This window comes from Malus sylvestris, chromosome 12 (assembly GCF_916048215.2).
Source record: "Malus sylvestris chromosome 12, drMalSylv7.2, whole genome shotgun sequence".
In the NCBI taxonomy this organism is placed as follows: Eukaryota; Viridiplantae; Streptophyta; class Magnoliopsida; order Rosales; family Rosaceae; genus Malus; species Malus sylvestris.
Genome location: NC_062271.1, coordinates 11,884,478 through 11,956,566, shown reverse-complemented (window position 1 = coordinate 11,956,566; position 72,089 = coordinate 11,884,478). Strand labels below are relative to the sequence as shown.

Below are 72,089 nucleotides of genomic sequence, written 5' to 3'. Positions count from 1 at the left end.
TGATGTATTCTCTTCCCCTCCACCCTCTCTGGTAGAGCTCTAAACTGGTATTGCCGTCTTCCACCTGAGACAGTAGACTCATTTGAGGAACTGAGGAAACTGTTTGTCTCTCAACACATCTTCCAGACCGATCGCTTGCATTCTACAGATGACTTGTACACTATTCGCTAAAAGCCGGACGAGTCACTACGAGAGTATGTTGGTCATTTCAGCCATGAGTATTCTCGTTGTGTTGAGGCAGATGACAAGACCGCCCTCAAATCCTTCATGGCCGGCCTGCGTGATTGTTTCTTCAATTACATGATCAATGCCAACACTTGGAAGACTTACTCTAAGGTGATGGCACAGGCTTACAACCATGCCTCCGCCGAGGCAATGACATATCAAGGGAAACCCCCCACAACCACCCTTTATCACCAAGTAGGGAGTGGAAGCCAAATCCAACCAAATGAGAAGACCTCGACCTTCCAAATGGCAGCGGTGCCTCCATCTGCCATACTTAATACTTTGCCAAGTCAACAGACATATCAATCTCAAGCCAAAAGGGAAGATTTCCATCCTCACCAGTCTCATTTTAGTAAAAAGAGTAAGGGACACTATCGCGATAACCAAGGTTATCACCATAATAATCCCCGACCCCAGGCAGTCAACACAATGGGTCAAGCACGTGTCAGGACAGCCCCTACCCCGATGTATGAGGCATACACACCTTTTAACGCCACATGCGTGGCCATTTACCCCAGCATAGCACACTTGATACCAAAGCCAAAGCCGAGGCACCCGGATTACAAGCCCACGAAGAACACAGGCACCCAGATGACGGCGAGAAGTGTATCACCCTTCGTGATCATATTGAAGCTTTGGCACGAGAAGGAAAAATTGATCAATTCCTCATTCACCCTCCAAGGGGTAACCGTAACCAACGCCAGGTAAATGTGATATATTCCATAAGTGGTGGCACGCCCATATCTAAATCTTCCAACAGGACCATGAAAAATAGTGAACGAGCTTTAAGGTCTGGCCACTAAGTGTTTCACGTGGAAGACATCAGGGGAGGTAAGTATCAAAAGCCTAACTGGTATCTAATATGTTTCTACCCTGAGGAACAAAGAGGTATCATTTACCCTCACAACGACTCGCTGATCGTGGAAGCTCACATAGCCAACTTTGAAATACGACGAATCCTGATAAACACGGGGGCTTCGGTCAATATCATGTTTGCTGAAGCTTTCAGGGCACTTAATGTAGCTGAACAATTGCTCGACCGCTCGATTTCCCCTCTGATAAGCTTCTTCGGTGATATTGTGCAACCTTTGGGGAGCATACACTTACCTTTCACCATTGGTACAGGCCTTTACATAGCTATCATTACCACTAACTTCCTAGTGGTTGATTGCCCAACGGCATACAATGTCATATTCGGACACACAAGCATCAATAATCTCAAGGCCATGGTATCCACACATATGTTGTTGATGAAATTTCCAACCCCCTATGGCAATGGTTACATCAAAGGAGATCAACTTAGTGCACGATCATGTTACAACACCTCAGTCAAGCAACAACACCTGCATGTGCCCAAGGAAACCCTTTCTATACATGACCAAGTCATAAAGACCAGCCCAGACGAAGCCAACTTGGATCTTCACGGTGGCAACAGTCAACCTGACGATCCTCGAGATGACTCTTTCACCCAGCAAGCATAACCCGCTGAAGAATTGGAGAAGGTCTCTATCTCAAAAGATTATCGGATCGCATGGTGAAGATTGGTACCACCTTGTCACCACCCAATCGGTTGGCATTGATCTCTTTTTTGCAAGAGAACATTGAGGTCTTCGCCTGGTCATACGAGGACATGCCAGGCATCTCTCCCGATATAATCTGTCATCGCTTAAGTATTGACCCCAAGACTAAGCCAGTGAGACAGAAGCGAAGATCTTATGACGCTGAACGGTACGAGGCAATGAAGGCAGAAGTTGAAAAACTCAAAGGCATAGGCTTCGTCCGTGAAGTCAATTATCCAACGTGGGTAGCAAATTTTGTCATTGTTAAGAAGAATCCGACCAAGGAAAGTCTCCTGCTCCAAAAGGTCTTGTGGAGAATGTGTGTCAATTACATCGACCTAAACAAAGGATGCCCGAAGGATAGCTTTCCTCTTCCTCTCATAGACAGACTTATAGACTCTACAGTAGGGTGTGAACTCCTGAGCTTCTTGGATGCTTGCTCAGGATACAACCAAATCGTCATGAACCCTCCAAACCAAGAACACACAGCCTTTACTACTGAAGGGGGACTATAATGCTATAAAGTCATGCCCTTCGGCCTAAAGAATGCAGAAGCGACTTATCAGATACTGGTAAATTCAATGTTCGCCGAACAGATTGGGAAAAGCATGGAAGTTTACGTTGATGATATGCTAGTCAAGAGCAAACATGCTGACCAACATATCACCACCTATCTGAAACTTTCACCATTCTGAAGAGGTATCGAATGAGGTTGAACCCCAACAAATGTGCCTTCGGCGTAGGCTCTGGCAAATTCTTAGGCTTCATGATAAGCCAACGAGGCATTGAGGCTAATCCCGAGAAGATCAAAGCAATCCTCAACATGAAGGAACCGGTAACTTCAAAAGACATCCAGAACCTTACTGGCAAGGTGGCAGCCTTAACTAGGTTCATCTCTAAGGCCATCGACAGATGTGCTCCTTTCTTCAAAGCACTTAAAGGAAGTAAGAAGTACATTACATGGACTGATGAATATGCTGAGGCATTCAATAACCTTAAAGACTACATGAGTAAAGCCCATTTGCTCTCCAAACCTGAGGTTGGTGACACTCTCGTTATCTATCTATCGGTATCGGCTTCAGTAGTAAGTTCCGTTCTCATTCGAAAAGGATGGTAATGTCGAACGACCTGTCTACTACGCTAGCAAGGCCTTACAAGATGCGAGACACGATACTCCAACATTGAGAAATTGGCTTTAGCATTGGTCATGTCTGCTCGAAAACTTTGCCCTTACTTCCAAGCACACTCCATCATCATGCTTACCAATCATCATCTTAGACAAATACTCCAAAGTCCTGACACTTCCGGGCGAATGATCAAATGGGCAATAGCATTGGGTGAGTTTGACATCTCCTACCAACCAAAGCCAGCTGAGAAGAGCCAAGCAGTGGCAGACTTCATGCCGATTTCACATATCCTGTTGACATTGTTTCTACGCCTAAAGAAGTGGTTTCATTAACCTCAGAAGCTTAAAAAATAGAACCAACAGCCCCAGCATGGAGTCTATATGTTGATGGCTCGTCTAACCAACAGGGTTGTGGTGCATGACTAGTCCTTACGACCCCTGACAAAGTGGCGATGGAGTATGCTCTTCGTTTCAAATTCAAGGCGTCGAACAATGAGGCCGAATATGAAGCCCTCCTAGTAGCCTTACGTTTGGCCAAACACCTTGGGGTTAAACAAATTGATATCTTCAGTGACTCCCAATTGGTGGTTAACCAGGTCACCAACAACTTTGACACTAAGGATAGCTCCATGGCAGCATATCTGACACAAACATAATTGTTGCTTAAACACTTCCATTACCAGATCACCTAAATTCCTCGAGCGACAAACAGTCATGCAGATTCTTTGGCTTGCCTGGCCTCAGCGGTGGAAGACAAGATTGGGAGAAAAATTCAGGTCGAATTGTTGGCAGCACCAAGCACCATGGCTGCAGAAGTGTACAACTTACCACAAGGAAATAGTTGGATTACCTTAATTTATAGATTCCTTGCTCATGGCACGCTTCCAAATGACAAAGTCCAAGCTAAGCAGATTCGATACAAGGTTACCCGTTACTTGATCATTAATGACCAACTCTACAAGCGGGGTTTTAACCTACCATACCTAAGATGCCTTACGCCCGCAGAGGAGGAAACTGTCTTTCGGGAAATACATAAAGGAGTCTCTGGAGATTATGCTAGATCTTGATCCCTAGCACACAAGGCTTTTTGCCAAGGATATTACTGGCCAACACTCCACCAAGATGCTATCAGAATATCCCGCTTATGTGATAAGTGTCAACGCTACGCAACTATTCCTCACTCCCCTCTCGAGCTGCTCACTCCTATGATAAGCCCTTGGCCCTTCGCCCAATGGGGACTTGATTTGATTGGCCGAATGCCTACAAGGAAGGGCAAGGTTCGCTATGCAATCGTTGCAGTTGACTACTTCACAAAATAAGCCGAAGTAGAACCCTTGGCAACCATTACTGAGGCAAAAATAGAAGACTTCATATGGAAGAACATCCTTTGCAGATTCAGCACTCCTAATGCGATAGTCACTGACAACGGGCGACAGTTCAACATCAATAAGTTCATGATATTCTGCTCTAAGTTCAACATCAATTTTTGTTTTGCCTCCCCAGCTCATCCCCAGTCTAATGGATAAGTGGAAGCCATCAACAAAATAATCAAGCGAACTTTGAAAACCAGCTTGGACAAGGCTAAAGGTTATTGGCTAGAATTTGTACCCCAAGTTCTTTGGTCATACCGCACTTCGTATCGGATATTAACAGGAGAATCCCCATTCTCACTTGCCTTTGGTACAAAGGCAGTTGTCCTAGTTGAGCTTGAGCAAGCAACGTTCCGAGTCCAGAACTACGTGCAAAGCGAAAATGACAAATAACTTACACTCAACTTAGATATAGTCGAGGAACACAGAAACCAGGCTCACTTGACGAATGTCGCTTACAAGCAGCGCATCTCCAACTACTATGACTCAAGGGTCAAACCTCGCTCTTTCAAAGTGAGGGACTGGGAAGTGAAGAAAAGATTACTCTGCGACAGAGTCCCAAGTGAAGGAACACTTAGTCCAAACTGGGATGGACTGTTTGAAGTTGTTGGCATCAGTCGCCCTAGCTCCTACAGGCTTAGAAGCTCTGATGGCAAGACCCTTAGCCATCCATGGAACGCTGATCACTTGAAGTACTATTACAAGTAAACTCACATTGTACAAGTGTTAAGCTTCAGCCGTTCGGCATCCTATGTAACGAAGACTATTTGGCATGAAGTCAATAAAGAGGTGATTTAGACAACTTGATCTTAATCCTCTTACGTTCCTAGCAATGAAACACTCGGGTTCAAAGCTTCAACATGAATGCTTCCAACATGAAACAAAGTCTAAGTGTATGTCAATAAGACTATACAAATAAATGAACAGCTTCATAGTATATTCGTTGAATCATACATTCCAACACATTCATACATAAGCCAACTGTGCTTTGAAAGGGTTTAATATATTTTATGTCATTCGACACTTGCTACAATGTGCTTAGACACCTTACCCTTGTTCTCACCAACCAGGTGATAAAATGTGAAAAAGGAACTCATCTTCATGCCACCAACCAGGTGATGAAATGTACAACCCGTACTCTCCTTCATGCCATCAACCAGGTGATGAAATGTACAACCCGTACTCTAATATCATTTGGCAACTTGCCACTCATGCCACCAACTAGGTGAAGAAGGAACTCATCTTCATGCTACCAACTAGGTGATGAAATATACAACCCGTACTCTCCTTCATGCCACTAACCAGGTGATGAAATGTACAACCCGTACTCTAATATCATTTTGCAACTTGCCATTCATGCCACCAACCAGGTGATAAAATGTACAACCCGTACTCTCCTTCATGCCACCAACTAGCTGATGAAATGTACAACCCGTACTCTAATATCATTTGGCAACTTGCCACTCATGCCACCAACCAGGTGAAGAAGGAACTCATCTTCATGCCACCAACCAAGTGATGAAATGTACAACCTATACTCTCCTTCATGCCACCAACCAAGTGATGAAATGTACAACCCGTACTCTAATATCATTTGGTAACTTGCCATTCATGCCACTAACCAGGGGAAGAAGGAACTCACCATCGTACCACCAACCAAGTGATGAAAGCAACTCACCATTCATTCCACTTACCAGAAGACGAGTGGTACAACATGTACATGTGAACGCCTAGCATTCACAAATAATCAAAAACCCTCAAGCTTGACAACACAACTAGGGGAGCACTTATGCCCAACAAGAGTTATAGACACTAACAAAGTCTTATTATAAGCCAACAGCAACTTCAGTGCATGGCATACGAAGATCAAACTAATCAGCTCTCTTGCATCTGCTTCAAACATTTCCCCTCTGTAACAATGCAAACACTACAACTCGTAGAAAACTTCACACACTCTTGATCAAGACAATGTGAAGCAAAACCAATTTATGGTGCCAACAAGAGCTTCATCAATGGAGGGCAACCACAATTCTCAAAAGCTTCACACACTTTTGATCAAGACATTGTGAAGCAAAACCAATTTATGGTGCCAACAAGAGCTTCATCAAAGGAGTTCAACCACAATTCTCAAAAGCTTCACACACTCTTGATCAAGACAGTGTGAAGCAAAACCAATTTATGGTGCCAACAAGAGCTTCATCAATGGAGGGTAACCATAATTCTCAAAAGCTTCACACACTCTTGATCAAGACAGTGTGAAGCAAATTCAATTTATATGGTTCATCCAAACCTTTGACTACTACAAGGTGTGGCTTGCATCACAATCTCTTGCTCAACAGTGTGGAAGCAAAATTTGTATATGTTGTCTCTCCCACATTTTCAAATTTCTAGTTTCCCAAAAAAAAAAAAAAAAAAAATTCAACAAAGCTTCATCAGTGGAGACAACAACAAATTCTCAAAAGCTTCACACTATCTTGATCAAGATAGTGTGAAGTAAAATCAATTCATGGTACCCAACAAAAGCTTCAACTCCAAAGCTTCACCTGCAAAGCTTCAACTCCAAAGCTTCACCAACAAAAGCTTCATCAAAGGAGGACAACAACAAATTCTCAAAAGCTTCACATTATCTTGATCAAGATAGTGTGAAGCAAAATCAATTCATGGTACCCAACAAAAGCTTCACCAACAAAAGCTTCAACTCCAAAGCTTCACCTACAAAGCTTCAACTCCAAAGCTTCACCAACAAAAGCTTCATCAATGGATGACAACTACAAATTCTCAAAAGCTTCACACTATCTTGATCAAGTAGTGTGAAGCAAAATCAATTCATGGTACCCAACAAAAGTTTCAACTCCAAAGCTTCACCTACAAAGCTTCAACTCTAAAGCTTCACCTACAAAAGCATCAACACAAAGGTTTCACCCACAAAAGCTTCAACACAAAAGCTTCACCTACAAAAGCCTGACCCACAAAAGCTTGACCTACAAAAGCTTCACCCACAAAATCTTCAACCACAAAAGCTTCACCCATAAAAGCTTCACCCACAAAAGCTTGACCCACAAAAGCTTGACCTACAAAAGGTTCACCCACAAAAGCTTGACCTACAAAAGCTTCACCCACAAAAGCTTCACCTACAAAAGCTTGACCCACAAAAGCTTGACCCACAAAAGCTTGACTTACAAAAGCTTCACCCATAAAAGCTTCACCTACAAAAGCTTGACCCACAAAAGCTTCACCTACAAAAGCTTGACCCGCAAAAGCTTGACCCACAAAAGCTTCACCTACAAAGCTTCAACACAAAACCTTCCTACAAAAGCTTCACACTATCTTGATCAAGATAGTGTGAAGCAAAATCAATTCATGGTGCCCAACAAAGCTTCAACACCAAAGTTTCATCTACAAAGCTTAATATATATATATATATATATATATATATATATATATATATTTTCGAAATTTCAAAAATTCAAAAATTCGAAAATTCGAAAATTAAAAAATTCGAAAAAAAAAATTCAAAAAAAAAAATATTGGTTAGGCATCCTCTTCTTTGAGACTAACAACTTTCATAACAAATATATATGAAGAAGGAGTTTTGGGCTACCACTTAGAAAGGAAATGCCTCATTCGTCAACTCCCTCGACCGGAGACTAGGGGGACTCCTACCATATGCTACTGCACCTTGATACTCGGACGTCTCACGACTACTCAGTGACTTGGATTTTTCAAGTCTCCAAACGAGAAGTTTTCCTCACTCGGGAAATTAAGGGAGCACTACCTCAACCTACAATCTTCACTCATAAAGCTTCAACATACAAGCTTCAACAAAAGGAAAAATTCAAAGAACTTAGTGAAGAAGGCCTTGGTGTATTTAACACAATACGTTGAAATGAAGCAAAGCTTGTTTATTGATATCTTCGATAAGTTACAAATACATACATATACATGAATCAAAATAAACAAACAAGAGGGAGCTTTCACAAAGGTTGTTCAGGAGAAGTCTCAGCAGTCGGCAGAACCCCCGAAAGAGGAGGCACCAGAGGGTGATTATTCGGAGCCTCAGTACTAGGCAGAACCCCAGAAGGATGAGGCATCGAAGGTTGATCATTTGGAGCTTCATTACGCGGTACAGCCCCAGAAGACGACGGCAATAAATGCCATCAGATTCCTACAGCTGGTCGAGCTTCCTCTTCATGTTTGTAGCATAGTCATGTGCGAGCCTGTGCAACTATTTATTCTCATGCTTGAGCCCTCCGATCTCCTGTTTGAGACTTATCACTTCAGCCACTAATGATTCAACTTGGCAGGTTCGAGCAAATAGGCGTTGGGCCATATTAGACACAGAACCTGCACACTGAACACTGAGAGCTAGAGAATCCTTAACAGCCAACTCATCAGACCGTTTGGAAAGTAGTCTGTTATCTTTGGGAGTGAGAAAGTTCATGGCCACCACCGCAGCGATCATATCATTCTTCATCACAGAGTCCCTAACGGTAAGATGACCAGTAGGGGATAAGAAGGATGGGCGCCATATGTTGTCTTAAGAAGGCATGGTTGCCTCTTCACCGAAGTTCAAGTCAAAATGACGGTCGGATGGGCCAAACATTCTCAGAAATGATGAAGGAGAAATGAAATGCAATAAATCTCTGAAGTAAGGGGAAAATTCCTACAAGCAATAACTCTCTGAATGTACTTCTTGCTCACAATTTGTGCCCTTATAAAAAAAAGGGCAACATGGCCATTGGTTCAAAAATCGAAGAGGCACCACTCTCCGGATTCTGAAGAGGCACCACTTTTCACACGCAACATGAGCTCATCGGGTACCACAAATAACTTTGCCAAATATCTCTGACAAAGTTTAGACACATAAATTTTGAAAGTCCAGCTACCCTACTATTACCCACAAGGGTAAAGGAATAGCACCACTGCTTGATAACTAAAAAGTCCCAATGTGTGTCAACCTCCATGCTCCATGGCAAGGCAGACTCACAAAAATACCCAACCTTTACTCACATTTGAGAAAACACTCCCAACAAGATTGCTTGCTCAAAAATCGAAGAGGAACCACTCTCCAAATCTCGAGAGCCAGACTCCTAACATGATTACTTTCTAAAAAATTGAAGAGACATTGTTGTCTGAATCTCAAGAGTCAGACTCCCAACAGGATTACAATCTAAAAATTTGAAGAGGCACCATTCTCTTAATTTCGAGAGCCAGATCCCCGACTGGATTACTTGTTCAAAAACTGAAGAGGCACCGTTCTCTGAACTTCGAGAGCTAGATTTCCTTGGATAAAGCTTGTCTGCAATCTTCACACGCAACATCAGCTTTCCAGATACCACAGACCACTTTTTCAAAGTGCTCTGACAAAGTTAAAACATGTGAAGCTTGCAGCTCCCACTACATTGCTATGACCAAGAAGGGTAAAGGAATAACATTATTACTTGCTCAAAAATCGAAGAGGCACCACCCTCTAAATCTCAAGAGCCAGACTCCTAACAGGATTACTTTCTCAAAATTTGAAGAGGCATCGCACTCCGAATCTCAAGAGCCAGACTCCAAACAGGATTGCTTTCTCAAAAATCGAAGAAGCACCATTCTCCGAATCTCGAGAGCCAGATCCCCAACAGGATTGCTTGTTTGAAAACTGAAGAGCATCGCTCTCCGAACTTCTAGAGCCAGATTTCCTTGGATAAAGCTTGTCTGCAATCTTCACACGCAACATCAACTTTCCAGATACCACATACCAATTTTTCAAAGTGCTCTGACAAAGTTAAAATACGTTAAGCTTGCAGCTCCCACTACATTGCTACGACCAAGAAGGGTAAAGGAATAACATTACTACTTGTCGTTAGGGAGACTCCTATATATGTTGACCTCCATCCTCCACGGACAGGCAGACTTGCAAAAATGCTCAACCCTTCCTCATATCTGAGAGGGCACTCCCAACAAAGCCTCTCGAAATACTCAGCTTTCTTCCCCCCCTCAGTAATACCTATACAAACTAGCCACACCAGAACAAGAGTATCTCATATCATAAGGGTCAAAAGCAAGAGTATCCTATATCATGCTTTTTCCCTGTCTTTTCCTTTACCCTTGTTCTTACCTACAAGACAAGGATAAAGAGAGCAATCAATCAACACTTGGAATCAAGCTCCCAGTCAGGAACTGACTGCCTGGAACCCCTTGCCTGATTACTTACTTGGCATTGCTCTTGAGTACTCATCTTCAACATCTTATGCTTCCAGAAAAGATACCACATCTTCCTGAGGAACAGATAGGGCAAGTGAGAAGGATACAAGGAAGCATGTGGAGACAAGTGCAACAGAACACATGCCGATTCATCTATTACTTCGTCAACAGCAAAAGTATCCCATATTATCAAGGTCGAACGCACTCTTGATTTGATAGACTTGTTTTGACCCTCAAATTCTTGAGTCGGCCTTATACTCTGAAGGAAACCAAAAAACCCTCCAGCCCAGTTCAAAAATAAGCATGTGGAAAGTTACATCTTTAAAAGCAAAAGTATCTCATATCATCTCTTCTCCATTTGCTTCTCCTTATCCTTGTTGCTGTTTACGACACAAGGAGAATGAGAACAATCAACTGGAAGCGAAGTCGAACCTCCAATCTAGGTTGCTTGCTTGGAAGTCTGATTGCTTACCTTGTCTGTTACCTCTTTCGGCAAATCTCCTAGCTCGGCGACTTCGGGGACTTCTACTATAAGGTTTTGTATCGCACTTGACCAAGCCCAAAACTACAAGTAAGCTTCAAGTGAAATTGATACATTACCTTGTGTATCTTCATCGGTTAAAGATACCACCCCTGGAGGAAAAGTACTTCCAGAGAAGATGCCACATCTACGTATGAAATAGATAAAGCAAGTGAAAATGATACCACACTTCGATACTTAGAAGTTTCGTGATTACTCAATGGTTTTGATCTTGCAAGTCCCCAACCAAGAAGCTTCCCTCACTCGGGAACTTAGGGGAGTACTGTTTGTACCATACTTGACAAATCCCGAAACTACTGAGCACCGATCAACGTTATACCGTCAAGGAGCCAGAAGAGTTTCCCTTCAATCAAGAGGCCAATCATAGAGCGACATGTGTCAACATCAGAAGCCAATCATAGCACGACACGTGTCAACATCAAAAGCCAATCACAACACGACACGTGTCAATGTCAGAATGAAACTAGAAACTCTCTTCTATAAATAGAGATCATTCTCTCACAATATTTCCTAATGTCATTTGTACTAAATCATTCACTTGTACTCACTAAAAGAGAGCTTGAACCTATGTACTTGTGTAAACCCTTCATAATTAATGAGAACTCCTCTACTCCATGGATGTAGCCAATCTGGGTGAACCACGTACATCTTGTGTTTGCTTCCCTGTCTCTATCCATTTACATACTTATCCACACTAGCGACCGGAGCAATCTAGCGAAGGTCACAAACTTAACATCTTCTGTTATACCAAAATCCTCGCTGATTTTGTGCATCAACAAGTAGCATGCCATGCATCGTAAGTTGGTGAAGTGGATTCTGAGGGCTCAGAGCTTCCATTGATAAACCTAGCTTCAATCTTCCTCCTAGAGCAAGTGACACAGCTCTTAACCAAGGAAGGTAGTTGAACTCGTTCAATACCACCGAGCAGAGTCGTTGATTTGGATTGTTCTCAACCCCTTGGGTTAAGTTTGGGGAGGAGGATGACGCACTGTCGGCACTAGACACATTTTCTTCTGCCATCTCTATCGATAATGAGCAAATGAAGAAGTAAAAAAAAATGAATAGAGTTAGGATCCTATGGTTCCTGCTCTGATACCATGTTGAGTTTTGGTTTCAATATTTGTTATATATTTCATTATGAAGATTACAAGAGAGTGAAGGCAACTCTTATAGAGAGCCAAAAGAAAGTTACAATAGATTGTAGGATAACTACACAAACACAATCCCTAAAATCTGCCCTAACAAGTGGAAAGGCAAAAACCAAATTACAAGTAAAGAAGCTTTTACAAGCAACTAAGAAAGGTTGATGTAAGGTGAATGACAAGCTATGGAAAGTGACTGGTGAATGACAAGCTATGGAAAGTGACTTTAGCCTATGACTTAGCTAAAGTGAGGATGACAACTCATACATACAACCCATCCATACAATCCGGTTTCAATAGTATTGATGATTTCTTTTGGATAAAATAAATGCGTTAGCCGATCATCTAGCCCTTTCTGGTTCTCTCGTGTCTGATGAGGATTTGATTGCAACCATTGTGAACAATGTCAGTCCTCTACATGAGAACATAGTGGCTTCCATTCAAGCATGTGAGTCCCCTATTTCATATGCAACCTTGGAGGCACTGTTTCTACGAAGACTCGTCATTTGACTTTCACCCTTCCTAGCAACACTAGTGTCACTGCTATGGTAGCCACTCGTGGTCGTCATGTTACTGTCAACCCTGGTTTTGCTCATGGTGGAAGGCGTACTGGTGGTTATCGGGGTGGTCCTCCATGTGGTTCAAGGTCAAGGATTCTTGGTGCAGCTCCAACAGGTTTTCTGGCTTTCCCTCTAATGACAGACCTCCCCTAAAATGCCAGATTTTCCATCGCAATGGACACTTGGTGATTGATTGTTACAATCATCTCAATCTCTCCTATGAAGGTCGTGTGCCTTTTGCTCGACTCACTGCCCTTGCTTCACACCCTAGTTATTGCCCCATGGCTGCCTCCTCTTCTACCAATTCGCTCCTTAACTCGGGTGCCAGTGCTCACATTACCAATAATGCAATTGTTTTTTTCGTTTTTTATCCTAAAATATTTCATGTTCAGGATATCCACTCAAGGATTATTCTTATATTAGGCCTGAGTAAAACTGGATTACATCCAATAAATCTCATGGACCATTTGCTTTTGTTGGTTTTCGTGTCGTGTTTGGCATTCTTGACTTGGTCATCCATTTTCATTTATTTTATTCTAGTTTCAAATAGTAAGGTGTCGATTACTAGCCATTTTTTGTTATTATGTATGTCATTCATGTCCATTGGGAAAAAGCAAGAAACTATAATTTTCTTCATCTGATTCCATTTATAAATGTCCTTTACGCTTAATTCATTTTGATGTTTGGTCTTCACCTACTTTATCAATTTCTGGTTCTCATTCTTATGTCATATTCATTGGCGATTTCTCTCATTATACATGGTTAATAGCCTTTAAGGAATCCGATGTGTTTCCCACTTTCGTTGAATTTAAAATTGAAATGGAGAACAAGTTCAATTGCAAAATTAAAACATTTCAAACTAATGAGGGTGGTGAATATATCAATAAATATGTTTAAAATCTATTTTAAAAAACATGGTATTCATCCTCGTTATAGTTGCCCTCATCACCGTGAACAAAATGGTATCGCATAATGTAAACATTGACGCTTGGTTGAAACTAGCTTAACACTTATAAACTCATGGTTCCCTGCCTCAATCCTATTGGGCTGAAGCTTTACATGATGCGAATTTTTTAATATAGTTTTAACTTCTCTATATACCAAATTATTCGGGAACCATCATATGATTTCTTTAGTTTTTGGACGTGCTTGTTTTCCTTATTTGCGTCCTTATAATTCTACTTGTTTTCCTTATTTGCGTCCTTATAATTCTAATAAGTTACAATTTCGTTCATGAAAATGTGTTTTCTTAAGTTATTCCCTGAATCAGTTAGGTTATAGGTTTCTCGGTCGTACGACAGGTCGAATATTTTTGTCAAAACATGTTTTCAATTAGCATTCTTTTCTTGACCGGCCTCGGCCCTGATATCTAGTGTACATTGAGATCGAGTCGTGTTGGCCGACACTTACAAGGTGTTGTAAGCCAAAACATGCATTTATAATTGTAAAATGGAATTTATAAATGAATTCTACCAGAAATTGTATCAAGAGTACTAGTAGTACTATTTCAGCTATGCAATCTATGCCTTCGTATCCAATGCTGCTAAGTGCATGGATTTCAAGATCAGAATCGCACAACATCTTTGGAGAAGGATAACAGTTAGTGGATTTTAATCCTAGCTGATCGAAACTTGTACCAATGCTTAGTTTTTTGTTTTCTTTGAGGTCAATAACTAATGTTTAGTTTGATTGATTGGTCCAACTTCTCATTTAATGATTTGTTTGAAGAAAGTTGAAGTTCCATTAGTAAACCAATTGGTGATATGATGAGTAACTAAACTATTTATAACTTATAAGCACATATAAGCACATATAAGATCCCTTCTTTCCTAGATGTGGGATTGATACTTCCAACACGCTGCTTCACGTGTGACCAAATTTCAAATTTAGCACGTGCAAAATACAAATCGGGTAACATGGAGCACGTATGACCATTGGACTTCACACGTGGGACAACCTAATACCATGAAGAAAGTGGAGGTGGGATTACAGGAATAGGGTTTTGATGTTGTGGTGGGATTGCAGGACTAGGGTTTTGTTTATATGATGTGGTACTCTAATTCTCCGTCATTCGAGAATGTCGTCGCCTTCCATCATTTGTGAATTTGGATTTAGATGGTCAATGAGTGGCGGCTTATGGCAGTGGCTTTCTTCCTAGGATGAAGAAAACACAAGTGGTGATCTGTGGCTGTGAAAATGGAGCTTCATGACCTGCTTTCTTTATATGTTGGCATATGATAATGTTGGATTTATTCCAATGTAAATCAACATATAATAGGAATGTAATAGTGGAGATTAATGTAGATATTGATTTCTTAGATATGTCAATCTTATATTATTGTAATCCAAGTAAGATAGGCTAAAAAAGTGCGATTGGGATTCCTTTATGGACGGAACCTTATGCTTTAGCCAATATAAATACTAAGGTCCCTGCAAATCCTAGAGAACACAACAAACGCTTCCCATAAAGTAGTTATCCGGCTAGGTGCTTTGTAAAAGACTTTGGTGTTGCCGCAACCTACATCATCGCTACTTGGTCTCCAATGGCTATCGCTCGTGATTAGGTCAGCCAACTTTTTCATTTGTGTTTTAATTATATAATCACATAAAGTTTACATGTGGTATCAAAGACATTGATTATATAATTAAAACCTACTAGAATTAACGCTGGATTATATAATATTCTCATGAACTGCGTGTTTAATCCAAGTTGTGATTGCATATGCTTGGCAACACCACCGTGCTGTTTGAATCAGTGCAAATTGTTGATTGTGTTCAGGTTGTATAATTATTCTGTTTTAATCAAAGATTATTTCTTATTAATTAATTTTATGGCACGAATTTGGAAAAATTTATCAAAAATAGCTATAAATCGTGTATCAATCCTATAATCATAGTGGAATTTGGAGAAGCATTTATATATATGTATCTAGTATATCGTGCTAATATGTAAGTATTTTGCAGTGGGATCCAAACATGGATTGGAGTATAGAATTTATTATAATATTTTTTTAATAGAATTCAAGTATGAAATTTGAATAATGATGATGATTGCTTCGAATTCCAACAGTTTTCCAAAGAGAGATTATATTCACACACTTCAAAATACTTCTTCCACACCCTTTTAATTTTTTAATATTTTCTACACACCACTAACACTTGATAGAAAAATATTAAAAAATTAAAAATGTGTGGGAGAAGTAATTTAGGATGTGTGAATATAATTCCCCTTTTCCAAATTATACCTATGATAATTACACATAATATATGGTCAGGTTGATGGCATTTTTACGTAGGCCTTTATATACTATGTTTTGGTCGAACTACCAAAGTCCAGAGGTTGTTAATATTTTGATCAAGCAAGCACATATAATTTTTAAAAGCCAATTTGATTAGTCAAATTTGATTACCACCTATAGTTCTGATAAAGGGATGATAAAGAAAATTTGAATAGTCGATTCATTAGATTAACTACGACCAAAAACCATGAAATATTTCAGAGTTTTTATTTCAATTTTAATGCTAATATTTTGGTTGACCATGTACTACAGATGTATAAGTTGGAGCTGTGGAGGTTAGGGTTGAGCCCCACTATAAGAAACGCCTTTTTTACACAGCCAGCGGCTGTGGCGGTAGGCCACAAAGGCTTCAAGGTGGGCTCTATTATGTCATCTCTAACCAAAGGGGTTATGTTTAGCTCCCATTTAAATTATAGCCTTGCAAGAATTTATTTTTTTAATGAACAGTGTCATATCATATTTATACACCATCTCCAATCGAACGAGACTATTTTTTAACCCCATCAATATTATAAGTTTGTTATTTAATTTTATTGGTTAATTGAATTAAACTACTATATTAAAATAAGGTTTCTGAACATATTTTAAGTGTTACTTGTCGCTAAATGTTGTTTTAAATTTCTTGTTGTTTAAGTTTCATTAACCATATTAAACTCATGGTCATACTACAAGACCCTTGCTCTTGCTCTGCTCCCCAAATTAGACTTATGGTCAAACTACAAGACCCTTGCTGGAAAGAGGGGTTAGTGATAGTACCAATTAGTACTAATTAGGATCAAGATTCTAAAACACGCTAGGTATAACCACGTGATAGACCTCCTATACTAGGTGCGTCCAAGGTGGATAGCGACAACGGCCCAATACGGGTCAATGCCTAAGGTCACAAGTTCGCCTAACTGAACTCGGCAGAAGTATAGGTTATATACAATTATAATCTCAAGTTTTTATATGCATGTGGATGTATTACATTTGTTCTAACCTTGCATTGGAGAATTTCTTGAGATCCCTCAGTCGAGCAAGCTCAATGAATAGGTTCGTACATACATCGGTATATGAAATTTTGGTATGATCTTTTCTTTTGGTCTTCATGATAAATTATATACAAAGAATGGTTGTGTTGGATTCAAGAAATGCTAAGTTGTTCCTGCAAAACTCAACCATGTCATGATATCTTTCTGATTGCAGGAGACAAAATTAGTCATGTTCTAAATTTATCAATACTATTGGGATATATTGTGCCTATGTATATGATTGTGAAAACATAAATTAAAGTTGCATTCCAGGGATGGATATGCTTAGTTTATATAGTCTATAATTGAAAGTAGTTCAATTTAAATTTTGACAACATTTGTTGTTGCGTTTATAGCATCATGGATATGACTATTTGATTCAAGGATGTGTAAGGTGACACAATTTTTTTCTAATTTTTCCGAGACTGTGGCATATGATAAATTGTAACTATTTGCTTGAGCCAGTTTTTCATGAGATGTTGCTAAAATTTTATGCCATTAACAGTATGAGAAATCTACTTGACTAATCAATTAAGTTTAGCTATAATTTGCTTTCCTATCTCAGTAGTCATTTAATTATACATGACTAGTTAACTGCAAAAATTGATGTATGACTTATGGTTGACCGTGAATGATACAAAGCATCCAATTACAAGAACAAGCACATTATACAAATGAATGAGGTTTGTAGTAATTATGTGACAACTCTCATTTGTATTTTATCTATTCTTATATGAGAATTATGGTTGGTCATGCACTTGTATATATGTTTATAAAGAAGTGGTGAACATATGAAGGCATGAGGTATGTAATTCGTTCAAAGTATGTGACTTAATTGATAAGTATGAATTTTCAAACATGTATTATTGTTATGCCTAAAGAATTTAAACAATGCTAAGGTTAGTCAATTTTTATGTGTCATAAGGGGAGAAGAAAAGAAACTTTTTCAAGGCTAATGTATGGCATATGTTGGAGATGTTTTTTTTTGGAAGAAAATAATTTTGGGTGTTCCCTTTATTTAATTTGGTATTTACAAGGCTAATGCATGATTTTAATGCTATGTTTTAGTAGTTTTGTACTACGGAAAGAATATGCAAAAGGAAAGGAACCCGTTTGACTTAAGAAAGCATCTATGTGATATCATAATTGAGCTTTTGAATTAAAGGGACTGTATTGTTTATATAAAGTGTTTGTATTTTGAATCAACACTAGTAGGAAAAACTACTTGTGCAACAGAATTTTGCGTGACAAAGCAAATTCCATCGCGCAATGACTCTTCGCACAACAATGAACATACCTTCGTCGTGCAAGGGTGGTGAACGTTGAGCAATGGAGAACTTGGTCGCGCAAAAACCTTTCACATGACAAAAAAACATGTTTGTCGCCCAAAGCCAACAAGAAGGCGGGAAAACTAACATGTGACGAAGATTTTCCTGCTGTATCTTTGCGTGACAAAGTCTTCGTTGTGCAAAGCTTGTTCATTTTCTAGGACAGAACATTCAACGCTTGGGAAATCGAGGATTATTTGCACAACAAAGGCTTCGTCGTGCAAGTTACAGTCAGTTTTCTGTCAGAGCATTCAGTGCATGTGAATCCATAGAATATGCAATGTATTTAGTAAGTTCTTTGCGCTACAAAACCTTCGTCACACAATGACCCTAGCCTGCCTATAAATATGTGTTTCTGCTCTCCTTTTTCTTCACAATTCTGTTATCCTTATTCTTCACAATTTTGTTCTTGCTGAGATGGAGGATAAAAACGTGACCGACGCCGACCCGAATGATTTGAGGTAGCATTTTTGGTTCGCGCATGCGATTGCTATAGCCATGGGGAACAATTGCCTTACTGCTAATTGGCACTCTTGGAAAGATGTGTCGGAGAATGCGAAGAAGGCGGTGATGGATGAATTATTAGTAAGTATATTGTTGATGGATCAATAATTAATTTTGTGAAATTTTTTCTTATATGTTAGAATTAATTATTTGCATATATGTGTAACAATGTAAGTATACTCTTGATGATGATACAAACGAACAGTTGATGAAGTTGATGGAGGATACGTTGGAGGGAGGTTACAATAGGTGACGTTATTGAAGGGAAATTTATGAGATTCTAGAATGGGATTTCATAATGACTATCATGCATATACAAATCAAATTTAATATACGAAAGCAGCGGAAGCATTTATAACAGATTATCAAAGCTATAGTCATGCAAATCCCCTTCAAGGTTCATAGGTTTATATATAATGCATCAAAACAATTTTTGGAATCAAGAACAAAGTGAAGGTTAGTCTTATACCTCTTGATCTAGACTTAAGACCAAGGATGGACCACCTCCAAGGCCTTTGCTCCTTGAAATCCTTGAGCCTAGCTTCCCTCCTTGCCTCCTCCACTTTGTTACAATGAGTGCTCCTAGGTTCTCTTCAAGTTCCCAAAGTAGGAAACCTCTAAAGATCCTCACCCACTAGTGTAGTGAGAAGGATGAAGGAATAACCAAAAGGGTGTAAGAGAGATTAGTAAAAACCCCCTTTGGTGGCCGGCTTTTGTGGTTCAAGAGAGCTATTTTCTTTTGCCTCTTTTGTTGTTCAAAAACTCACAAAAAACCCTAATGAACAATATCTTATAAAGTTGCTTATATAGACAAAAAGAAAACCTAGTCAACACTTGACTAAATATCTCTCCAAAACCCACATAATATGGCCGGCCCTCTTGTGTTGTTTTTGGGCTTGGGGCTTTTATTATTTCAAGTCATCCAATGCTTGAATAAAAGCCCAATGGGTTTAGGCCCAATGGGCCTAATTAAACCCGAACGTTTCTTTAAGCCCAAAACGATCTTTATCGCTTTTATGATTTCTTTAGACTTTTCTAAATTAATCACAACACATAATTAATCCAATTAATTGTTTCCATCATCCATTAATTACTCACTACAATAGTGTTGTGGTGAACAATCTTTTAGGTTCTAATTAGCAAGGCAGTGAGGTGATTGGCATTAATCCAATTGCTTATATTTAATTCAATCACTTAGTGAATTAAAACCTCATTTTAATTCACCTTTCTTCTTTGACGACTACATCTAATCATCTAGAAGAACTCACAAGCTATGAGTGACATCTAACCATATGTCATAGCTACCCAAGCTAATGTAGAAGTTTATTCGGAGAACCTAGTCAGTTGGAATTACAATGTAATTCAATCCTTCTCTAATACAATACTCTCAATCACATCATTAGGGTATGGATATATCATGTCAAACCCCTAATGTGATTATTCCTTCTTATATGATCCAATTGAGTCGTTTAGGAACGCTTTCCTTTATTACGCTCGATACTTCGGCCGAAGATTCCCGAATCATATCTTAGAGTATTCTTCCTCTCTTATCGAGGATTAGAGATTCCTTGTTGCGCATACACTTGCCTTCATGACTAAGTGGCTTAACCCCAATTATGCCGTGGACACCCTCGAATGGGGAGACTTTGACATAATCAAAGATTAAGTACTTAACCACAAGACAACGACGATGCCTCAGGTCTAAGGATTACTTACATCTTTCCAACCATTAGAGTTACTTGCTTGACATGTGAGTAGACCTCCATGCAAGTACTCCCGTTCGATTGTGTTCAGTGAACTCATTCCCTTAATGAGCACCTACATACTTGTCTTAGTGTCACAACACGAATGGGATGAGACTTTCCATCCTTCCAATTGAAGCAGACATAGTATGTACCGGTCTACGCATTGTCAGTATCCCTCCGACAATCCAATGACCAGGAACCTTTTTGGACATCTGTTTATGTGAAGAAGGTCTCTGTAGTCTAACATCATTAGATTACTTCTTCAATCGATCCATTGTCCATGGATTCACTATTCAGGACATATTTCGTTTATTGAGATAGTCCTAATTAGTATCTTTGCCATTTGATGTATAAGAATCATCCATACATCGATTCATTTGTCCTGAAAGATTTCTTCCAAAGATTGACTTTCAGGGCATATTTCCAACATGATATGGGATACTTTTGCTTTTGACAGAGTAATGGATGTATCGGCACGTGTGCTGTTACGCTTGTCTCCACATGCTTCCTTGTATCCTTCGCACTTGCCCTATCTGTTCCTCAAGCAGATGCGGAATCTTCCCTGGAAACATAAGATGTTGAAGATGAGTACTCGAGAGCAATGCCAGGTAAGTAATCAGGTAAGGGGTTCCAGGCAGTCAGTTCCTGGCTGGAAGCTTGATTCCAAGTGCTGACTGATTGCTCTCTTTCTCCTTGTCTTGCAGGTAAAAACAAGGCCAAAAGAAAAGACAGGGAAAAAGCATGATATGGGATACTCTTGCTTTTAACCCTGATGATATGAGATATTCTTGCTCTAGTATAGCTTGTTTGCAGAGGTATTATCGGGGGGAAAGAAAGCTGAATATTTCGAAAGGCTTCGTTGGGAGTGCCCTCTCAGATATGATGAAGGGTTGAGCATTTTTGCAGGTCTGCCTGTCCGTTGGGGATGGAGGTCGACATATATAGGAGTCTTCCTAACAAGAAGTAGTAATGTTATTCCTTTACCCTGCTTGGTCATAGCACGGTAGTGGGAGCTGCCAGTTTCACATGTTTTAACTCTGTCAGAGCATTTTGAAAAAGTGGTCTGTGGTATCTGGCTCTCGAGATTCGGATAACGATGCCTCTTCGATTTTTGAGAAAGCAATCATGCTGGGGGTCTGACTCTCGAGATTCGGAAAGCAGTGTCTCTTCGATTTTTGAGGAAGTAATCATGTTGGGAGTCTGGCTCTCGAGATTCGGAGGGCAGTGCCTCTTCGATTTTGGAGCAAGCAATCTTGTTGGGAGTGTTGTCTCGAATGTGAGTAAAGGTTGGGCATGTTTGCTAGTCTACCTTGCCACGAAGCACAAAGGTTGACACACAGGGACTTTCCAATTATCCAGCAATGGTACTGTTCCTTTACCCTCTCTTCGATTTTGAGAAAGTAGTCATGTTGGGAGTCTGGCTCTCGAGATTCGGAGGACGGTGCCTCTTCGATTTTGGAGCAAGCAATCTTGTTGGGAGTGTTTTCTCGAATGTGAGTAAAGGTTGGGCATGTTTGCTAGTCTACCTTGCCACGAAGCACAGAGGTTGACACACAGGGACTTTCCAATTATCCAGCAGTGGTACTGTTCCTTTACCCTTGTGGGTAATAATATGGTAGCTAGACCTTCAAAATTTATGTGTCTAAACTTTGTTAGTGCTGTTTCTTTGCTATTCTTTTACCTTTCTTGGTCAGAGCGATGTAGTGGGAGCTGCAAGCTTCACGTGCTCAACTTTGGCAGAGAACTTTGGCAAAGTTATCTGTGGTACCCATGAGCTATTGTTGCGTGTGGGAAGTGGGTGATTGAACAGTAAGATTCATGTGCTTTCTACTTCACCAGAAGTCTTCGACAGAATGCCCATAATTTCTGCAAAGCTGAGTGTGCGTGTGACAGGTGCTGACAAGGCTAGAAAAGTAGGTGCCTCTTCGGTTTCTGAGATCGGCCCTCGTGGTCTCTGAGCAGCCCAGCTTTTGAGAAAGCGAGCGCCTCTTCGATTGATTCGGAGAACGATGCCTCATCGATTTTTGAGAAAGCAATCATGCTGGGGGTCTGGCTCTCGAGATTCGGGGAGCAGTGTCTCTTCGATTTTTAAGAAAGTAATCATGTTGGGAGTCTGGCTCTCGAGATTCGGAGGGCGGTGCCTCTTCGATTTTGGAGCAAGCAATCTTGTTGGGAGTGTTTTCTCGAATGTGAGTAAAGGTTGGGCATGTTTGCTAGTCTACCTTGCCACGAAGCACAGAGGTTGACACACAGGGACTTTCCAATTATCCAGCAATGGTACTGTTCCTTTACCCTCTCTTCGATTTTTAAGAAAGTAGTCATGTTGGGAGTCTGGCTCTCGAGATTCGGAGGACGGTGCCTCTTCGATTTTGAAGCAAGCAATCTTATTGGGAGTGTTTTCTCGAATGTGAGTAAAGGTTGGGCATGTTTGCTAGTCTACCTTGCCACGAAGCACAGAGGTTGACACACAGGGACTTTCCAATTATCCAGCAGTGGTACTGTTCCTTTACCCTTGTGGGTAATAATATGGTAGCTAGACCTTCAAAATTTATGGGTCTAAACTTTGTTAGTGCTGTTTCTTTGCTATTCTTTTACCTTTCTTGGTCAGAGCGATGTAGTGGGAGCTGCAAGCTTCACGTGCTCAACTTTGGCAGAGAACTTTGGCAAAGTTATCTGTGGTACCCATGAGCTATTGTTGCGTGTGGGAAGTGGGTGATTGAACAGTAAGATTCATGTGTTTTCTACCTCCCCAGAAGTCTTTGACAGAATGCCCATAATTTCCGCAAAGCTGAGTGTGCGTGTGACAGGTGCTGACAAGGCTGGAAAAGTAAGTGCCGCTTTGATTTCTGAGATCGGCCCTCGTGGTCTCTGGGGAGCCCAGCTTTTGAGAAAGCGAGCGCTTCGTCGATTTCTGAGATCGGCCTTCGTGGTCTTTGAGCAGCCCAACTTTTGAGAAAGCAAACGCCTCTTCGATTTCTGAGATCAACCCTCGTGATCTCTAAGCAGCCCAGCTTTTGAGAAAGCAAACGCCTCTTCGATTTCTGAGCAGGCGCCTCTTCGATTTCTGAAGCTCCGTCGAGTGCAGATTTTTATAGGGACTGGCATTAAGTTCCAAAGCACACTTGAATCTCCACCAGTAGAAGCTTCATTCTTGCACTTCTAAGATCTTGATTTGTCCGACCTCTTCTCTCTTCAACACCTTTGAAAATGTCTGGCCCCTCCGACCGTCGTTTTGACTTGAACCTTGTTGAAGAGGCAGCCCCGCCTTCTCCAGACAACATATGGCGCCCATCCTTCGTCTCCCCTACTGGTCCTCTTACCGTTGGGGATTCCGTGATGAAGAATGATATGACCGCTGCGGTGGTGGCCAGGAACCTTCTCACTCCCAAAGATAACAGACTACTTTCCAAACGGTCTGATGAGTTAGCTGTTAAGGATTCGCTGGCTCTCAGTGTTCAGTGTGCAGGTTCTGTGTCTAATATGGCCCAACGCCTATTTGCTCGAACCCGCCAAGTTGAATCATTGGCGGCTGAAGTGATGAGTCTCAAACAGGAGATTAGAGGGCTCAAGCATGAGAATAAACAGTTGCACCGGCTCGCACATGACTATGCTATAAACATGAAGAGGAAGCTTGACCAGATGAAGGAAACTGATGGTCAGGTTTTACTTGATCATCAGAGATTTGTGGGTTTGTTCCAAAGGCATTTATTGCCTTCGTCTTCTGGGGCTGTACCGCGTAATGAAGCTCCAAATGATCAACCTCTGATGCCTCCTCCTTCTAGGGTTCTGTCCAGTACTGAGGCTCCAAATGATCCCCCTCCGGTGCCTTCTCTTTCTGGGGCTCTACCGACTGCTGAGACTTCTCCTAAGCAACCTTTGTGAAGGCTCCCTCTTGTGTGTTTATTTTGACTCATGTATATGTACATATTTGTAGCTTATCGGGGATATCAATAAATAAGCTTTTCTTCATTTCAACGTATTGTGTTAAATACACCAAAGCCTTCTTCGCTAAGTTCTTTGAATTTTCTTTTGTTGAAGCTTGTATGTTGAAGCTTTCTGAGTGGAGCATGTAGGTTGGGGTAGTGTTTCTAATGAGAGACTAAAAAGAAGGAGAAGAATAATCGGGAAAAAAAGGAACATTTGAGGAACAAATGAAATGGGAAAATTCTCGAAAATGTAAAATTATCGAAATACCCACAACATTTCGAAATTTGTAAAAACTTCGTTTTAGCTTCGAATTCAATTATGCTCGTAGCCACACATTTGTAACGATGAGTACTGTGTGAATATGTTAAATACGTGTCATTACGCGATAGTCAACGAAAGTCAACTGTTTCACCTCTAGGGGCATTTTCGTAAATTTCCAGTTGTAACGGAGATCCTGACACGGAAGGTCACGAGCTTAGGGAATGTAGCTTCGCACGGGCTGTTTGGTTTACATCTCCTCTAGGCTTACATTCGTTGACCTTTCGCAACAATTTGACGAGGGAGTAGTTGTTATTGTTAGTGGACCAAAAAAGTTTGACATTTTTTGTATGCTTCTTTGGATGTTGTTGCAAGAGAGAAATGCTATGGTTTGGGAGGGTAAGCATGAGCAGCAAATGGAGGTAATCTAAGGCCATTTCCAACTGAAATGGCCAAACATAACCCTGTCTAGAATTATAGCCCTATAAGAAAATATTTTTAAATGAACAATGTCAGACCATATTTATATACCATCTCTAACTGAAGGGGCTTAGCCCCTTCCTTAATTTATTAGTTTCAAGTTTATACTTCAAATTTATTGGTTATTTTAATTAGGCTAGCGTTGAATGTTCTCAAATCTAGCTATTGAGTTTGAATCAATTATTATTACAGATGAGCTATGCCCCAAAAAAAGGGCTAAGAGGGGGGGCTGTACTTGGCCAACCTGATGCCCCTTTGGCCAAATAATGGCCTGGTGGGCTACCTAGAATTATAGCCTAGCCATCAATTGGAGATGAATTTTTGGACAAATGAGGCTATTATTTGGCTTTTAGACCTTTAGCCTTCTCCATTGGAGATGGCCTAACGTGTTCTCAGTTGGCATCATGTTTTCCAACTGGCCAATCCTAAGCCAAGGCTCCCTAAAAAGCGAATGCAAGCTAAGTGGATGGTGCCTAGGGAGGAATGGGTAAAGATTAATGTGGATGAAGCTACACGGTTTGCAAATAATTTGGGTGGTGTGGGAGTGGTAATTTGGGACTGAAATGGGCACTTTGTTGCTACAAGGGCTTGGAGGAGGGAGGGGATTGGGTCAGTGTTACATGTAGTATTACTGGCAATGATGGAAGGTCTTTAGCTTGCACAACGCTTGGGTGTACATCAGGTTGTGGTGGAGAGCGACTCTACTCAGGCTCTGGCTGTGATCAATGCTTACTCTAGTAATGTTTTTACATTGTGTCTGCTTGCGGAGGATGTATGGCAGGTTGCAACTGCACTCCATCCCACACAGTTCGTGCATGTCCCTAGAACTTGTAGGGATAGCCATAAAATAGCTCATGTCCTTATCCAAGATTTGATGTAATCTCCATTTGAGTATAATATATCGTTGGTTCTTTAAAAAAAAAACATCTCTTTTACAAATGCTCCAAGATTTTTTATTTTTTTTTAATTTTCTAATTTTGGCTAAAAAGGAGAGGATATTGTGACAAAAAATTAATAAAATTGTGTATAAAAAACAAATTATTATTATTAGGGTAAATTACATAGAAACCCCTCAGGTTTGAGGTCTATTACAACCTCATACAACATCTTTAAAACATTTTACTTTCATACCTCACGTACTATTTTATTTCAAAATAATACATCCGTTACATTTTCCATCCATTGGTCTGTTTTTATACACTAAAAATATTATAATATTAACCCTATTTAAAAATAAAAATAAAAAAAACAGAAAAACAGAAACCCAAAAATCCTCCCCTGCAACCCCACATCCCACCCCCTTACCCATCTCTTCCTTCCTGTCCGTCCGTCTTGTCCACCCCTCCATCCCCTCCACAAAAGCTGAAACCTGCAACCCCCGCACCTCCCTTTCTCTCTCCCCCAAAGAAGAAGAAGAAGAGCCCAACCCACAACCCCCCCCGGCGCCTTTACCTCATCCTCCCTCCCTTGCCCCCCAGCACCTTCACCACACCCTCCCTCTCCCCCCACAGCATCTTCACACCCATCCTCTCCCTCGCACGCCTAAACCCAGCAACCTTATTTCCCCATCCCCCGAAGAAGAAGAAAAAAAAAGGAAAAGGAAGAAAAGGAAGGAAAACAAAAAAAACAAAAACCAGAGCGGGTTCCCTTCACCACACCCTCCCTCCCCCCCTCAAGCGCCTTCACACCCACCCCCACCCCTCGCGTGCCGAAACCCAGCAACCTTATTTCCCCATCCCTCAAAGAAGAAGAAAAAGAAGAAAAAGAAGAAGGAAAAAAAGGAAGGAAAAAAAACAAAAACAAAAACCAGAGCTGAACCCGCAACCCCTTCCCCCCGCTCACCCAAACCTAGCAACCTTATTTCCCTACCCCCCGCGGCAAACCCCACACCCCCTCCCCACATGAACCCCACTCCTTAAATCCACACCCATTCCTCCCATTTTCACCTCACAAACCCCGCGATGGCGACGTAGACGGGATATGGGTTGTTTTTTTTTTTTTTAAGGGTTACAAGTAAGGGGTTGGGGGAATAAGATGAAGATGGGGGAGAAGAGATGAGGAGTAGGGGGGAGGTGCGTTTGTGTTTTCTAAGGTTTTTTTATTTTATTTTTTTAAATTAGAAGATTCAAGTTTTTTTTGAAAAAAAATTAAAAATTTTTTTTTTGCCACGTGGTACACATTTGGCAGCCACATCAGTGTTTAACGGATCAATGGATGGAAAATGTGGCGGAGGTATTATTTTGAAATAAAATAATACATAAGGTATGAAAATGAAATGTTTTAAAGATGTCGTATGAGATTGTAATAGACCTTAAACCTGAGAGTTTCTATATAATTTACCCATATTATTATTATTATTTTTGGAAAAAAAAAATCCAAAAGCAGCATCTTCCCTTATCTTCCCTGTTTAGTTTGTGGGTTGGGGTGGGATTAGAAGAAGGTAGAAACCGAAAGGGTTTCTCATCTCCTGTCTCCTCGTTTTCCTTTGTAAATGCTTTCAGACCAATAACACCCGCAGTCCCTCTTCTTCCTCTTTGACCCGCCCAACACAGGGCAAGAGAGAAGAAGCAAGAGGAATCCAATTAATCATTACAACCTTCTTTTCTCTTCTATTCTCTTCTTTTCTAGAGAGACAAGGGAGAGAGAAACCAGCTCTTATCCTATCCATGGAATCCTCATCTTCTTCAGCTTCCAGCGATGGCCTTAACCTCAAAGAAGGGTCAATCGTTGACCCTTTCTTGGTCGAGGCTCTCCAGAATCCTCGTCACCGACTCACCAGTAAGTTTTTTTTTGTTTGATTTTATCTAATTTTTTATTATCTCTTGTTCTAAACCCTAGTTTAGTGTTGGATTTGATTTTGCGTGTATGGGTCTTTCTTTTGCTTTATTTGTGTGTTAAATTTTAATAATTTTGGATTTCCGATTTCGAAGTTTATGGGTCTAAGGGCTTTTTTTTTTTGTTTAATTGTATGTGGTTTTGGTTGAATTTGTTGGATTTGAATCTGGGTTTATTGTTATCTTAGATCTGGGTTTCTTATTGGTACCGCATGATATGATGTTGAATGTTTTCTATTCATGCTGAATTCTTTTTGTGTGTAATTTTGGACGGATCTGTTATCGATTCATTTATCCTCCCAAAACATGTTTATGAATGAATATGAAATTGGCCAATTATCTCTTAATTGTTTCTTATCTTGTCAAACCTTGATATGGTTAAATCAAATCCCAGAGTAAGCAACATTTAATCTATACGATTAACCTTGTCGTCGATTGTCCCCCTACGCGTGCTCTTTTATGCATTTGTGTCCTAGTTTTTGGCGACGGTTTCTTTGAATAGTTTGATATTTTACTTTTCTAATTAGCCGGATGTCTCTTCTTTTCAGTTTTGCGAATGGAACTTGATATCCAGAGGTTTCTGAAAAGTCCTGATCAGCAGCTGTTTGAGTTCCAACATTTCCCTACATCCTACCTTCGACTTGCTGCACATCGTGTTTCTCAACACTATGGCTTGCAGACTATGGTTCAGGATTGGGGCTCAGATGGTCAAGGGAATAGGATTTTGGTGAGGAAAACAGCAGAAAGCAAATACCCAGCAATTCAGTTATCCGAAATACCGGCTAAGCAGTCAGAAAACAATAGACATGAGCAGATTAAAATTGTCATCAAGCCCAGGTCTGATAAAAATAATATGAATGGAGCTAATGGAGCTGGGATCAAACGAAGTCCTGTGAGAAGTGTGGAAGAGAGGAAGGAGGAGTACGATCGGGCACGGGCTCGCATCTTTAGCAGCACTAGCAGTTCTGATTCTGATGATACGCCTTTTCAGTCTCTTACGGATGTGAAAAATGCATTTTTGAGCAGGGATGAGAATGAAAGTTTTAGGAACTCTGTGGTTGATTCAGAAAAGAATTTAAACGTAAAGGATCTTGGTTCTTCATATCGAGTTGCCATTTTTAGAGATAGGGAAAAAGATCGTACTGACCCAGATTATGATCGAAGTTATGAAAGGTAGGTGTCTATCTATTATATCAAAGAATTTGAGAGAACTTTGAAGATCTCTCAACCTAATAAGGACACTACAATCTTTGCACTGCTATACCATGTGTGCTTTCTATTACCTCTATTTCTTGAAACGCTTGAAAACTTTGATCTGGTCACCACCAGCTATCCTACTTTTACATATGTTTTCATATCTTGTGATCATGGAACTCTTTGTTTTAATATTAAGACATATAAACATACTAGATTTGCATTCTGAGCACAGTAATATATACAATTTTGTGTTGGAAATCAAATAAATAAATTATTAACTGAAAATGTTTAATTACACTACTGATACAGGTATGTCAGGAGTCTTCCTACCAATCAAGGATTTAACTTGGCACCTTTCAATATGCAAAAGGTTCAACCGCAGTTTTTGCAGTACGATGCTGTTTTCTCTCAGATGCCTAGGCATCAAGCTTCAATTAGTTATGGGCCTCCTTCAACCCCAGCTATGAGCCCTTTTTGTGCTGTGGGATTCAATCAGACATCTAGAGATGCTACGTACATGCAGTGGCCAAGTGCTTCAATGATGTATGCACATTCGTATGATCAGTTTAGGCAAGCTGTTATCCAGGTAACCAAAACTTAATACAGAAAATGGTTTGTTTGGAAGAAATTACAGATAGCTTTAATGTTAAGTTTTTGAAGTTGTGTTGCCACTTTAAACTTGCATGTTTTCAAATAGCTCCTCTTTTCCATGGTTCTTATATTACTTCAATTTTTTTCCGCGTCTTTCAGTTTACTTGATGCTAGAACTAATATCCCTCTAGGTGGGGTCACTTCTCTTTAAAATGTATTTGTTAATTAGTGCACAAAACTGAAGTGTTTTGAAGTTTCAAGAATCGGTAGGAATTTTGACAGTTCACCTCAGGAAAATGTGTGACAGAAACGTTGGTGTACAAAGGCTCAACCTCATGCCTTTGAACTTGGTGTACACTTTTGGCTGTTGTATCGTTGAATATTAATCTATAGATATAGAGAAATGAAGGATGGTGGGAGACGTGTAGAAGAAATGGAAAAGGAAACGCATGCTAAAAAAAACAATTTAAAAGTCGTTTTCACATCTAAGATTTTGTTTCCATTTATTCATTCTTTATTTCTTTCCCTCTCTACCATCACCCTGTGTCATCCCACATTTCTCCCATATACATTCTTCATATCTGCAGCACAAAAAAGTGATTAATCAGGCCCTTAATTTGGGCTATAAAGCATTTAGTGGAATACTACCTGTGCGTGTATGTCTGCTGTGCTTATCTTGTTTTTGCTACTGAATGTACGTATGCTTTTACTGGTCTCTTTGCAGGCTCCATTCTGTCACCAACCCCTGAGCTTTCATTCACAAAACCATTAATCCACGTTTAGGCGGGGATTTTACAACGGAGATGCAAGCAGAATTCTTTGTTCTTCTAGGATTAAAACAGAGTTAGGTCATTGTATTGAGACTTGGTGCCGCACAAGCTTTTTCCCTCCCGTTGTAGTTTGTGGTGGTGTCTGCTATTTTTGATCTTTTATATAGCCGAGGACTCTATTGTATTGTAATGACTCTTTATTCGACTATTGCCTAGCAACATTATACTTTTCATTTGGTGGGTCCTACTCTTTGTGATAACTCTTGATGTGTTCTTATTTTATTTGCATTGAGGTGTTCAGTTTGTTTTACGAGCTCCAGTTGGCTCTTATGTTGCTTCTCATATGAGTTGAGCTCGAGCCTCAGGACATGCCGATTGCGTTTTCAGCGTGTTCGGTTCTTCAATGAAATTTGCAATTTGATGCCCATTTTGATGTAAATTTCGGTGAAATAAAGGTCAAGTTTCAGCTGTTGTAAATTTTTTGGTTTAGGAATCCATAATGGGAGAGTTTGGACTCGCTTTTGAGTGAGGCTCGCTAGGACTCTTCCTTACTACAATCACTGTCTGACAGTCCAATATAATTCATGAATATAAATAATTACTATTTGACCGTTGAAATGGTGATTATATTAAATACATATAAGTATTTTTGTTAAATCTTAAAAATAGATTCACGAAGTTTTAAGTGTTGAACTTGTGGGTCTCAGAAATTGCACACAATTAGATAGAAATAACTAAGAAACAAATTCACCTTGATTTAAATAAAATATTAATACATAACTACTTAAACTTTTAAGGTGATTTAAAATTGGTCTAAACTTTTTAATATATTTCAAATAACTACATAATGTTTTGGAAATAATCAATTGTCAGGTAACTAGCATTAAGTGATGATGTCACTGTGTCACTATCATTAATTAATGACCTAACACTCTTGCAAATCATCACTTAACACTAGTGACCTAATGAGTGTCTAGTTTTAAAACGTTAAGTAGTTATTTAGAATGTTTTAAAAGGTTGAGACCAATTTAAAATTACTCATAAAAGTTGAGTAGTTATCTCCCTCAAAACTGGGGTTGAAATAGCTTATTCATACTTCCATCTCAAAATCTTTGCACCTATTTCTACATCACTCCCATCTCTAGATATCTCCTCATCTCCCATCTCAACATCAAACTCAAGCAATGGATTTGTAAATGTCCCAAACCCGTTTCCTTTTCATCTTCCCTTTTATTGAACTATTCGATGGTTCATCGCAGTGTCATTGTTCAACTGTCGATATGTCATATTTCTAGTCGTGCACGTCATTGCGTGCTTTATAACGGGTCAGTTCGACCCACTTGTACACAAAGTCTCATTAACTTAATGCAAGGGATCACAGATAGGCCTATAAATATGAGGCTCCATAGCAAATGAGTGACCCTTTAACTACAATACAAATGAAGGAGCGACTTTTTAGATACAATACAAACCTAGAAGACTCGTAAATTTTCTGCATTGTTCAACACTCGCGAGACGAGCCACATAAGACATAACCAAAGTGCCAACTCCTTCACCACCCAAATCAAACCTCTATAATTCTTGGATTAAACTCACACTTTGTTATTTTCAAACACCTTTGGAAATCAAATTAAAAGATCAATTCCTGTAAATAATTTACTCAAAAGATTGTAAACGTAAACATTCATTTAGTGGAATTTATTATTTTGTGGTCAAGCCGTATAAATGGTCCATGTGGTCATAATGTATTCGGAAGATAACTCATGTGTTAAAAAAAACTCGGATTTAAACTCATGTGGTGTACTCCGTGAGCAAATTTAGTCCAAAAGTAAATTTTCCGTTAAATACGTGGGTAAAATTGTAATTTGATGTGTACACCTTCTTCCTGCATCTCCCTACGCAACCCCAAACTCAGTTCGCGCGCAAGAGAAAAAGGAGAGACCATTTTCAGTTTTCCACAGAGCTACCACCGCAACCATGGTGCCACCGTGTTTCCGTGGGCCAAACCCGGCGCCTAGGCCCTCGCCGTCGGTTGGTCGTTGCTGGCTGCCGCTTAGAAGAAGAAAGTGAACGCGGAAAAGAAAAGTCTCAGTGGAGGGGAAAACGAAACAGAGATACACACCATACCATCGAATAATCGGATTCGATCTTAGAGAAACCAAAGAGAGAGAGAATTCAAATCAGCGAGAAAAAGGAACGGGAAAAAAAAATGAACAAAGTCAAGAGCTTGTTGAAGCCGAAACCTAACCCTTCGGAGCAACTCAGAGAACGGCAGCGGCGCCTCCGCCATGAGTGCCGCAACATGGAGCGCCAAATCAGAGGCAAAAGCTTCCTCCTTTCTTAATTTTTTTTCTTCTCGTTTTCAAATTATATGTAATTTTGCTTTTTGGGTTCAATTTATTTGGTGCAGAGTTCTTTTATTTTGTTCTTAATTCTTATCAATAATTTGAATTTTTGGGCTGAGATGGGTTTGTGTGTAACTGTTGATTAATTATAGTCTAAAAAGAAAGATGGGGTTTTTGTTTCATAGATGTACAGAAAGAAGAGAAGGCCCAGGCGCCGGGTTCGGCTTCCTGCTCCTCGGCGGCGAGGGCCCAGGTGCCGGGTTTGGCCCACGGAGACACGGTGGCCGTCATGGTTGCGGTGGTAGCTCAGCTGAAAATGGTCTCTCTTTTTTCTCTTGCATAGGGGAGATGCAGGAAGAAAAAGGTGCACGTCAAAGTATAATTTTACCATGTATTAACCGATAGATAACGAAAAAATTATTTTTTTGACTAAATTTGGTAACAGAGTACACCATATAGGTTTAAATCCGAGTTTTTTTAACACATAGATTATTTTTCGAATATCTTATGACCACATAAATCATTTATCAGATTTGACCTTATTTTGTAGACGTACTATTGTTTCATTCGAACAAGAACGTTTGAATTTACAACCAAATTTAAATAATAGAATGTATAAAACATAAACGATAGAACACAATACTTGAAGACAGTCACATATAAATATAAACGTCCTTTCTGTCTTTCTTTGACGTTGGAACACAATGTCTCAATTCTTTTTTTTCTTTTTTAACAAATGATATTATCTGCCACTAATACTACAGTCTAGTAGTATTCTTCTTCACTTATAAGTGCGAGATCTTAGGTTCCATTCTCACCAAAGGTGAATTTGAACCACATTATTTCTAGCACATTGTGAGCTTTAGTCTACCCCCACTCCTTTAATGTAGATAATATCGTGTGTTAAAAAAAAAAACCCCAACAAAACAAATGATATTATCTACACTAGGAGGTGGGAGAGTGATCTTTGACGATAATTGAACTTAAGACCTCTCACTTACTAGTATAGTGGAATATCACTAGACCGTAGTACTACACCCCGAAGGTGTTACCTTTGAGTATACCTATGATCCTCTATACATTTTTGGCATAATAAGACCTTTGAACAGGTTATGGGATTCGAAGTTTCATATCTGAGTTCAACTTTGCGCTTTGTTGTACTTAGCTCATTGAGTTAGATAGAACATCTCCTTCGTTGTTGATATATTGGTAAATATGCAGCATCATGCCTACATGCAACTACTGAATTGGTATTGAAGACGTTTTTCCGCTACCCTGAAAGGTACTACAGATTTGGGCTAATGCTAACGTATCCCTAAAGGATTCGAACCCCTTGATCCTCAAAATGATGATTGCCTTGTTTGTTATGTTAACGCTTGTTACTTTTCAAACCTGCATAAGGCACATCCCTGAATGGTTATGTCTTTACCATTAGGGATATTGCAATATATTGGAGGTCTATGATATGACCTTAGTTGCAAAATCTTTGATCCTTTCGAAGCACTTGTTGTTCATCTATCGTTGAGTCCCAACAACGATCCGTGTAAACTATGCCACATGTATCCACTCGACTAAGACATGATACATCAACAAAATCAACGCCAAGACATATTTTGTCTACGTCACATCAGCAAAGCATCAAAAGATTGAAGTCATGCAAGCTGACCCCATATAACCTTGCCGACCTCTATACGACGTCACTGCCGAAGTCAACCTTCCAGAAACTTGTCCGAGGAATTAGTATGCCTAACTATTCATAACTCAGAAACAGTATCCAGAAGTATACTTACTTGATCTTGATGTGAAATTTAACTAGCATACAAATTAAACCCTATTAAGATAGTTGTAGTAAGGATAAGTAGGGATCGTTCTAGACCGGGGATTAACTAGGGATGCTAATCAACACAAATAAGACTCAAAAACACTAAACTAGACTCAGGAACACAAAACTAGACTCTTATGACTTAAAAATGACTCAAACTACTCAAAACAATACAATACTAGCAAATAGACTCAAAACAAACTCTAAGGAGTTATTTGGACGAATTTAAGACTAGTAAGACTCAAAACACTCAATTGGACAGTTTTAAACACTTTTCTAACTAATCTAACACACTTAATTAAAGAGGGATTAATTTGGACGAAATTTAACTAAACTAAACAGATTGCAAACCAAAGTAAACTAGATATGAAATTGGGTGATTTGAATGGTAAAAACTTAGCCAGAGAATCCTTCTCCACACATGAAACATATGCAACATAAATCGATTTCCAGTATTGTTTCTTTAAACCACGAATAACAATGCCCCAAATTAATTGTGAATGCACTAATTAACTTTCAGATTTCTCTAAATTCATTGAATTGAATGGACAGCGCACCGCAACAAAGTATTCTTCTCAAGTCCCTATATAAACAGCATAATAGATATACATATCAAAGATCATTAAGTTCTATGAAAATCATAAGCATTGACAAGGCAATCGTAACTATGAACTGCATTATACTCTTGCCAAGAATTTACTTAACACGATTGTAACTAGCAATCTCCACTACTTTTAATTATAAGGTTATAACGATTAGGTGAAATTCCCTTATAATCTAGCATTAAATCCCTGCATGCAAACTAAGTATGCATCCTCAATCAACACACAAGAATAAGTTCTCAGTAACGCAGATAAGTAAATCACATTTATGTTTTACGAAACCTTAACTGAAAGTAAACAATTCATATTAAACATATGTCCATGGCTTCGAATTCACCTCTAACTAAAAGGAATTTAGTTCCTCATGTTCATAATAATTAAAAAGCAAAGTAAAATAAACATGGCAACGAAACGAGGGAAGAAGGAACTCTTAAAACTTCAATGGTTGCAGGTGGCTTGCGGCACAAGGTCCTCTTCCTCCAATGGAAGCCATAACATAGCTTCTTCTTCTCCAAGGTTGCGGCTGAATGTGTTTATGTGATGTAGAATGAATTGTGCGAAATATATGAGGGGTGGTGCTATGAATTGTGCGGCATAATGATTTATTTATATGCTAGGGTTTTCACAAATTCTGAAGGGAAAAGGCTTAGGGTTTGTGGCACCAAATTCTTGGATGACAAGGATAAAGCTCGGCCCAATCCAAGGGGGAAAAGAACTAGGGTTTGTGCAGATTTTAGGGCTTCTAGAAGGACAAGGATGCTGCATATGTTAGGGACAAGGATAAGCCTTCTAGAAGGGTATTTGTGTAGGTTTCTAGAAGGAACAAGGATAAAACATGTGGCACCTTTATAGGAACATGTTGTGGCTTCTAGAACCAAGTATTTAGGTCCCCTTGCAGCTGATTACTCATCTTCCAAGTCTTGAATTAATTTCTCCATCTCTTTAGCACATTCCTCGCTTCATTTGATCTTCAAAAAAATTATTCCTTTTGCTCCACATGCATGCTATCCATTTCAGCCCAAAAGTGCTATAAAATGCACCAAAATACACTTTCTTGCCACTTTTGCCATTTGACCCTACAAACACACGAAAATAGCATAAAGTACTATAATAACTAGGAACTAATAACATAAATGCAAGAAAACAAGCTAACTAAGTCTCATAAATATGCTCCTATCAGATCTTAATGTACTTTTTTCCCTACGATTATGAGCATTTTTCCTACTGAGTTTTTGCTACCTAACTAGGTCTTGACGAGGCACCCATCCTGGGCTAATGATACCCTTATGAGCTATTCTACTTGCGTCCAGAAGATGTTTAGTTTTGACCTAATACAACTTCTCACGTTTCTACTTAGTCTATGGGTTTTTCTCCCACCTTGGGTTTTACCATAGCGAGATTTTGTGAGTTTTACCTTTTATGCATTCTTTTGTTGATTTGAGACTCACATTCGCTCATTATGCCGACGACTTCATCAACTGTACTTACTTTATCGATGAAGAACTGATGCGCCATTTTCTTGAGTATTTACACCCTCAAGGAGGAGTGTTGCAGTCCTATTAGATTAGGAAGTGATCATGTAAATCCTATTATATCTGGAATATCCTTTAGACTAGATATTATCCTATTAGAGTTGTAATCCTATTGTGGTAAAGAATTTTCCTTCCCTACTACTACTATAAATAAAAGCACAATAGGGTGAGATAACACACACCTCAAAATGGCACATCTCTCTCTTTCTCTCTATGCCACCACACGCCCTCTCTCTTTATCCTTTATATTGTTTAGTAAATGAGGCCTATAACAAAAGAGTCATATTTCTACACATTAAACATTTGCCCATATTTGTTTTGTCATCTCCTCTCCTCTTTTTGAAAATTTGACAAGTTTTTAAATCCTTTACATGGCAGGAAATATGAGAAATTCATAACATATGATATGCCCATAATGCAATTGACAACAACTAACATTTGGCAAGACATAAGAAGGTTGCTTTTTTTGCTTGGATTGAATAATAATAATAATTCAACCATGTGGGCTGCCTATACTCAAACAAAATACATCTCATATTTTCACTAATGTTTTATTTTGTGGGTTATTGTCACGTCCCAAACCCGGGGTCGGTAATAAAAACTCGAACCCGAATCCAAAACGTGAGTTAAAAGCTCAATAAATAAAAGGAAATTTACATGGATTGAAAAAAATGAACTTCTCTTATTAAAATAATTCATGATTCTTAAACAAATCAAGAATTCTTTACAACATATAGTAAATAAATGAATAAACTTTCTCTACTCCCATCTAATCCAATCTCATCCTGCCTACCCTCTTGAATGTCTAGTTCGTAAACCTGCATAACAATAGAGGGATGAGCTTTAACAGCTCAGTAGGGACATAACCTTATCACAGTAAATTGACAATATTAAATTAAGTGTCATGAAATCATATAGCCAAATATCAAATCATTATTGATAATAATGCATGAATGCAATGCAACCTCTTCAACTACCCCCGTTATTTATATAATAAAACACGCAGACCTGCACGTCCCATACCATACATTTTACCCCTACAGCGGTGGTTCGAATATTCTATTATAGAAACTAACCCCCATATGATATCCCAAGTTCATAAACCCCTTTTGCTAGTCATCTTATCTAATTCATTGATCTCCAGCCAAAATCACCCACATCAACAATTCCCGTCAATATCCTATTCTACTGTGCACATCGGGCTAGCCAGGAACTGGTTTCATAATGAATAGATTCAACTACACAAAAGATCCTTTCCAACTACCCTCATTTCCATACTTCCAATCTGAATACTGAAATTCCCAACACATCAACATGAATGATGCATAAATAATATCAATTTATCTTCCACATGTATCATAGTATATTCCTAATGAATAGCATTCCAGCAATAATTCCATATCCAATAACAAGTAAACATTTAACTTAAGCAATTAGCCAATTAATATTCAATCACATTAATCAACCAAAAAGATCAAGAATATTATAGCAATTCATGAAATTTAATAAAATTAATTTCCGTAAAGGTCTTCCTTATTTCCCCTACCTGGATTCCAAAGCTAAAGCAAAGATCCACTTCACTACTGGAATAGCTAAGCTTCACGTACTTATCCACATCACTACCGAAAATAGTTAAGTTCCACGTACTTATCCACATCACTACCGAAAATAGTTAAGTTCCACGTACTTGAGGAAACTCCCTGATCGCTCTACTTTCTTTTATTTTCTAATCTCTCTATATGTATGTGCGTAGGTATGCATACACGTATGTGCGTAGGTATGCATACATATATATCATATAGTATGCGTACGAACATATCGTTATTAATATATATAGACACTTATACACACACACACACACACACACACACACACACACACGAGCTGCAGAGCATGCATTGCATGCTAGCTCTCCCTCGAAAACAAATGGAGACGATCTCCTATTTATACCATAAATAAGGTGGCAAACTAGTTGTTCTCATTGGTTTATAAGTTTCTCTACAATCAACTCCACTTGCTATTACACCATTCCACGTTAGCTATAGGCTTCATTAGTCATCAACATAGCCTTCAATAATCATCACTCTAAAGTGCTTACTAAGCACTCTAAAAACACCAAGTGATAACACCTAAGCTACAGACTTTCCACCAAACATACTAATAATAGGATTAGTGTCCTTAGGTAGGCATGGTGAGTAAACACCACGTGGCAAACTTGGCCACTCAATGAATGCCATTTGTCCTCAATTTCCTAGTCCAATTGTAAATTCTGAAATCGTAGAGAGTCTGAAATGTATTTCAAAAATACCATGAGCTCATAATAATTCCTACTATCTTCATATAAAGACCTTTTCGATAAATAGTTTCCAAATAATTCTCTTCTTTGGTAATAAATTCTTGGGATCTCACAATCCACCCTCCTTGAAATAAATCTCGTCCTCAAGATTTACTTTAAACACTCAATTACTTGACAAGTCCAATGTTTTCACCTTTGATCGGACTCTAATTTCCATGTCAATCCATAGTTGCATGTACAACAAGAATTCATCTAATTCTCCAAGTCAAATTCAAAATCTTAAGCGACTAGTTTCTTGTGTTCATATCTAGTACTTAGTCGAACACACATAAACTTCCAAGAAAAGAAAATTGTAGGTACCTTTGCACAATTTTCTTAGCATGCTATTTATCGTATTTCTTATTCCACAAATCAATGGACATTTCACTGTAGAGTATCAGAGATCCGGTGGCCAGTCGGTCCCTTAACTCGAACAAATGACAATAATTACATGAATAAGAAAAGAAACAAATAGCTAATACTGTCCGGTCATTATACCGCAAGTGCATTCCACTGAATAGTGAACTACTCAACAAACGTAGATGAGTATCTAAATGTCGGATTCTCATCCCCGAATTGTTTCTTCGGCTTCATAGCTTATTGAACTCGTACACTGACCTTGATGGGAATTGTCAACTTCAAATTCCTCATGTCATTTTTCTAGTAGTACCTTACCTTTAAGGTAATAAGAAGATCCAATCTTCCATCATTTTGTAAAGATTCCTACTCGCTAATTTTGTCCTCAAATTTTACCTAACACATCAAACATGTGCAAATATTTCCTTCGCATGTCAAACTCTAGTTCTCATGTGGTTTCTTCAGTTCCGTAGTATTGCCATCTCATCTTCACAGGAGGTACTTACCAATTCCTAAGCATTTTCCGTTCAACTATACAAATCGATCCTTTTTCATATGACACATTATGTATAAAGGATCATTTTGACTGCACCTTCAACACTACACTTGTGCGTTAATCTCCACACTTAGGTCATGGATTGAAACTCCAAAACATGTATACTCCAAGTATTTCTCTTGACTGTAAAATATCATCAAGCTCATGCTACCACAAAAATACATCTTATAACTTCAACTCTAACCTCCTAATATTTCCCTCAAGAAGTCAAATTTGACAATTCAGCTTATTAATCCTTCATTGATAACTCTTCTTCCCTTGAAACTTAGAAACATTCCATTATCATTCCTTTAAGAAATTTCACCAATTGCATTGTCAACTCTCCAATATGCAATATTCACTTTGTATCAAAACACCATTTAAAATCCTTGTCCCACAAGTCTATCACAATTCTATTGTCCACTAATGTCTTCCAAAAATTATGTCTTCAATCTCAATTTGTCAGATCTCATCTCAAACATCCTAAAAGCAGTTCAACTTAAAGTGAATACTCATCCAACTATTTCTATAAATTCGTACATGCATTACTTATATCTCCAAATCCAAAATAATTAAATCCTCTTTGAAGAGTCACCACTAAATCACATGATGAGAAACTAAAATTTTACAGCAACCTATCACTTTATAATGTCAATCTGAAACTAATTTCATGATTCTACTAAACAACCAATATGTCAAATTATCTGACTATTCTAATCCTCTATTAACCAATAACTTCAACCGGGTATTAGTTTATCAAGGACTAAAATCTTACATTCTCCAATAACTTCATCTTATTCACTACTTCTACTACAAGACTAAATTCCACGTTAACATCCGTAAATTTATTTCTTGAACCTACAAATCCAACACTCCGTAGAGATAATTCATGGTACTAGAGTTCTTCAATTTGAGTCGGTAATACACAGACGTCATATATATTCATGCCTAAGGAACTAGATCATTGATTCATGACTCACCAGTAATATTCATTAAACCTTAAAGATATCTGTGTACAAGACACTCTTAGCTCCAATGATTACTTCCCTTAGTCATATAAACTTATACATATCAATCACTACTTAGCTTCCAAAACAAAGAGAGAATAAGTACTATGCATCATAAGCCCTTTGTTTTGTATTCCAATTATTGATAACCTTATGCATACTAATTATAAAATCATCTCCAAAAATTCAATGACTTTAATACATGTCAAGCAAATAAGAATTCTCTAATAGTCTTATTTTCACCATATATAATTCATATACCTAACTAATCTTAAAAACCTTGTCAATTTGTTCCCATTATTTCCTTTGGTTCAGTAGTAAGCCTTAACTCCACTTTTCCTTCAATTCATATCTTCTTCTTTTTTCTTCTGTTTGAATTCTAACCACAAGACAATTCCAACACAATTCTCATTCCGGTAACTACATTCCAGTCAAGTAGTGGTCCACCTCCAAATTTAAATAGGCCAATCTCTTATTCAATCCTATGAAATTTCAAGTCACTAAATTATGCCACTCCCACCTTCCCCTTCTCTATTGTCTTTCACTCTTTCTTTATACATCTATCACCAAGAGTGTATACTTGTGGTTTTAAAATCCTCAGCTCCTCAATTCTTTTTTCTTCTTAAAATTAACATAAGCTTATCCTCTAAAAATTACTCTCCTTCCGTACAAACGATATTATTAATATAGTTGCTCTTTTCTCCAACTTAATTTGATATCCAAACTCGCCATATCTTCCTCAAACTAGCTAACAAACAACCAAAGTTCATCCCTCATCTTAGAGCATCTTTCATCATCTCTACTATTTATTCAAGCCTAATTTATCATTATACAAAGTCTCAACAACATATTTATACATTTCCTTTGAATTCTTCAACACTGAAACATGTAGAATGCCTTCTGCATCAATATAGGTACTCTCAAACTCTTCTGACTAGAATATAAATACCCAAGTCCTCATATTGAAGCACTAATTTTCCTTCATAATTATGATTCTCTGTATATAACAATAATTTTGCAAGTGATTCTCTAAAATCGTGAACCAACACTGAATTCAAGCCTAACTCCTCGAGCTCATATTTGTCACATCCCGGCCAGGGTCCACCACATCCCAAGCCCGTTCCATCACTGTAGCATGATATTATCCACTTTGGGCTTACCATTCCCTCACGGTTTTGTTTTTGAGAACTCATGAGCAACTTCCCAGTGGGTCACCCATCCTGAGAGTGCTCTAGCCTCCTTCTTGCTTAACTTCGGAGTTCGGACGGAACCCAAAGTCATTGAGCTCCCAAAAAGCCTCGTGCTAGGTAGAGGTAGGGATGAGAATATACATTTAAGGATCACTCCCCTGGGCGATGTAGGATGTTACAATCTAACACACCCCGACCGAGGTCAAGGCATACTGGCCGTCACGTGAGAGTGACATAGCCATGTACACAGTGTAGAAGCGATAAAGATAGCAAATATACGAATAATTGAAAACCACATTTCTAGAGTGCACTACTAACAGGAAGTGACAGGAGTTAGTTACAACCGTAAACACTCCTAATCAGAGCATAATAAGTTTAAGTGCAGTCCAGTAAGACAAGTACTAGTTACACAGTACCAGGAATGTCCTACTATTAATCAATTAGTTCAGAACTGTTGACGATCCCGAGCCACCAACAACAAGCTTACTTAGAACCTGGAGGGGCGCAAAACAGAAAACGTGAGTGGGCAAAAACAAATGTTTTACAAAATCATTTCATTTATCGATATACTAATCCCTCACTGTAAAACATGTATAATTTTCCCAGAATCAAGATATAAGCATATACATATATATATCTGAAATCATATCAATTCAGTTCATGCTTCACATAATCATATTCATATGTATGCCATGCCAAAATATAACAAAGTAAACAATCCAGGTAAGAATAATTTCATAGAAATATGATATGTTAGCCGGAACTCCTGTGGTAGTCTGTACGGCTGGATTCATAGCTCAAATTCAATCTAGCCGGAGTCATTACTATGACCTATACGGCAATATATTGCACATAAGTCGGAACCACTGAAAAGGGGTATGTACGACAATATCGAGTGAAATATAATTATGCTCAATTCTATTCTCTCATAATAGCCAGGCAATAAATCGCTAGTCACCTATGAGTCGGAACCATAATTAAGGTCTATACGACAAGACTGTGCACTTAAGTTGGATCCAATATGAGCATATAGTGCGGGAGGTGACGTAAATAAATTGGCTTATAATTCTCATCTCTGGCTAAATCACAATCACCCTAGGTGCAATTTTATGAGCTCAACATTATTTAATCACATATCACATCATCGATGATTCACATAACAAAACGTAACTCACCTGAACTTACCTATGCCTTCACAGCATCACATATATATATATATATATATATATATATATATATATATATATATGCAACCATGAATGCATATTCAAAATATAAAAGCATTTGGCATTTTATTTTAAAGCATACTTTCTTTAAAATGCATTTCTGGGAAATATATCAAGTATATAAATATATACTGAAAACAAAAGCCCACTCACTGGTATGTCGACGGGTCGTAACCACCGAGTCACCCGTGGATACGTTCATCCTCGGGATAAGTCTCACCTATATGCGAATTAACTATAAAAACGTTATTTTAAAGCACATTGACAAAACTAGCTAATAACTTCTCATACATTGCTCAAAATGGGTATATGAATATACCACAGTGATCTACATAACCTCATGATCATCCTATATTTTTAGAATTATTTTTGGACCACACGCAACCATGCGCCGGTAAGGGCACGGCAAAACGTGCCGGCAAGGGCATGGTAAAACGCGCCCCCATGGGCGGCTAAACCTGATGGATTCCCTAACCACCGTTAGGGAATATTCCGTTAAACCTAACAGATTTCGTTAAAATTGACTGAAGGCGTCAGCATATTCCGTCTAAACTGACGGAATATGCCATCATCTTCTCCGGCAAGTCGCCGGTTGTCGGAAAACAGGGTAAAACTTTAAAACCCTTGTTCTCACTCATTTCTTCACCAAAACTTAAGAAATTTAAACCAAAATGAAGCTAAGGACAAGTAGAAACACGATATAACAATTTGGGTCCTTGAAATTCACGAGAACACGTCAGAAGTTACCTCGACTTTCCGGCCAAATTTAAAACTTCTCGATCTCCACTTTCTGACGTCCAAAATCCTCAAACGAACTATCCCTAGCCTCCTAGGGACCTCACAAAGCTTCTTATAAGCTTCAAATTCCATAAAAATAAGCCATAAGTTTTTGCATGAACAGTACCTCATTCGAGGTTAGGGTTTTCATGTGATTTCGAAGTAATTCTTACCTGTAAATGGTATGGATGTGTTCATCTGAGCTTTACGAACACAATGGTGCCATTTTCCACTTCGATCTGTCGCGTTTGCAAAGGTTTTGGTTGACGTCCGTACGAGTTCGAAGGAGAGAGAGATTGAGAGTCTGAGAGAGATGAGAGGGTACGGGAGAGAGAAGAGAGGGAATGTGTGTGTGGCCTAGGATTGGTCAACCACCAAAAAGTACCATAACTTAATCCTAATTGGTTCCAAACAATTAGGATTTAAGAATATTAACCCAAAGCTACACTTAAACCACATTACACAACTACGTTCTAGGGTATTTTCGTCAATTCACGCCGTCGATAAATATATATTTGGGATGGGCTGTGACAATCTCTCCACCTTATAAAATTTCGTCCTCGAAATTATACATAACAATTACATCCACTAATAATCATAAAACAATCGTGGATACATCTCTCTCATCCCATCCTCTATCTCCCAAGTAGCTTCTTCCACTGAATGATTTCTCCATAACACTTTTACCAAATGAACTGTCTTGTTCCTTAGTTTTTTATCCTTCCAATCCAACAAAGTCACTGGTTCCTCATCATAAGTCAAGTCCGAATTAATTTCCAAAGGTTGAGGAGGAATCACATGTGAAGGATCTGAAACATAATGTCGAAGCATTGAAATACATCGTGCGCCTTGGACAACTCTGGAGGCAACTGAAGCCTGTAAGCAACCTCACTGACTCGCTCGATGATCATATATGGTCCAATGTACCTAGGACTCAACTTTCCTTTCTTTCCAAATCGTACAACACCTTTCCAAGGTGATAGCTTCAGAAATACCCAATCGCCTACATTATACTTCCGATCAGTAGCATGCTTGTTTGCTAAGCTCTTTTGTCGATCTTGGGCAGCTTTCAGGTTAGACTTAATTACCTGAACATTTTAAGTTGTCACATCCACAATCTCAGGGCCTACTAAAACTCTTTCGCCAACCTCTGACCAACATAGAGGCGTACGACAAGATTTTCCATAAAGTGCCTCAAATGGTGTCATGCTAATGCACGAATGATAACTGTTGTTGTAGGCGAACTCCATCAAATCCAAACAATCATGCCAACTATCTCCAAACTGCAACACAGAAGATCTCAACATATCCTCTAATGTCTGAATGGTCCTCTCAAATTGTCCATCTATCTAAGGATAATATGCCATACTATAAAGCAATCTCGTACCAAGAGCTTCCTGGAATGCTATCTAGAACTTGGAAGTAAATCTGGGATCTCGATCCGAGATAATATTAAGTGGCACACCATGGTACTTCACAATCTGTGATATAAATAACTTAGCTAATCGGCTTAACGAATACTTCTCCCTAACTGGAATAAAATGCGCTGACTTCGTAAGCCGATCAACTACCACCTAAATGTCATCATAACCATTTTGTGTGCGAGGAAGCTTGTACACAAAATCCATAGTAATATTTTCCCATTTCCACTGTGGAATGGGAAGTGGCTGCATCAAACCAAACGGCTTCTTTCTTTCAACTTTAACATGTTTGCAAATGGCACACCTACTCACATATTCGGCAATTTCTCTTTTCATACCTGGCCAATAATAAAATGGTCTAATCGTATGATACATCTTAGTGCCTCCTGGATGCATCGCATATGCCGAAATATGTGCTTCATCCATAATTTCTTTCTTTAACTCTGCATTATTCGGCACATACATTCTGCTTTCCTACATAAGCATACCATCAGTATCTCAAATCTCAAAATCTTTCTTTTTGCCTTGGTTCCTTGCTTGAATTATTTCCTGGGTCTCCTCATCAATCATCTGAGCCTTAAGCACACGATCAATTAAAACTGGCCTAACTTGAAAATTAGCAAGCAGGGTTTCTTCTCGATCTTCCACTCCTAGGTCTACTCCAGTGGACCTCAAATCTGATAGGAGAGGAACATGACAATCATAGATGACATTAAGTCTGGTTGGAGTCTTTCTACTAAGTGCATCTGCCACTGCATTTGCACGACCATGATGATACTCAATCGGGCAATCATAGTCACTAAGTAACTTAATCCACCTCCGCTGTCGAAGATTAAGATCTCTCTGAGTAAACAAATCCTGAAGACTCTTATGATCTGTGAAGATCTTACATTTCTCTCCATAAAGATAATGTCTCCAAATCTTCAAGGCAAAGATGATAGCTGCTAACTCCAAATCATGTGTAGGGTAATTATTTTCATGAGGTTTCAACTGTCTCGAAGCATAAGCAATTACCCTACCATGTTGCATCAATACACAACCCAAACCATTCAGAGAAGCATCACTATAAACCTCATAATTACCGCTATCATCTGGAAGTGCTAGAACAGGTGCATGAGTGAGATAGTACTTCAACTGCTGAAAACTTTGCTTACATTTATTATCCCACTCAAACTTAACATCCTTTCGAGTCATCCTCTTCAATGGCAGAGCAATCACTGAAAAATCCTTAATGAACCATCTATAATAGCCTGCTAAGCCAAGAAAACTCCGTACCTCGATGACGGTTCGAGGTTGCTCCCAATTCTCCACAGCTGCCACTTTATGAGAATCCACTTGAATGCCTTGAGCAGAAATGACATGTCCCAAAAATGCCACTTGATTCAACCAGAATTCACATTTGCTAAACTTAGCATATAGTTGGTGTTCCCTTAAACTGCTCAACACCAACTTCAAATGTCTAGCATGCTCAGCCTTAGATTTAGAGTATACCAGAATATCGTCAACGAAGACAATAACAAACTTGTCCAAATATGGCTGGAATACTCAATTCATCAAATCCATAAAAGCTGCTGGTGCATTAGTTAACCCGAATGGCATCACAAGAAACTCATAATGACCATATCGAGTCTTAAATGCGGTTTTAGGGACATCCTCATTTTTAATCTTCAACTAGTAGTAACCCGACCTCAAGTCAATCTTAGAAAATACACAGGCACCTCTGAGTTGATCAAACAAATCATATATATGAGGCAATGGATAACGGTTTTTAATGGTTACCCGATTCAATTGCCTGTAATCAATGCACAACCTTAAAGTTCCATCTTTCTTCCTCACAAATAAAACTGGAGCTCCACAAGGTGAAGTACTAGGCTGAATAAAACCTTTATCCACTAACTCTTGCAACTGCACTTTCAATTCTCTTAATTCAGCAGGAGCCATTTTGTAAGGAGCCAAAGATATAGGATTTATACCTGGAAGTAGATCAATAACAAACTCCACCTCTCTATCTGGCGGCAATCCAGGCAAATCCTCAGGAAATACATCCGAAAAATACCTGCTCAGGAAATACATCCGGAAAATATCTGACCACACGAACATCCTCCACACTATTAGGAGCATCATCATTCAACACTACATGAGCCAAATATCCTTGACAACAATCTCTTTGCTTTCATGGCTAAAATAATACCATGCCTCACCCTACTAGGCTCTCCTATAAATGTAACTTCAGGTAATCCAGGACAATGAAATGTGACTGTCTTTCCATAACAATCCATCTTAGCACAATTATAGTGCAACCAATCAGTGCCCAAAATCACATCGAAATCCATAATATCCAACGGCATAAGATTAACCGGCATAATAACATCTTCTACTACCACTGGACATCCCGGATATACCCGATCCACAAAACATCTATCCCCTCTAAGCATAGAAAACTCTAAATCATATCCTAGAGGTGTAGGATGGGGTTGTGTTGCTTGAGCAAATGTATAAGAAATAACTGCATGTGTAGCACCACAATCAATCAACACTCTAGCAAAGTGGCCAAGAATATTTAACGTACCCATGATTAAATCTGGATTATTCTGGGCATTTTGCAGTGACATGTTGTGGATACGCCCTTGACTCTGTTGTCGTCCACCGCGACCTCTGTTGGCGTGAATACCACGTCCCTGCCTCTGCTGACCTGACTGCTTTGAAGATCCTGCACTACTAGCGACAATCTCTCCTTACTAGGGCTATCCCCCTTGGTACCACAGAGATCCACCGGTTGAATGTGGTTGATAAGACATAGATCCTCCCTGATACTGAAGATACCCACTCTGATACTGAGGATCCCGAGAGTACTGTTGTTGTCCTGAGGTGTAAGGAGCGGCGTCGCCCTGGTAATGGTAGGCACTTCCTCATCCAGTCTGAGTATAACCACCGCTAGAAGAGCTGGAACTGCCACCACTCCTATTAAACTTCTGAGTCTTGCAGGGTCCCTGAAATGCTTGCCCTTTTCCTTTATCATCTCGTCTCTAGCCCCCATTCTTTCCTTCCTCATCCTCACTTTCACTAGGCATGTTATCTGAGGCCTTAATCCTTAGTAGAATATCATAGAACTCCTGGTAAGAGGCACAATGAGTAGATGTCGTTATGGAACGCCATTTCTTCTTAGTACCCAAACTGAAACGGCGAAGCATCTCTATTGGATTAGCAGCAACCTCTAGGTCATATCTCGACAGATCAATAAACATCCTGTAATACTCATTAGCAGACATTTTTCCTTGCCTTAGATGAGTAAACTCCTGTTTCTTAAGATCAAAATACGCAGAAGGAATGAACCTTTTCCGAAACCGCTCATTAAACAAACCCCAGTCCACAATCTTTTCTGGGGTTATCTCGTAAGACTCCTGTCTTTACCAGGATGCAGGCTGTTATCCCAAAAACCAGGTAGTTGTCTCGACTCACCTATCAGGAGGAAGATTCCTCTGACTCTGCATCACCTGAAGGGTCTTCTCCACATGATTCAGCTATTTTTCTGCACCCTCATGACCTTCATTTCCTATGAAGTGAGTCAACTTCATATTATGAACTGTCTCAAGAGGTGTCCTCTGAGGAGTACGGAATGTTGTCTGAATGGCAGAAACTATAGCTTCCCCTAATTGAGCAATATCAGGGAAACTAGATTCAGCTGGATGACGGGGCTCTCTACGAGGGGACATAGTTCTGACATAAAACATCACAAGGATTAGAACATTCAAGAATTATACAAGACTGCTAAACCTAAGCTTTGATACCAAACTGACACACCCCGACCAAGGTCAAGGCATGCTGGCCTTCATGTGAGAGTGACGTAGCCATGTGCACAGTGCGGAAGCGATAAAGATAGCAAATATACAAATAATTAAAAACCACATTTCTAGAGTGCACTACTAACAGGAAGTGATAAGAGTTAGTTACAACTGTAAACACTCCTAATCATAGTACCAGGAATGTCCTACTATTAATCAATTAGGTCAGAATTGCAGACGATCCCGAGCCACCAACAACAAGCTTACTTAGAACCTGGAAGGGCGCAAAACAGAAAACGTGAAGGGGCAAAAACAAATGTTTTACAAAATCATTTCATTTATCAATATACTAACCCCTCGCTGTAAAACATGTATAATTTTCCCAGAATCAAGATATAAGCAAATACATATATATATTTGAAATCATATTAATTCAGTTCATGCTTCACATAATCATATTCATATGTATGTCATGCCAAAATATAACAAAGTAAACAATCCAGGTAAGAATAATTTCATAGAACTATGATATGTTAGCCGGAACTCCTATGGTAGTCTGTACGGCTGGATTCATAGCTCAAATTCAATCTAGCCGGAATCTCTACTATGACCTATACGGCAATATACTGCACATAAGTCGGAACCACTAAAAAGGGGTCTGTACGACAAGATCGGGTGAAATATAATTATGCTCAATTCTATTCTCTCATAATAGCCGGGCAATAAATCCCTAGTCACCTACGAGTCGGAACCATAATTAAGGTCTATACGACAAGACTGTGCACTTAAGTTGGATCCAATATGAGCATATAGTGTGGAAGGTGACGTAAATAAACAAGCCTGTAATTCTCATCTCTGGCTAAATCATAACCACCCTAGGTGCAGTTTTATGAGCTCAACATTATTTAATCACATATCACATCATCGATGATTCACATAACCAAACGTAACTCACCTGAACTTACCTGTGCCTCCACAGCACCACATTTATATATATATATATATATATATATATATATATATATATGCAACCATGAATGCATATTCAAAATATAAAAGAATTTGGCATTTTATTTTTTAGCATACTTTCTTTAAAATGCATTTCTGGGAAATATATCAAGTATATAAATATATACTGAAAACAATAGCCCACTCACTGGTATGTCGACTGGTCGTAACCCCCGAGTCGCCCGTGGATACGTTTGTCCTCGGGATAAGTCTCACCTATATGTGAATTAACTATAAAAACATTATTTTAAAGCACATAGACAAAACTAGCTAATAACTTCTCATACATTGCTCAAAATGGGTATATGAATATACCACAGTGATCTAAACAACCTTAGGATCATCCCCATATTTTTAGAATTATTTTTGGACCTCCCACGTGCCACCACGGGCCGGCAATGACACGGCAAAACGTGCTGCCAAACCTGACGGATTCCCTAACCACCGTTAGGGAATATTCCGTTAAACCTAACAGATTTCATTAAAATTGACTGACGGCGTCAGCATATTCCGTCCAAACTGACGGAATATGCCATCATCTTCTCCGGCGAGTCGCCGGTCGCCGGAAAACTAGGTAAAACTTTAAAACCCTTGTTCTTACTCATTTTTCACCAAAACTTATGAAATTTAAACTAAAATGAAGCTAAGGACAAGTAGAAACACGATATAACAATTTGGGTCCTTGAAATTCACGAGAACACGTCTGAAGTTACCTCGACTTTCCGGCCAAATTTAAAACATGTCGATCTCCACTTTCTGACGTCCAAAATCCTCAAACAAACTATCCCTAGCCTCCTAGGGACCTCACAAAGCTTCCTATAAACTTCAAATTCTATAAAAACAAGCCATAAGTTTTTGCATGAACAGTACCTCATTTGGGGTTAGGGTTTTCACGTGATTTCGAAGTAGTTCTTACCTGTAAATGGTATGGATGTGTTCGTCTGAGCTTCACGAACACAATGGTGCCATTTTCCACTTTGATCCGTCGCATTTGCAAAGGTTTTGGTTGACATCCGTACAAGTTCGAAGGAGAGAGAGATTGAGAGTCCGAGAGAGATGAGAGGGTACGGGGAGAGAGAAGAGAGGGAATGTGTGTGTGGCCTAGGATCGTCAACCACCAAAAAGTACCATAACTTAATCCTAATTGGTTCCAAACAATTAGGATTTAAGAATATTAACCCAAAACTATACTTAAACCACATTACACAACTACGTTCAAGGGTATTTTCGTCAATTCACGCCGTCGATAAATATATATATTTGGGACGGGCTATGACAATATTAACTATATAGTAATTCATAACTCAATTGAAAAATTACAAATCCAAAGTGATCATAATTCTTTGTATCATCTTAGGAATAAATCCGGCAATTTGTTCAGTGACACTCACTGCATATACATAATCATATGTATGCTAATTCTCCAATGAAAACACTTTAGCATCTTACAATCCGTCAATAAATCGTGACTACTAGCTTCATATCTATCCCAAAAGTAATCCATAGACCTATTCAAACCTAAACTTCCTTCGTAATTACTTGCTCTTACATCAAAGTATACGAGTAACAAAATCCAAGTGTTCATAACATCTTCATTTCTAAAATAATCATTCCAACATCCCACGTAGCTAGCTTATTATAAAATCCTTCTTATTCATCCACTACTCAGGATCAAAACAACACCAGAAATTACAAAACTCTATATTGCATCAAATTCTCGTCTCATTCAATTTTGAACTCTAAGACTGATTCTAATCCCTCAACTAACGAAAATTTTTCTCGAGAAATTCCTTTTCTAGAATTTGCTTGAACACTTCCTATTTCTTTCATTGTTCATAGTCAAATGAGTTGAGTACGCACTGACTTCTCCAGTTTATTCTTACTTCATCCAGGGTAAGTATGACCACTTTCCTCTTACTCAAGTCTACATTTCAAGTTCTGTCATCCTTTAGTTACTCCTGAACCACTTTCAACTGAGAAATTCATCTTAAAGTTATATGCATGCATTGCTTAACTTCCATCCTTTTCATTTTTGGATCAAACTGAATTTCCTTTCTCAAAAGATCCACATATAAATTCATTTGCCAAGATCACATGCAAAAACTGACTTCACATTCAAGCCTATTTCATACACTCTACATAACACTAGAGGCCAACAATATCCTTACTTCCAAAACTCTATCTCATAGACACTTCTAAATTCAAACTTATTTGGCTCATGCTAATCTTCTCCCAAAGTTCTTATCCAAGGGTGTCTAATACCTATGCTTTGATACCATTCTATCATGCCCCGAACCCAGGGTCGGTAATAAAAACTCGAACCCAAATCCGAAACGTGAGTTAAAAGCTCAACAAATAAAAAGAAATTGACACAGGTTGAAAAAAATGAACTTCTCTTATTAAAATAATTCATGATTCTTAAACAAATCAAGAATTCTTTACAACCTATAGTAAATAAATGAATAAACTTTCTCTACTCCCATTTAATCTGATCTCATCTTGCCTACCCTCTTGAATGTCTACTTCGTAAACGTGCATAACAATAGAGGGATGAGCTTTAATAGCTCTGTAGGGACATAACCTTATCACAATAAATTGACAATATTAAATTAAGTGTCATGAAATCATATAGCCAAATATCAAATCATTATTGATAATAATGCATGAATGCAATGCAACCTCTTCAACTACCCCAGTTAATTTATATAATAAAATACGTGGACTTGAAAGTCCCATACCATGCATTTTACCCCTACAGAGGTGGTTCGAATATTCTATTATAGAAACTAACCCCCATATGATATCCCAAGTTCATAAACCCCTTTTGCTAGTCATCTAATCTAATTCATTGATCTCCAGCCCAAATCACCCACATCGACAAATCCTGTCGATATCCTATTCTATTGTGCACATCAGGTTTGCCTGGAACTAGTTTCACAATGAATAGATTCAACTACACAAAAGATCTTTTCCAACTACCTTCATTTCCATACTTCCAATCTGAATACTGAAATTCCCACCACATAAACATGGATGATGCACAATTAATATCAATTTATCTTCCACATGTATCATAGTATATTCTCAACAAATAGCATTCCAGCAATAATTCCATATCCAATAACAAGTAAACACTTAACTGAAACAATTAGCCAATTAATATTCAATCACATTAATCAACCAAAAAGATCAAGAATATTATAGCACTTCATGAAATTTAATAAAATCAATTTCCGTAAAGGTCTACCTTATTTCCCCTACCTGGATTCCAAAGCTAAAGTAAAGATCCACCTCACTACCGGAATAGTTAAGCTTCATGTACTTATCCACGTCACTACCGAAAATAGTTAAGTTCCACGTACTTAAGGAAGCTCCCTGATCGCTCCTAACACCATATATTTCTTCTACTTTCTTTTATTTTCTAATCTCTCTCTATATGTATGTGCGTAGGTATGCATACAAGTATATGCATACATATATATCATATAATATGCATACAAACATATTGTTATAAATATATATAAACACTTATATATATGCACACATGAGCTGCAGAGCATGCATTGCATGCTAGCTCTCCCTCGAAAACAAATGTAGTAACATGCCTTAGAGAATTTGCTCAATTCCTTACAAGATACTCTCTATTTTCGCACACATTTTCTGACTACACACCCTACACTAGTATATGTGAGAAGATTGATGTAAACACGAAAGACTAGGACTCACATATGTTATAACAAAGAAAGCAATTTTCTGGAGTTAGTAAGCATGTTTAGATATGATCTCATGAATGGAATGCTACTACTTAGATGCGAGAACCAGTGACACCATATGCTCATACCAATTTTGAACTCCACAAATTGAAACACACAACACTCAAGATTGAAGTCAAGGGTTGTAACAAGGCTTGGGGGTAATGGCTAATAACGAAAGGATAGGAATAACAAACGTTCTTAAAGCGATAGCAAGCAAAGCAATGAAATAGACACTTGGAATTCACTTTAGAATGCAGAATCAACTTTTAAATACAAAGGGAAGATTCATGCAACACTTAGGGCTCTTTTTCATACTCATTTCAATTCTTTTTTTCTTTTCACTCTTTTTTTTTCTTTTCTACCCGTGCCTTATTAAGGACTTTGGCACACACACACACACAAGAATCACTTCCCCCACACTTGCTTTCTGCAATACATTGATAAAAAAAGAGTTCATTTTAAGTCATGCTTTACTATGCTTCAAGAATAAGGGTATGGATGGTCCTAAAACTAGGCTAGGTAAGGATAGTGTGGGTTAACAAAGAACATAGGCTTAACAAGGTTCAACGGGGTTAAACTAAACACATAATGAAATAGGGGCACGGCAATTTGGCTTTGGTGGTCACTACACAACTTCATCTTGAATATGTGTTATGCAAATCAATAGCATGCTTTGAATGAAATAGGCATGAGTTCTAGCATTTGGAACTAAATGATGAAACGTCTTCTAAGTAGCAACCAAGCAAAGAATAATGAGATCATGCAACAACTTTAGAAAACAATGGTACACAGATTATTAACTCTCCAAATAAACGTTTAGGCTCAAGTCTCACAAGGTTGTAGCATTCATTTGAGTTCCTTCCTTCAAGCATGTTACAAAAACTGATTTTTCCTTTATGATTGCATGTGAATTCATAAATTATAACCACAACCAAGCATACACCAAAGAGTAAATCAAATTTTCATCCATGTTTATAACTCTCTTTAACAGTCATGTAATTAAAAACAAAATCCTCATCATTGTGTTGGAAGGTACCCTAAGACACAAATAAACACACAAAAACAACTCTTTTTGGGTTTTTCAAAACAATTTTTCAAATTTTTATGAGATTTTCGGATTTTTATGTCAAAACACACAAAAACACTCCAAAATAGCTTAAAACACTTAAAAACAGCAAGGAACAACACTAGAAGTAATGGGTGATAAACTCCTAGAAATTTCATGCAAAACAACTTGGTTACCCCCCCCCCCCCACACACTTAAATCAAACATTGTTCTCAATGTTTCAAGCATAAACTCACACAAAAACACGCAAACAAACAAACAACGAATAAACATGACCAGTATGGCAAAGTAAAAACCAAATAGAGTAGAGTTCAAGAACGCAAATCTGGTTTTGGAGATAGATGATCTTGTTGACTTTCCACAGCTTTGATCTCAAACTGGTTTGGAATTCTGAGTGAGGGATATTAGAGTTCCTTGGTTGTGCAGTCTGCATTCTTCTCTGCTTGTTTCTTCTGCACGGCAGGCAGGCAGGCACGAGGTAGAGGTGATGGTCTGTTTCTTTCTTCAATCTTTCCAAGTGCCCACCATTTGCTTTCTTTCTCCTTATCCCTAGCTGAGGATGAATTAGCACATTGTCTCCACATGCTTCGAGGTATCATTTTCACTTCCCTTATCTGTTCCCCAGGCAGATGTGGTAGACGAAGAGGAAGCATAAGATGTTGAAGATGAGTACTCGAGAGCAAGGCTAGGTAAGCAATCAGGAAGGGGTTCCAGGCAGTCGGTTCCAGATCGAAAGATTGATACCAAGTGCTGGTTGATTGCTTTCTTTCTCCTTGTCCCGCAGATGAAAACAACGACAAGGAGAAGGACAGGGAGAAAGCATGATATGAGATACTCTTGCTTTCAACCTTCATGATATGAAATACTTTTGCTTTAGATGAGTTGTTTGCAGAGGTACCCCAAGGAATAAGGAACACTGAGTGACTCGAGAGGCTTCGTTGGGAAGGCATTCTCGGAGATGAAGAAAGGTTATGTATGTCTACCTTGCATTGGAGGGTGAAGGTTGACATTTATAGGAATTAATAACCAATACTATTTTTTCACTCTTGTCCGCAACCGTTGGCTGATTTAACAGTAAACTTCACGTGCTTTCTACTTCACAAGAAATCTTCGACAGATTGCCCATAATTTCCGCAAGGCTGAGTGTGCATATAACAGGCGCTGACACGTCTGGAAAAGCAAGTGCCTCTTCGATATCTGGAATCGGCGCTTCGACAAACTGCCCGTGATTTCTGCAAAGCTGAGTGTGCATGTGAGAGATGCTGACACGTCTGGAAAAGCAAGTGCCTCTTCGATATCTGGAATCGATGCTTCGACAAACTGCCCGTGATTTTCGCAAAGCTGAGTGTGCATGTGACAGAAGCTGACACATCTGGAAAAGCAGATGCCTCTCCGATTTCTGAGCTTGCCTCTTTGAGTTCTGAGCTTCGTCGAGTGCAGAGGTTGCATATGACAAGTGTGGACAAATCTGAAAAAGAAGATTGGCCCGTGGTTTATAAGCAAGCCCAGCTTTTGAGAAAGTTAGCGCTTCTTCGATTTTTGAATTGGCCTATTCGATTTCTGAGCTCGCCTCTTCGATCTTTAAAATCCCATCGAGTACTGGTTTTTATAGAGGCGCACAGTACGTTTCAAAGCACACTTGAATTTCTGCTTGTAGAAACTCCCTTCTTGCACTTCTACGATCTTGACTTGTCCAACCTCTTCTCTCTTCAACCCTTTTGAAAATGTCTGGCCCCTCCGACCGTCGTTTTGACTTGAACCTTGGTGAAAAGGCAGACATGCCTTCTCCAAACAACATAAGGCGCCCATCTTTCATATCCTTTACCGGTCCTCTTACCGTTGGGGATTCGGTGATGAAGAATGATATGACCGCTGCGGTGGTGGCCCAGAACCTTGTCACTCCCAAAGATAACTGACTACTTTCCAAACGGTCTGATGAGTTGGCTGTTAAGGATTCTCTGGCTCTTAGTGTGCAGTGTGCAGGTTCTGTGTCTAATATGGCCCAATGCCTATTTGCTCGAACCTGTCAAGTTGAATCGTTGGCGGCTAAAGTGATAAGTCTCAAACAGGAAATTAGAGGGCTCAAGCATGAGAATAAACAATTGCACAAGTTCACACATAACTATGCTACAAACATGAAGAGGAAGATTGACCAGATGCAGGAATTTGATGGTCAGATTTTACTTGATCATCAAAGGTTTGTGGGTTTGTTCCAACATCATTTGCCTTCGTCTTCTAGGGCTGTACCGCGTAATGAAGCTCCAAATGATCAACCTCTGATGCCTTCTTCTTCTGGGGCTCCGCCGACTGCTGAGGCTCCACCGACTACTGAGACTTCTCCTAAGCAGCCTTTGTGAAGGCTTCCTCTTGTATTTTCTGCTTAATGTTCCTTTTTTCTTTTCATGAAAATTAATGTAAAAATACTTCGCATATCTGTCAATGTTTCAAAAATAAACACACACCCAAAAATAATTAAACAACAAAAATAAAAATGACAATCAAAATATAAAAATGTAGAAAAGGGAAGGTTTTTAGAAATGCAAAACTGATTGTGGAGCGATTCAAAAATCTTCCTCATTTGAATACATGGGTTGCTTCCCAAGAAGCGCTTGCTTTAACATCTTCCAGCCAGACGAAACTTCCTTCTAAGTTTGGATAGGGCCCATAGCATGGAATTGATCCTTGAATGGAAGGTGATACTTGACGTGATTCGGCAATGGTTTAAATTCTAATGTAGGTGCCTGAATCATCAAAATCAGCAAGTTAGTATAAAATAAAATCAAAGTTGGAGAAGATGGCTTACTTGCTTGCTCCGACACAAACTCAATTACGAACACCACATCTTTGAAGGTTACAGGGATATGGGATTTGGCCAGATTTGGTGTTTTGAGAGTTATGATTTGTCCCGTGTCATAAAATCCAACTTCTTTGGGATTTTTCGTCTCAAGTGTATCTTCTTTGATGAATTCTAGACATTTCCCATCCACTTCTTGCTCTTGATTCTTTGGAAAGGTTTCGAAGATGCCTTTCTCACCCTCTTCTTCCTTGGATTGCTTGATCCTGCAAGGAATAAGGACATTTGGTGAAATGGGGTCAAGACGAATTGAATTTAGGCTTACCTTGGTTGTAGTGGACGGCATATAGGGCATATGGGGTTGCGGCAAGGGTGGTTCCTCCCTTACTGTGGCCTTGTTATTCTCCCCTTCTTCGAGCATCAGCTGTTCATCCATGTTTTGGCTTGGTTTGGATGTCTTGGGTTCACCTCCAACCTCCATAGCACTTCCTAAAGTGATAGCATCATGGATTTCAAAATCTTCCTTCAAATTTTCAATAGTTGAGTTGGAGAGTTCACTTTGCTCTTGAATTTGTGTCGTGAACTCCATAATCTCTCCAAGTTGATTTTTCAATTCGCTCATCTCCTTAGCTTGATTGAGCATTGTTTCATTTTTATTTTGCTGCCCCTGCACCAAAGAGGTTAGTAATTGAAAATTTTGATCACTATCCGTGGGCATACTTGAATTTGATTGGAATTGTTGTAGGGGAAGCTGTGGTGGCTGCATAGGTGTTAAATAAAACTCATCAGATTGCTGCCAATATCCATCTTGTTGAGCCTCATTGGTTTGATTTTGTGAGCCCTGCACCAAAGAATTTATTTCATCAAAAATTCGATCATAATCTATTGACAAACCTGAGTTTGATTGAGCATATTGTATATGAGGTTGTGATGGCTACATAGGTCTTGAATGGAATTCCTCTTCTTGCTGCCAATATCCATCTTGTTGGAATTGTTGAGGTTCTATGTAATATGAATAATCTCTCCAATCCGAATTGTAAGCGTTGGAAAACATGTTGTCCCATGATTGGCTATGGCCTTGATAACCCCAAGCATCTTCATTCGCAGCGAATTGAGAATATTACTGAGTTGGATATCCTTGCCCATATGACACACCACATGTAGGGACACTTTGCATTGTGGTCCTTTCGGCATATTGTGACAATTGAGAAGTAAGTTCCTCCAATTAAGCTTGAATGGTAGCAAAATCCATGTCTTACTTCTCTAGTACTTGAAATCAAGGAAACAAAACTAAATCAAATATCAAAAGTAAAACAAACAAAAAAACACAAACAGAAACAAAGTCAGTAACTAAAAACAAAAGACACGAAAATAAACAAAAAGAAATAACAAGGGATTAGCAAAGTTGCTAATCCCCGGCAACGGCGCAAAAAACTTGATGCGAAAATTATCTTAACACACAAATTTAACCCTCTTTTGACAATTGTAGTACAAGTATAAGTAGGGATCGTTCTGGACCGGGGATTAGGAGGGCTTGCTAATAACCTCTAAACTGACTCAAAAACATAAAACTAAACTTAAAAATACTTAACAAGACTCACAAGACTCAAAGCAAACTTTAAAATACTCAAAACAGCTTAAAACAACTAAATAAACTTAAACTAGACACTAGGAATGACTTTGGATGAAAATTACTTTTACTTGAATCAAAACATTTAAAAACACAAATTAAAATAGATTCTAACTAATTAGACACACTAAAGTAAAGGGGGATTGAGTTTTGGACGAAGTTGAAACAAACAAACAAGTATGAAAAACTAGACAGATTGTAAAACAAATTTGAGAAATAAGATGATGGATGGGATAGCTGGAGGTTTTTTCTCCACACATGACATGTATGCAAATAACTCGATTTCCAGTTACTACTTTATTGAATTATGAATGACAATGCCCCAAATTAATCGTGACATCACTAGTTAACTCTCAAATTTTCCTTGTTTTATTGGATTGGATGACATCATTCGACAACCCAAAACATTCTTCAAAAGTTCCCTACATGACATCATAAGCATTGACAAAGCACTTGCAACTATGACATCATGTCACTCATGCTAGGAATTGAACTTAACGCGATCGTTTATAAGCGACCTTCTCTACATGTGAATATAAGTTTGTAACGATTATGTGAAACTTCCTTATATTCTAGCAACGGATTTATGCATGCCAATTAAGTGTCGACCCTTAATTAACAAATACAAATAAGTTATCAATCAAATAGTTAAGCCAATTGCATTCACGATTTAAGAGTTCATAACTAGAATTTATCAAATTATATTGCACACATAATCATGGCTTTGAAATCACCCCTAGCCAAGAGGGGTTTAGCCACTCATATTTACAATAAAACGAAAGGAAATGAATTTAAACATTAGAAACAAAAGAAAGAAAACACCTAAACGCTCCAACGATCCAAGTTGGACAGCAAGCACGTCCAAGCACTTTCCTTCCCTTCCTTTGCTACGGCACAAGGTGTTGGTGAGTGTTTGAAGGTTTGTTTGTATGGAGGAATAGATGTGAAGATTAATGGATGTGTTTGGATGAAGGTTGTGTTGAAATGGGAGTGAATGATCTAACTAAGTATGAACTAAATTTATGTTACACACATTTCCTTTTATAGAGGAAGTGCATGGCAATGGAGGAGAACATGGAGTGGTGTAGCAATTGAGTGCAATGATGCAATGTAATGATGCATGAAATCTGAAATGATGGAGGGAACAAGGAATGGTGTAGCAATTGAGTGCAATGATTCAATGTAATGATGCATGAAATCTGAAATGATGGAGGGGACAAGGGTGATTATGCATAGCATGGGTGGAAAGGTGAGTAAGTGGTGAATCAATGAGTGCAAGGAGGTGAAAGGATATTGTGCACATGGTAGACAAAGGAAAGGAAGTGGAATGATGCAACAAATGAGTCAGTGGAGGGAACATGGATGATGATGCACGGCATAGGAATCCAAGGGGAGTGCAATGGTGGTGCACGACAATGATGGAAAGGTGAATGGTGGAGTGACACCCCTTTGTGGCTGGGCTCTTTGTCCTTTTTACATTAATTCTTCTTTCTCTTTAACACATTCCTAGCCTCTTTAGTCTTCAATTTCGTCCATCCACCTTGCTCCATGCATGTGTTATTCATTCCAAGCCCAAAACTGCTCCAAAATGCACCAAAATGCATCTTATTGCTTTATAAGGCCTATGGACCTACAAACACACGAAAATAGCTTAAAATACATAATTAACTAAGAAATAACAACATGAATTCCTGAGAACAAGCTAATTCAGTCACATAAATATGCTCCTATCATAGGACATATCAACATTATCATCTATTCTTCTTATAGCATACTAGCCTTCATGCATGCGCTCACGCGAGTGCAGAAGGAATTTTTTTAATCACGGCGTGCTACGCACAACTTACACGTTTTAAATGTATTTATATGCGTAAATTGACAAAAGAAAAGTCAAATATTTGAACTAAATGAATAATCTTAGATCATGCTAGAAGAAACCCCTCATAAACCAATTAAAGCAGCTGAATTAACATAATAAAATCGGTCTCTATTGAATTTATATTAAGAATAGAGAAAATATTATTTAATAAACAACTGATTGAATCACATTATTGCTAGCCCATTATGAGGCTAAGTCCACCTCCTCCCCCTTAGTGTAGATAATATCGTTTGTTAAAAAAAAACATTTGACAATTAATTTAATCATATTATTATCCACGTATGAAATACCTTTTTTATAACCGGCATTAAACGCCTCTTAAGCTATTTTGAACTTGTTTAAAAATAGAGAAAATATTATTTAATGAACAACTGATCAAATCACATTATTGCTAGCCTATTATGAGGTACTAATTATTAAAAACAAAAAAAAAAACTGTAAAAATAAAATTAATTATTAAAAAAAGCACTAATAAAATGACAAAAATACCCCTACCACATTTGATGCATTATTTTGGGTTGCTTTTGAAGTTTTTTGTTTGATGGGCATTTTTGTCCAATTATTTTTGGTAAGCTTGTGACACCAAAAAAACACTATTCATTGGGCCATTGGCTTTATATATAAAGATGTAATAATATACTATATGACTTGTATTCTTAATACCCATAAAATGTTTTTCTCCAAAAAAGTTAATACAACATTTCTCACTAAGATTTGAGCTCATTTGGTCTGTCTTCCCTTGGAGTGTATGAAACTTTCTCACCTTCTGCGAAAAGCCTTCTTCTCATTATGCGATTTTTTTCACTTCTCCAAAAACGTTTTGAATTAGAAGACTCATCGTCGAGGCATCAGGACATGATCTCCTGATCCTTCTACTCTTGCCTTTCTTGCTTCTTTTTCTGTCGCATTTACTTCATCTCTAGTCTTGTCTTACTCATATGTTAACCTGTCTCGTTCCATATTCAATGCATGTTGGTGAACTAATTCATCAACTATTTTTGAATAATCATTATTCGGAGAACTCCCTCTTATAGCTCTTTTCTTAGCAATCTTCTTACCAATAGGCCTCGGGTCACTTGGGTTTCTTGGGTCTCCAATGTTGCCTCTAATGGTGACACTTTAGTAGTTGACTCGTGCAATGGAGTCTCGTTCAACTCAACTTGTGGACCAATAGGCAGCGTTTGTACTTCAACATATGCTTCACAATGTTCCAACATCCGTGCCTTGTGAATGATTTCTTGTTATCAAGATTGAACCACATTTGTGTAACAAAAGTAAAAAAAATAAAAATATTAATTACATTTTAATTTAATAATAATAATATAACAGTATCACATGGGCTGGATTAGTACCACTAGCATAAATTTCTTCCGCTTTTGCAATGGCTTCTTACCAAACTTTCAAATCTTTATGTAGATGTTTGTGCTTACTCGACAGATATTGCTTGGTCCAGGATGTGGCTTGAATTACCTCGAAAAATTATGCACGAATGTTCTTCCACATATGTTTCGGTCTCATCTCATTTCCAATGATCGGATCATGCGTAAGACACACCCAACCCTCAAGCAAAGCAAGGTCTTCTGCGGTCAACCATATTGCCTTCTCACCCATTTTTTCGGGGGAAAAAAAAAAGAAGCGAATTTGGAATGTAGAAAACAAATATAGTAGATTGTAGTAGGATTGAATATTGAGTTGTGATGAAGAAATGAAGAAGATGGTTGGGTATTTATAAAACAACAATATATAAGTAATAAAAAATATCATTTTTAATTAAAAAAATTCTATTTTTTTTAACATTTGGATTAATCGTGGCCATTGATTTTCAAATTAATCTAAAATGCACGTACCAGATTGTCTCACGTGTTGCAACGATAACATTTTAAATTTGTTTACCATCAGAAATCCTACGGTCCAGATCATCTAACCGTTAGAAACCCATAAAACTACTAAAATACCCTCGACCTTTCAAAATTCTTAAAAACTTCGTTTTAACTCCAAATCCAATTCCGCTCCCACCCACGCATTCGTAGTGACGAGTACTACGTGAATATGCTAAAAGAATAATTCATACGTGTCATGACATGATAGCAATGCATGTCAACCATTTCTCCACTAGGGGTATTTTCATAATCTTACACCATTAATAATATAAAAACCGATAATTTTGGGATGGCTTATACAATTTGGGCCGGCAAGTGGTTTGCCTTTGGTTTATTGGACAGCTGGAGAGGATTTTTTGGTTTGGAGGGCAACATTGTTGTATTTGCCCTTACCTTCCACCAAGTGGTGGAGATGCTCTAAAAAACAAATGAATCCTAAAAAGCATATACATTTTTCTAAGTTGTAACATCCCACATCGTCCAGGGGAGTGGATCATTTATGCCTTATATGTATATTCCCATCTCTACCTAGCACGAGACCTTTTGGGAGTTCACTGGCTTCGAGTTTCATCGGAACTCTGAAGTTAAGCGAGTTCACGCAAGAGCAATCCCATGATGGGTGATCCACTAGGAAGTTCTCATATGAGTTCCCAGAAACAAAACCGTGAGGGCGTGGTCGAGGCCCAAAGCGGACAATATCGTGCTACGATGGAGTCGAGCCTAGGATGTGGTGGGGGCCCGGGTCGGGATGTGATAATTTGGTATTAGAGCCAATCCCTGGCCGAAAGTGTGCCAACGAGGACGTCGGGCCCCCAAGGGGGGTGGATTGTAACATCCCACATTGCCCATGTGAATGGATCCTCTATGCCTTATATGTATATTCTCATCTCTACCTAGCATGAGGCCTTTTAGGAGCTCACTGGCTTCGGGTTCTATCGGCATTCCGAAGTTAAGCGAGTTCACGCGAGAGCAATCGCATGATGGGTGACCCACTGGGAAGTTCTCGTGTGAGTTCCCAGAAACAAAACCATGAGCGTGGTCGGGACCCAAAGCAGACAGTATCGTGCTACGGTGGAGTCAAGCCCGGAATGTGGTAGGGGCATGGGCCGAGTTGTGACATAAGTACTCTCTACTTGTCATGTTACAAATAGCATAATAATACTCCAATAGCACGCAATTACTGTACTTTAAAATTTTCAATATTACCTTAGCCCCCGAAAGAAAAACTTCAATAAAGTAGTCTGACTATCTAGATGTTCATATAATCTCATTTATTTAGGTATTATTTCAGCACACGTAAGTACAATTTTCTGAAAGTTACCTGACTGCCACAATCATTAGCTTGCTGTCAGAACTTTTATGAAAAGAAAAAGACAATTATCCCGGGAGATATATTCCTTCCTTTCGATATATGACTAATTAGTAAACATTTTATCCACCTTTGGCTAAATAACTTTAATTTTTAAATTCTTTGAAATAAATAAAATTTTGAACACACAAGATTTTCAAGGACTTTTTAAAAGTCATAAAAAGACTTTATTCAATATAAGGTGACTTTTATTGTCTTTTTAAAGACTAACGAGAAATGATAAGGAGATTTTTTCAAAGTTGTACTTTCTATGGACTCACTGTCACATTACAGTTTACCTTTAATTCTCGTGTCAACATTGTAAATATCAGAAAACTAAATCTTAATATACTTAGATTTGAAAGTCAAACAAAGCCATTAAACTCCATATACAATACAACTCCTAAGATTTTTTTATTTTTTATTTTTGGTAAAAGAGAGGATTTTGTGACAAAAAAAAAGTGTATTATTATTTAGACACACATTTTTACTTCTCTTACACTCTTCTCAAATTATGATCGTTGAATTGAATGAATTAGAGAAAATCAATAACAAAAAATTAACAAGTCTTTGAGTAATAAAATTTGGTAGGCTGATAACACTACAAAAAAATAGTGTGTATAAATGTAAAGAGTAATGCTTGGTAGATCAAATTTCTAAATTATATTTGTAAACAAAATGATGTGTTACTAATAAGAAATAAGCATGTTAATCAAAATTAAATAATAATCCAATAATCAACAACCACACTATTTTGTTTACAAAATTTAATCTCTCTAACATTAAAAACCGTGTATGAAAAATCTCCCCCCATTATCTTCCCTGTTTAGTTTGTGGGTTGGGGTGGGATTAGAAGAGGGTAGAAACCGAAAGGGTTTCTCATCTCCTCTTTCTCCTCGTTTTCCTTTGTAAATGCCTTCAGACCAATAACACCCGCAGTCCCTCTTCTTCCTCTTTGACCCGCCCAACACAGGACAAGAGAGACGAAGCAAGAGGAATCCAATTAATCATTACAACCTTCTTTTCTCTTCTATTCTCTTCTTTTCTCTTCTTTTCTAGAGAGACAAGGGAGAGAGAAACCAGCTCTTATCCTATCCATGGAATCCTCATCTTCTTCAGCTTCCAGCGATGGCCTTAACCTCAAAGAAGGGTCAATCGTTGACCCTTTCTTGGTCGAGGCTCTCCAGAATCCTCGCCACCGTCTCACCAGTGAGTTTTTTTTGTTTAATTTTCTCTGATTTTACGTTTGTGTGTTCTTTTTTTGCTGTTTCCGATTTCACCAGTGAATGTTTTCTATTCGTGCTGAATTGTTTATTTGTGTAATTTCGGACAGATCTGTTATCCTCCCAAAACATGTTTATGAATACATATGAATTTGGCCAATTATCTCTTAATTGTTTCTTATCTTGTCAAACCTTGATATGATTAAATCAAATCCCTGACTAAGCAACATTTAATCTTTATGATTACCTAGTCGTCGATTGTCCCACTACGCGTGCTCCTTTATGCATTTTTATCCTAGTTTTTGGTGACGGTTTCTTTGAATAGTTTGGTATTTTACTTTTCTAATTAGCCGGATGTCTTTTCTTTTCAGTTTTGCGAATGGAACTTGATATCCAGAGGTTTCTGAAAAGTCCTGATCAGCAGCTGTTTGAGTTCCAACATTTCCCTACATCCTACCTTCGACTTGCTGCACATCGTGTTTCTCAACACTATGGCTTGCAGACTATGGTTCAGGATTGGGGCTCAGATGGCCAAGGGAATAGGATTTTGGTGAGGAAAACAGCAGAAAGCAAATACCCAGCAATTCAGTTATCCGAAATACCGGCTAAGCAGTCAGAAAACAATAGACATGAGCAGATTAAAATTGTCATCAGGCCCAGGTCTGATAAAAATAATATGAATGGAGCTAATGGAGCCGGGATCAAACGAAGTCCTGTGAGAAGTGTGGAAGAGAGGAAGGAGGAGTACGATCGGGCACGGGCTCGCATCTTTAGCAGCACTAGCAGTTCTGATTCTGATGATACGCCTTTTCAGTCCCTTACAGATGCGAAAAATGCATCTTTTAGCAGGGATGAGAATGAAGGTTTTAGGAACTCTGTGGTTGATACAGAAAAGAATTTAAACGTGAAGGATCTTGGTTCTTCATCTCGAGTTGCCATTTTTAGAGATAGGGAAAAAGACCGTACTGACCCAGATTATGATCGAAGTTATGAAAGGTAGGCGTCTATCTATTGTATCAAAGTTGATGTGAGAACTTTGCAGATGGTTTCTCTCAACCTCTACAGTCTTTTCACTGCTATATCACGTGTCCTTTCTATTACCTTTCTGTTTCTTGAAATGCTTGTAAACTTTGATCTGGTCACCACGGGCTATCACGTTTTCATATCTTGTCATTGTGGAACTCTTTGTTTTATGACATACAAACATAATAGATTTTACATTCTTGGCAAAGTAAATAAATTATTAACTGAAAATGTTTAATTACACTACTGATACAGGTACGTTAGGAGCCTTCCTACCAATCAAGGATTTAACTTGGCACCTTTCAATATGCAAAAGGTTGAACCTCAGTTTTTGCAGTACGATGCTGTTTTCTCTCAGAGGCCAAGACATCAAGCTTCAATTGGTTACAGGCCTCCTTCGACCCCAGCTATGAGCCCTTTTGGTGCTGTGGGATTCAATCAGACAGGCGATGCTACGTACATGCAGTGGCCAAGTGCTTCAATGATGTATGCGCATTCATATGATCAGTTTAGGCAAGCTGTTATTCAGGTAACCCAACTTAATACAGAAAATGGTTTGTTTGGAATAAATTACAGATAGCTTTAATGTTAAGTTTTTGAAGTTTTGTTGCACTTTAAACTTGCATGTTTCCAAATAGCTCCCCTTTTCCGTGGTTTTTTATTTTATTCAATTTTTTTTTCTTGTCTTTCAGTTTACTTGATACTAGAACATGATATCCCTTTAAGTGGTGTCACGTCTCTTTCAAATGTATTGTTAATTATTGCACAAAACTGAACTGTTTTGAAGTTTCAAGAATCGGTAGGAATTTTGAGGGTGCACCACAGGAAAATCTGTGACAGAAATGCACACCGTATTTGTGTGTTTGATGGAAGTGTAAAGTGGCTTACACCTTTTTCCATGGCTGTACACGTTTGGTGCAGAAAGGCACACCGTCTTGCCTTTGTCCCTGGTGTACACTTCATGGGTGTTGTATCATTGATTATTAATCTTTAAGCTAAAATGGCTGCGTCTTGGTTTACTCTTAAAGAAAAATTGAGACATTACCTCAATTCTTTAGCCATTTTCCCTTCTCGATGTCTATTCCACTGTTGGCAGCTTCCTAATGTCATAGTGCAGCTGGGGCTTCATCATACCTTTTGAATGCCCTTTTTACACTTTTGTTTTGATTGTTGTTAGTTGCCAGAAGCAAAGGAGATTCATCCCTTTGTAGTTTTTAATTTTCATATTTTGGCCTTGGAGAAATACATGGGATATATAGATATAGAGAAGTGAAAGAAGCATGTTGGAGAGAGGTAGAAGAAATGTACAGGAAACACACACTAAAACAAAAAATTTTAGTTCTCATCCAAGATTTTGTTTCATTCATTCATTCTTTATTCCAGCCACCCTTTGTCATCCCGCATTTCTCCCATATGCATTCTTCATATCTCCAGCACAAAAAAAAAAGAAAAAAAAAAAAAAAGTGATTAATCAGGCCCTTAATTTGGGCTATAAAGCATTTAACGGAATACTACCTGTGTTTGTATGTTTTCTGTGCATATCCTTTTTCTGCGATTGAATGTGTGTATGGTCTCTTTGCAGGCTCCATTCTGTCACCATCCCCTGAGCTTTCATTCACAAAACCATTAATCTACGTTTAGGCGGGGAGGTGCAAGCAGAATTCTTTATTCTTCTAGGATTAAAACAGAGTTAGGTCATTGTACTAAGACTTGGTGCCACACAAGCGTGTTCCCTCCCGTTGTAGTTTGTGGTGGTGTCTACTATTTTTGATCTTTTATATTAGCCGAGGACCCTATTGTATTCGACAATTGCCGAGCGACATTATGATTTTCATTTGGTGAGCCCTCCTCTTTGTGATAACTCTAAATTATGTGTTCTTATTTTATTTGCATTGAGCTGTTCAATTTTTTTACGAGCTCGAGTTGGCTCTTGTGATGCTTCTCGTACGAGTTGAGCTCGAGATTCAGGACATGCCGATTCTAAGCGTTTTCAGCGTGTTTGGTTCTTCAATTAAATTTGCAATTTGATGCCGATTAAGATGTAAACTAGCTATTAGTATCCGCGTGTTGCTGCGGGTTTAAAAACAGGATCAAATACTGGGTATGCAGAGCAGCAACAGCACTGATAACAGACACATTGGAAAAGCTTTATAGAGAAAAGGCTCAATTCGGAGAACATAGAGATAAACATCACGGTTATTCATTGGACTGCAGCAGTTCCATCCATCTTTGGATCAGAAGGATCACATCCAGGTACAAAAATTCAGCAGATGCTGTCATATGGAGATACCAAAAATATTACAGTAATCCATTCTGCTTAAAAAGCCCCATGCGCTCTGAAAGCTAAACCCGCATTTGCATACAAAAAATTAGGAAATGCTGGTCTATGGAGGTGCAAAAAATATTGTCTAGTTTTGAGCACAAAAAGATATTTACAGGCCATAAAACATTTTAACGAGTGTTCAATAGACAGTAACAAAAGACGCAAAACATTTTTGAGCAAAGCAGCGAAAGTCTTGGCGAAGCACTCTTGTCATTGAGAAAGCAACCTAGACAGAGAAAAAGAATGGGAGACATTTAGACACTGATCAAATCCTTATTTCAATGGGTTTGAAGCAAAAGATCAAGCAAGATGAAATCATATTTACCTAGTCCCTTTGTCCTTTTTTGGAGCAATGACATCTGTACCACCAATTATAACGTGTCAAAACGTTTTACAGATGCCTTGCACACAAACGTATCATCCTGCAAAATGTTTTATCACACATTTGTATGATAAAGAGCAACAACAAAATATTTTTTTTTTAACCACGGAAAAATGCAAGCACATGCTTTTAAGAAAATATGACAACGCATAATTCGTTTTTATACTTTATGCAGATCAGGATCTAAAAACGCCAGCTTATCTATTTGTTACTCTCCTTGCAATCAATTCAGCTTCATTCACTTGCCTTGAAGGAGGCAGTATTTTTACAGGTTGAAAATCTGCAAGTTTAAAAACAACATCTTTCTGGGTTCAAACAACAAGCACGGCTTTAGATATGCACTCACACTGATTTGTATGAGTTAACTTCGGGGATGTCTGGATCAATGGAAGAAGAAAAAAAACGTGAAGACCCAGTACTGTTCAAAACGATCTTCTCTGCGGATCTCAAAAAATTATAAAACAGACATTAGTAATTATTAGACATCATGCATGTTTAAAAAGTGAGACAAATTGTAATGAATAGATTTAAAAGCCTGGTCAAATAATTTCAACATGGATGTTTAAAAACGGAACACAAATTGTAACGAACGGAGTCAAACACTTGCAATTAACGAATGAGAAACAAAACAAATACCGTGCCATAAAGGACAGGAACCCAATACAGTAAAATCACATAATGATAAAACACTGGAATAGTTTAAACCAAGTAACGTAAAAAGATAACAAAACAAAGACAAAAAAAATGAGTTTCAGTTAAATGAGCTACCTAGGTAACTTGACTTTTAAACTTGTAAACACAACAACAATCGGCAAAGACAACGTCTCCACCGATAAAGAACAAAAAGTTTATGCAACATTTGCCCATAACGTAGCGCGCAACTCTTGTTTTCTGTGCACAAAACAAATGAGAAACAAAGGCTGAATTTTTTTGCCACCCTAACAGAGGAAAGGCTATGAACAATTTAGAACTGCAGCGATGAAACAAATGAACAACCTTATATTCTCAATGTCCATGTCACACTTGTGTGCTATTCTCTGATTAATCTATTTTGGTTCCAAGTGTTGGACCACAGTTATATAGCCAATCACATTTTACAATTTAAAACGTTAACACAAAGGGCTTGTCAAAATTCATTTCACAGAAAAAGAACATAAATGTTTTTAATTCATGCACACCTGCGCGCGCGCGCGCGCACACACACACATGCAGAAATAGATATACACATATTAATATTACTTGTAAGAATTTCAACTCTCTTGAGACGAGGATAGAACGTGTTAAAATCATGGAGAAAGAACTGGTGTCGAGGGATGGGTGGAAACACACTAGAGAGTTTTTTGAACATTGTTTTAGCCATGAATATAACCTGGGTATCGTGCGGCACACTTTATACTGCCCTCTGATTCTAATAATGCGAAAATTCATGATCTCGTCCCAACCATCAGCCACAATCTTTGAAGCCACAACTTCATAATCAATGTCCAATGTAGAGGCTTCAACTGCATTGTTCTCCACAATCGACCACACCCGAAAAAAAAAAAAAAAAAGAAGGAAAAAAGAAAGAAAAAGAGAGTTAAAAAGGTCATCAACAAACAGACGATAAGAAATATTATATTTTGATATAGGCAGGTTCAATTACCACAACAGGCTGACTGAAAAATAGCTAAACTATGTGAACCAAGATTTATAAAACACTCGACACATGTGAAAAAATCGAACACAAAAAATATAACAATCTAAATACAAATTAACAAACTAATAATTGGGAAAAAACCATGACATAACTATCACTGTTATAATCCCTAATTAAAGTGATAAGATAACCACTCACTGTTTCATCAACCAAGATATAGTGCAATGTTGTGTATTTCTGAACAATTATGGGAATGCTAGATTTCCATACCCTACACACAAGCAACTTTATTTTGTCCGCTTTTAATGTACAGATGCAATTGAGCAATAGGGGTCACCTCTACGCCTTCCATTTAACCTGCCCAAAGCGAATACAATTTTTATAAACTCATGAATCACCGTACTACAAATTCGAAAGCAAATATGAAAGTATGGAGTGATTTGTTCCATTCCTAATTTAGCAAATTGTTAAATAATTTCCAACATCACTGTTACAAAATTGACAACCACAGTATAAACTGCCAACTCCCAAAACACAAAGGACTCCAATAAGAAAT

At 38.5% G+C, this 72,089-nt stretch overlaps 1 protein-coding gene across 3 annotated transcripts; it reads left to right on the top strand.

Annotated features, from left to right (window-relative positions):
- Positions 1 to 27,674: 27,674 nt before the first annotated feature.
- Positions 27,675 to 69,060, top strand: LOC126592959 (uncharacterized). Of its 3 annotated transcripts, none has more exons than XM_050258780.1 (4): positions 27,675 to 28,041; positions 28,646 to 29,270; positions 29,604 to 29,880; positions 68,775 to 69,060. In XM_050258780.1, the coding sequence occupies exons 1-4, from the start codon at positions 27,930 to 27,932 to the stop codon at positions 68,820 to 68,822; spliced, it is 1,062 nt and encodes a 353-aa protein (XP_050114737.1). In that variant the 5' UTR covers positions 27,675 to 27,929; the 3' UTR covers positions 68,823 to 69,060. The 3 variants fall into 3 exon arrangements, with proteins under 3 accessions (XP_050114737.1, XP_050114736.1, XP_050114738.1); XM_050258779.1 differs by lacking the exon at positions 68,775 to 69,060 and adding an exon at positions 30,610 to 30,888 and having other exon boundaries at positions 27,676 to 28,041; XM_050258781.1 differs by lacking the exons at positions 27,675 to 28,041; positions 28,646 to 29,270; positions 29,604 to 29,880 and adding exons at positions 65,792 to 66,155; positions 66,541 to 67,165; positions 67,448 to 67,721.
- Positions 69,061 to 72,089: the final 3,029 nt, after the last annotated feature.

What these genes read in the sequence shown, in the direction of transcription:
- LOC126592959 (XM_050258780.1), top strand. Translation starts at nt 27,930, where the DNA reads ATGGAATCCTCATCTTCTTCAGCTTCCAGCGATGGCCTTAACCTCAAA. An exon ending in TCCTCGTCACCGACTCACCA is followed by an intron (nt 28,042 to 28,645) that starts GTAAGTTTTTTT and finishes TCTTCTTTTCAG; the next exon opens with TTTTGCGAATGGAACTTGAT. An exon ending in TTAGGCAAGCTGTTATCCAG is followed by an intron (nt 29,881 to 68,774) that starts GTAACCAAAACT and finishes GTCTCTTTGCAG; the next exon opens with GCTCCATTCTGTCACCATCC.